Genomic DNA, 72,089 nt, shown 5'->3' with positions numbered 1-72,089 from the left:
CTTCCTCCAAATAGCCACAGAGCTCACACCTCAGAGCCTCCAGATCTTTATACAAATGTCATTTTCTCAGAGAGGCCTTTCCAAGATACCCTTTCAAAATTGCAACAGTCCCTACCACCACCTCCCAATGTTCCCTATTGTCCCTCCTCATTTTTTTATCTCCACAGCGTTTATCAAAATACTATACAATTTACCAAAGTATTTTTGTTTAATGTCTGTCTCTTCCTACTAGAATGTAAATTCCTTTCTCCACTGGAGGACAGCAGAGTGTTCTGGGCGGAAATGGTAGACAGTTGCTCCTTTCCCTTTCATCTGCATTGAACTCTGTAATCTGAGCCCTAGTTCTCAAAAAGTTCCTTTGGGCTTTTTCCAGTGTCCCCTTTTCCACTTAGGGTTGGACCTTGCCCTGGAGCCAGGCTGCAGAGCACGATATGATAGTGTCACCTGCTGGGAAGGCTGAAGACATCTTTCTGTGGACCACCAGGTGTCCACAGCCAAATGTCTTTCCTCTTCCTCCAGTCAAAATGCAGAAATTCTCAGGCATATCATCTCAGCCAAAGGTACATGTGTGTTAACATGGGCCAGGATGTGGTGGGAGGGGTGGGGGCACCAGAAGGAAATGTCAGTCAACCCCCTGGCCTAGTGTCAGCTCAGGCTCAGTTTGGAATGGCCCATCCAGCTGTGAAAAGGACGGCTGGTTGACCAGTGATATCCATTTTGCTTTCTTTAATAACAGAACTCCTGAGTTTTATTTATTTATTTTTTTCAGAACTCCTGAGTTTTAGCTGGCAGTCAGTGTGGTTTTGTGAATAAACTCTGGCCAACAGCATGTGAGTAGAAGTGATGTGTGCCACCTACAGTTCATGTCCCAAAAATGAAATGTGTCTCTCTTTTCCTGACTCCATCGTTCTCCCCTCTGGTTAGGGAAATGACCAGAATGAATCATCTGCTTGGGACTCAGAGGTGGAAGTTCTATACAGAGGACACCTCTGCTTCGCTACAAGTCCTAGACCACTTCCCTCTGAGCTGTCATTGGAGGAAGAGATAAACTTCTATCTCACCTGAGGCATCCTACCTTGGGTTTTCTTTGTTACAGCAGCCTGGCCCATACATTAACTAACACGACGATCACACTCAGAATGTCTTTCTTGCCATCGAGTATTTCCGGATCAAAGGAGAATAGTTGAGAGTCATAGGAAGGGAGTAGAAGGGAAGTTAAAGACTCTACGTTCCAGATCCAATTCTGCACAGAATGCTGGGGCTTCTGATATCATAAAATGTTAGAGTTGCTGCAAGTATAAAGTAATCTCAAGAAAAATTGCTTATATGCTATCACAAGATTTATATACAGGTGACCCTTGAACAGCATGGGTTTGAGTTGCCTGGATCCATTTACATGTAGACTTTTTACAGTACAGTACTGTAAGCGCATTTCCCCTTCCTTGTGATTTTTTTTTTCCAATTTGTTTTATTCCCACAAGATAGACAGGCGTGGGGAGGAGCCTAGCCACCATCTGGGCAAAGGGACCTTCCTCCAGCAGGAGGTGCAACCCACCCCGCACATGCAGGTCCACAAGCTGAGTATTGCTTATGTCTGTTTTGCCTCATTGCTCGGCCTTGTGGGTGATGAGACGCATGAAGTCCCACCCGTTAGCCCAGCAACTTGTCCAGGTTAACCATGCACCCCTCCCTGTCCTTGGCTGAGAACTCATGCATGCAGTGAGCAAGGGCCAGTTGTGGCCCAGGGCCCTGTATAGCAGCCCTGCCTCCCTTCCTTATGATTTAATAACTTTTTTTCCTCTAGCTTACTTTATTGTAACACAGTATATAATACAAATAACATACAAAATATGAGTTATTTGGCTATGTTATCGATAAGACTACTGGTCAACAGCAGGTTATTAAATTTGGGGCAAGTCAGAAGTTGCACATGGATTTTCGGTTGCACAAGAAATCAGTATCCTTAACCTCTGCGTTGTTCAAGTGTTAACTATATATGCAAGGTTTATAAGCATAGACTATTTTGGGAGGAATACCAATGAAATTAACATGTGTTTTCCTGGCTCTGGAGATAAGAACTAGCAGGCCAGGTGGAGTGCTGGAGGTTAAAGACTTGTATCTGGTGCCTTTTGAAAGTTCCCATTTAGAACTCTTCAAAAATAATCATATTTAAACCTACAAAAGGTGAACCAATCCAAAACAAATTGCTAAAGGTAGCTAGAATTTCATGTATTAACCTTTCACCACCTCAAATGAATGAATTTCACCATCTTTGGGTGACAGAGCCCACAGTGGTACAATGAGGACAAAAATGCAGTATTTGATAAGGCTACTGTTAAAAATAGATGTGAAAGCAAAGTTGCTTTTGGATATACAAGTCCATAGCTTTCAAATAAGATGCAAGAAAAATCAGAGCTTTCCCCACTGTATTTTGTTTGTTGCAGAGGAAGCAGGAATTGGCAGCAGTCTAGCATCCTTGAATCTCCCACCCTTCCCCCAACACACATGCACATCATCATTTTGTAAAGGTCATTCCACAATGAAGGGGTTGCCAAGTCAGGGTGGAGACAGCTCAGCCACGGCCCTCATTACACTGATCCATGCTGCCTTCCATCCTTCATCAGCACCGAAGTCAATATTTCATCTGGGAGCTAAAATTAAGTCATCACCCTTCCTGCGAGCAATACTCCTGAAATAAAACTTTTACAACATTAGGTTGGAGGAGGATCACTTAGCATTTGAAAACACTTCCCCTGAGACCTTGAGCTTTTATCACTTGGGAGCCAAAATAAAATCTCTGAGGCAAGATTTATGAATAAATAATTAACCATGAAAATAAAATCAGCACTGAAAAAGAAGTGGGTCCTTTCCATTTACAATGAAAGTTTCTTTTGTGAGTTGAAAATAGAGCTACCATATGATCCAGCAATTGCACTACTGGGTATTTACCCCAAAGATACAAAAGTAGGGATCCAAAAGGGTACGTGCACCCCGATGTTTATAGCAGCAATGTCCACAATAGCCAAACTGTGGAAAGAGCCAAGATGTCCATCGACAGATGAATGGATAAAGAAGATGTGGTATATATACACAATGGAATATTATGCAGCCATCAAAAAGAATGAGATCTTGCCATTTGCAACAACGTGGATGGAACTAGAGGGTATTATGTTGAGCGAAATAAGTCAAAAAGAGAAAGACATGTATCATATGACCTCACTGATATGAGGAATTCTTAATCGCAGGAAACAAACTGAGGGTTGCTGGAGTGGGGGGTGGGGTGGAAGGGATGGGGTGACTGGATGATAGACACTGGGGAGGGTATGTGCTCTGGTAAGCACTGTGAATTGTGCAAGACTGTTGAATCTCAGATCTGTACCTCTGAAACAAATAATGCAATATATGTTAAGAAAAAAAAAAGAAGAAGGTAGCAGGAGGGGAAGAATGAAGCGGGGGAAATCGGAGGGGTAGACGAACCATGAGAGACGATGGACTCTGAAAAACAAACTGAGGGTTCTAGAGGGGAGGGGGGTGGGAGGATGGGTTAGCCTGGTAATGGATATTGAGGAGGGCACATTCTGCATGGAGCACTGGGTGTTATGCACAAACAATGAATCATGGAACACTACATCTAAAACTAATGATGTAATGTATGGGGATTAACATAAGAATAAAAAAAAAAAAAGAAAGTTTCTTTTGTGGCTATCACACTCTCTTTTGTGCACACAGCATTTTTAAGAAAAAAAAATTCCAAGCTATATGGGCTTGATCTAACCACAAGAACTATAAAAACTTGAGGACAAGTTCTACATGGTATGCTTCTTCCATGTGTTTTCCTGGATCCTCAAAACGTGCCCAGGTCACCCAGATGCCAAGCAGCAATGGCAAGACTCACTATTCTCCATCGTTGGTGCCTTCTCCTTCTTGGGGTTGGCTTCTGTCAACCCCACTCCACCCTTCCCAACAGGAACATGGGATGCTTTCCCAGGGGTCTACCAACCAGCCCCACTCTTCCCAGATGAGAGGGGGAGGAGGGAAGGCAGCAAGATTGAGGTCTTCAGAGAAGACCTGGGACTCTACAACCCCACCTCAGAGTAGGGTTCCATAAGAGCTGCTCACCCAAGGAGACAAAGTGATGACCTTGGAGAAAGTTCAACCCACTTTCCAGGCAACTCAGAAAAAATATCACAAGGAAAGAGAGGTCCCTCTCTCCTTTAAATGAAAACTCAGCTGTTCAGAGAGAGCTAGCCCATTGTCTTTGGCTCTGATCCTCTTGAGCTCTCTGAAGACCTGCAATGCCTTCCCCTCCCCTAATGGGCTCACCTCCTGGTGAGCTGCCCATTCTCATATTCTTTCAAGTAACTGAAACATTCCCAGTGTGATGAGAGGAACCCAAAGAGAACAGGCACAGCTACCCCAGGTGAAAGAACAGGATTATCAGACCTTCTGCAGAGTGGCCTGGAGCCAAGGGACCTCCTGAGTGCTTCCCAGGGCCCACAGTCTGTGAGGACACATAAAATAAGCTGAAAATTGACTCTCTTTATTTTTTGTTTTCACAGCTCCTATTGTTTTTCTTTAAACTGCTCTAATCTGCCTCCCTGCTGACTCATTTTAGTCAGGTATTCTCTGAAGAAAGATAACAGATTAAATTATCCTGAAGCCCAGCCAGCTGCCAAGAATCAGAAGGCCTTTCCCAGTTTCCTGCCTGTGCATCAGGCAAGTTCTCCCTCCCAAATTGGGAGTGGGGTTGCGGGGGGAACTGAGTCCTCCTGGAGCAGCCCAGGTCTGAGAATTTCAACATGGAAGTCTCCAGGCTGGTAGGGAGCCCTGTTCCTAGGGATGAAAACAGCAAAAACACTCTTCCCATCAAAGGAATTCAAACTGAGATTAATGCTCTTCCATCCCCCAAACTTCCCCTCAGAAGTGAGGCTCATTTTAAGAATTCCTCCAGCAGTTATGTGGTCCCTCAGGGTTTTTCTACCTTCAAGATACCAAGATTCCCATGTTTCCTGCTTTAAGCAGGGGTTCTTGGTGGGTTTGCATGACATTCCCTTACACTGAATTTCCCTTGGAGAATCTTTGGGATGATATTAGCAAAAGCACCCTGTAAACCCTGAAGCATGATACCAATGGCAGTTTGTGTGTTTAGAAAACTGCTCACTTCTGTTCTCCTATATCCCTGATGAACTTAAACTGCTATTTATCTTATTCTTAAATCAACTTTGTTATTCTTGTCTTAAATATTTTTAAGCAGCTTTATTGAAGTATAATTGACATATAATAAACTGCAAATATTTAAATGTACAACTGGATGAATTTTAGCAAATGTAAACACCATAAGACCATCCCTCCAGTCAAGGTAAGAAACATATCCATCACCCTGAGATGTTTCCTCACGCCCTTCTGAAACCAGTTCAATAGCAAAATAACACTGTTTCTTGCCCAGCTGTGTGACTGCGGGCCTCTTCCCACATTTTCATTTCCTCACATGTTAACGGAGGGAATGGGACTGAAAGATCATCCTCCAGCCCAAGCCTTCCATGAAGCTAGTCTTAAAACCAGGCCTCAAGGATGGATTTCCTTATTGTTCTTTCATCCTATGACACAACACGGCATCATAATATTAAAATTTTTTCTAAAGAAAGTCCACTCAGCCACCTCTCTAACAGTGCCAGTTTCATGGACGAAGGACCAGTGTCGTCACACGGGTGTCCCACCCTCAGAAGGGCCGTGTATTTGGAGTTTTACACTCTACAGTTACCATCTTGAAGTTCTTAATAATTTCATCTATGTGCTGTTGTGTTTTTTTTAGTAGGCTCCACACCCAGCGTGGAGCCCAACATGAGGCTTATACTCATGACCCTGAGATCAAGACCTGAGCTGAGATCACGAGTCAGATGTTTATCTGAATGAGACATCCAGGCACCCCAATAATTTCATCTTCAAATTTGTGTTTAGTAAGTGAAGTCCATGGGACCATGTAGCAGGGGGCTTGGAGCTTTGACTCACATGTAATCCTACCTCCCACCATCTCCCCACCTTCCTGCCACTCAGCCATCTGCTCTCTGTCCCCTGGTACCTTGGCCCCTCATTCCTGATCCCGTCCCACAATCACGGCCATCTTCTACCTGCGGTGGAGACCAGGTAGCACAGGAGGAGGGTTCTACATTCTGCTGTCATTCTCTGTCCCCAGGAGGGGAAGGATCAGGGTGAGACACTCATTCTATGACATCTTGAGACAGGGCAAGACAGCACCCATCCTGCACCCAGCTGGCAACACCACCACATGTTTGATGGGCAACTGGGGGGGGGGGTGCTGTGGGGGAGGGTCAACTCCAATCCAGGTGCCAAGCACATCCAGGCACAAGTTAGGGCAGACAGCACAAGGGAACAGAGATTGACTTCACAAACCCACCTGGCCCCACATTTTTATTTTGCACTAAGACCCTCAAAGTATGTGCTACGACCATGTTTTATTAATATAAATTCCTTGGTGTGGTCTAGGAATCAACAGGACAGTTCTTCATCTCTGCAATGTCAAGAGGTAATACAGGAAGTGAATTTCATGGTGCTAAAAGTAATGATTAGCTGATAACCTTCTGCCTGTGGCCATCATGTCACCCAGAGGCAGAGAGAAACAGCTAGCTCAAGGAGCAGCACAAAATGGTTAACCAAGCTGGAGCTGAACTGTAGCAAATGCCAGGCTGAATTATTGTTTCAGATTGCTGGGTATGAGCATCTGAGTAGATGGCAAACCTTCCTGGTCTGATGTTAGGTTGAAGCTCTGCCCACCCTCCTGCAAATGCTTCTTCCACCACCTCACTGCTACCTCACTGCTATTTTAATAGAAAATAGCACCCCAATAGGGCTGCTATAGCCAAGTACCATAAACTGGGTGCCTTAGAATAACAGAATGTTATGGTCTCACAGGATTGCTTTGGGAGGTTTGCTCTGGTTGCTCCTGGTGGTTCACCATAATCTTTGGTGTCTTTTGGCTTATAGACACATCACCCTGATCTCTGCTTTTGTGTTCACATGGCATTCTCCCTCTGTGTGTGTCTACATCCAAATTTCCCCTTTTATAAGGGCCCACCCTACTCCAGTATGATATCATCATAACTTAACTAATGACATCTACAAAACCCTATTTCCAAATAAAGTCACATATTCTGAGGTACTAGGGGTTAGGGCTTCAACATGAATTTTGGGGGAAAACACAATTCGACCCATAACAACAGCCATGAGTCAACTATGTGAGACCATGCTCCACCACAATTACTCCCTTGAGAGGAAGAACATTGGCCAGCCCAAAATTCACAGTATGGGTGGGTAAGTTTTGACTAGAGAGGAGAGAAATCTAAGGTCCTTTGGCTCTAGAATGCAGCTGGGGTTTAGGACAGAAGGTTGGGGGGAGGAGAAGGAGAAAAATGCAGGATCATCACAGAAGAAGGGAATAAAAGAACATAGAAAGAGTAGCAGAACCAAAGGCTTGGTTTTGCCACCTCCACCAAAGCCCAGGTCCAGTCCTGGGGCTGGAGGAAGAGCTGTTTTGGTCAAAAAGTTGCCTGTTCTGGTCTCCAGCTTCACTCTCATTTTCCCAGTCTGGAAACTTAAACCAGCACACGTGCGCATGTGTGCGCGCACGCGCACACACACACACGCACACGCACACACTACTGTCAAATAACTCATCTTTAACCCTCTTCCCTTTGTTGCAGCAAGGGCCAGTTTCTCTTCCAAAGCAAGTCCTTCCAGAAACGGGTCCTTCATCTCCAACTCTGCCCAGGCCTGAATCAGCACTTCTTAACTGTGTTAAGCAAAATTCTGCAGCATCTGCAAGCCTGGATATCAAAAGCCTGTTAAAAAAAGAAGAAAAGAAGTTGCAATTGCTTCACCTTCCTGAGAAAAGTAATCATTTTAGTGCTTCTTCAAATATATTCAAGTGTATTATAATGTACATACAAAATGGCAGATGGGTATTTAAAATCCTATTAAGATCCCCTGCCTATCACCAGTCACCCTCAGCACCTGTAATCTCCTCTACAATCCTGCTTTCCTAGCAGCCGTGGTGTTAGCTAACAGCTTGTATAGCAGAGGAAAGGTAAATGTATGTTCTCACGAACGTGCACTTTTTAATGGCCCTCAATGTTTGACAAATTAGCAGATTTAAAAAATTCATTAACACTTCTGCTCCTAATCCATGGATTTGTTCATTTAATAAATGTGAGCTTATAGTAAGGAGCTGTTAGCATTTCATAATTGTTCTTTGGGGGGATCTGGCAAGGTGATGAATTAGATGGGCTTCTACTCTTTTTTGAATCCACATGTGTTGAAATCCTCTGCTATGGAAAATAATCAAGCCTTTTCCAGGGGAGGAGCCACGTGGTTTTGAATAGCCCTGGCACACAAGAATAATGATTGGCATTGATGCTCAGTTCCCATGGTCAGCATCTTTGAGTTATTCTCATAGTTTCCAGTCCATTCCTCTATTTCCAAAACTACAGATTCATAAAAGCTTCTGCATTTTATTCCATGTACCTTTCTACTTGACAAAGAGATTCTCAGCTTATAATAATTTAGGGTAATTAAAAGCTTTTAAGTAGTAGTTACATAATAAATACGGCAGCCACAAAGTGATGGTCAACGTAGTCCAATGTATTCATTTGCTGAGTGTTGCTGGACATTGGTGAACTTCACAGAAAATAGCACTGTCTATATGTATATATGCACAAACACCTTGCCCAAAGTCCCAAATAAAAGAGGATAGCCTGGTTGTGGCGGGGAGGAGGGGGGGGGCCGCAAGGGACCTGTATCAGTCAGCTCAGTCTGCCATAACAAAAGACCAAAGACTGGGTGGCTTAAACAACAGATATTTATTTCTCACAGTCTGGAGGGTGGAAGTGCAAGCATGGTCAGGTTTTGGCAAGGGTTCTCTTCTTGACTTGTAGATGGCCACCTCCTCTCTGTGTCCTCACATAAGGAGAGCAATCTTTCTCTCTTCCTCTTCTTATAAAGCCACTAATCCCATCATGAAATCCCCACCTTTATCTCTTCACCTAACCCTCATTACTCCCAAAGGCCCATCTCTAAAAGCTATCATATTAAGGGTTACAGGTTCACATGTGAATTGGGGGGTGGGGCACACAATTCAGTCTATAGTATTCTGCTCCTGGCTCCCAAAATTCATGTCCACCTGGTATGCAAAATGTATTCATTCTAGCCCAACAGCTCCAAATGCCTTATATCATTGCAGCATCCATTCTAAAATGTCATCTAAATCAGATATGATGAGAATTAAGGTATAATTCATCCTGAGGCAAATTCCTCTCCAGCTGTGACCTTATAAATCCAGTCAAGTTATGTGCTTCCAAAGTACCACAGTGATACAGGCATAGGATAAACATCCTCATTCCAAAAGGGGGAAATGGGAAAAAAGGAAGGGGTGATAAGTCCCAAGCAAGGCCAAAACTCAGCAAGGCAAATTCTACTTGATTCTAAGTCTGGAGACTATCCCCTTTGATTTGATGCCCTGCCCTTTGGGACCCACTGGTTCTACCTCCATAGCTCTGTTGGGTAGGGGATCATACCCCCAAGACTCCAGGCAGCTCCATTCCCAAGGTTCCACGGGATGACCGAGCCACAGGACTCTTCAGGACAGGCACACTCCCAAGTCTGCAGTCAGAAGCCATCTGGCCAATCGGAACCAAGGCAGTGACCCTGATGGCCTATAAATTGCCTCTAGGCTCCTTTTATTTTCTTGAAAAATAGTGAAACTTTTTTAACCAAATCGCTCAATGATCCAGTCCTGTATGATCTAAGAATTTCAACAGCTTTCCTTCATTTTAGCTCATTTTTTCCTATCCGTTTTAGTTCAAAGTGGCAAGATCCTTGCTGGTATAATCCCAGCTCTATTCCTGGTTTCTGTTGAGAAGGCTGGTTAAAGCCATGAGTCACCCCCATGGCCTGTTTATCAAATCATTCTTCAGCCACACCCTTAATGTTCCCTTCAGAATGACCTTTATCACTTTCTGAAATATGGATAGGCTGAGGATTTTCTGAATCTTCAAGTTCTGGTTCCTTTTTGCTTAGTAATTCCTTCCTCAATTCAGCTCTCTCCTTTTACATTTTACTCTAAGCATTCAGGAAGAACCAAGCTCCTGCTTAGGAATCTCCTCAGCTAAGTACCTGTTTTTATTGCTCACAAGTTCTACCTTCCAAAAAACATAAGAATATTGTTCAACCAAGTTCTTTGCCTCTTTGTAACAAGGATCACCTTTCCCACAGTTTCCAATAACATATTCCTCATTCCCATCTGAGGGCTCACCAGAATCTCTTTTAACATCCATCTTTCTAGCATGCACCTCAAAACTCTTCCATCCTCTACATATTGCCCAGTTTCAAAGCTGCTTCCACCATGTTTAGAGATTGCAACACCCCCACTTCTTGGTACCAAATCTATATTAGTTTGGGTTTTCCAGAGAAACAGAACCAAGAGGAGGAGAGAGAGAGATAAGGGTAGAGATAATGATAGGGACAGAGATAAGGATAGGGATAGGGATAGGGATGGAGATAGGGATAGAGAGAATAGGCTCCTGTGATTATGGATGTTAAGAAGTCCCAAGACCGGCAGTCAACGAACTGAAGACCTAGGAGAGATAATGTTATAATTCCAGTCTGAGTCCAAATTCAAAGACAAGAGAAGACCAATATTTCAGGTTGAAGACAGGGAGAGAGAGAGAGATTTCTCTCTTACTCCATCTTTTTGTTCTATTCAGGCCCTTCAGTAGATTGGATGAGGCACACCCACGTTAGGGAGGGCAATCTGCTTTACTCAGTCTACTGACTCAAATGTTCATCTCATCCAGAAAAAATGTTTAACCAAATATCTGGGCACCCTATGACCCAATCAAGTTGACATATAAAATTAGCCGTCACAAAACCCAAGGAAAATCAGGGCACAGCACTGTAACAGAATGCTTTCTGCCTCTCCACTTTCTGCCTCTCCACTCCCCAGCTCTTTCCCTCGGGACACTTGCCAAGTGCTCCCTTGACTGAATGAAGTGGGGAGAGGTAGGAGGAAAAGGGAAGGACGTGGAGAAGACAGGTGGAAGCAGGAGAATTTCTAAATGAGTTTGGGGCCAACATAATTTCAGGGTAAAATTCAATTGGGGTAATCTACCAGTTTATTAAGGGGAATTTTTAACAATCCCCTTGTGTTGGCTTATATCTGTAGTACATTAATGCATTAAAAGGAATTATACTTGGGGTACCTGGATGGCTAAATCAGTTAAGCATCCAAATCTAAAGTTTCAGTTCAGGTCATGATCTCCTGGGTGTTCAAAGGGAGCCCTGCATTGGGCTGCATCACACTCAGTGGGGTGTCTGCTTGAGACTCTCTCTCCTTCTCTTTCAGGCCCTCCCCCCACTCATGCCCTCTCTCTCTCTATCTCAAATAAATCTTTTTTAAAAAAGGAATTATAATAACAAGATTTGCAAGGAAGTAAGGATCAAGAAGACACTTAAAAAAAAAAAAAAAAGGAGGGTTTATTAAGTTCTCACCATGTCTGTGACCCTCTTCTCATGCCCCAAAAGCCCTTTGAGGTAGATATTACTATCCCCACATCACAGAAGTGGAAATCGAGGTAAAGATGTGTTCTGCCACAACAGTGCAGCAAGGACTGCCCCAAATAGCTGTCATTGCTGGTCTGTCATTCTCCACTACCCCACACTCAGCAGGTGACCTGCCATTAATTAGCAATGATTTCTCCTCCTGTCTCCACATGTGCACATCTCCAGAGAACAGTTTTCTCCCATTAGTATCAAAAATGAATCAGGTTTTTTAGTACCCAAGCTCTGTAATCAATTAAGCATTTTAATCAGAGATGAGAGTTACAAGAAGCTGTCAGTAGACTCATTCCCAGGCAAATACTCTTGCCCATGCCTCATCATTTCTAATAAGACAATAATAACACTTTTAATCCTGCACTCCACAGTTAGTGAGTCGTTCCTAATTACCCACATCTGCGAGTGAAATCTCTTTATTAGGCCCTGAACTAATGCTGTCCTAGAACCTCTTGTATGATTTCACAAATTCCTTGGGACAGGGGATGTCAAGACGAGAAGAAATGGGGAAACATATTCCTCCCCATACAGAAAGTGATGCAGAAGACATCACATATCCTATAGCTATGATAAAGCCAGGGCCATTAGTCATAATTAATACAATTGGATTAAAGAAAACTTGCACTCTTTTCAATATATCTACCAGCAAAGAAGAATCACAGCACATTCTCCCACTCCATGGGAAAATTGCTGCAGAAAATAGTTATTCTGTGTGGTCAGACTTAACCGACCATGGCCCTGTTACTAGGCTGTTCCCGTTTTAAGAAAAGCAGACCTGGAGCTCCTATTCCATATACGTGCCATGATTTTGTTAAATAACATTCTAACTGATGGATTATTTCAAACAGCAACCACCTAGATTTGATATACCTCTTTCCCTAGGACACCAAGGGACACATATTGATACCTGCACACTTCATCAGTACATTTAATTGGTCAATTACACATGAGATGAAAGGGACTTCTCTCCCCCTGCACCAGTGTTTGGTTGAGAAAGCCTCTGGGGGAGAGAGAGAGAGGCACTGAGTTTTGAAAATATAACTGAGCTCTCCGTGACAAACAAGGCAATAGAATCTGAGACCTGAGAGAACCCTCCAAGTGCCACTCCACCAGCCTCCAATCCCTCAATAATAAATCCCCTTCCCTCCAAAATAGCAGTGAACTCTGCAAAACTGTTAATAGCAGTTTGAAATAGTGTAACTCTAGCTGTCACTTTCCAGATAGGCTTAATACTAGATAAGCCACAGGAATACAAATGTGGCTTGACCACAGAACGCTGCGCGCAGGAGCTCACCGGCGCATCATGCAGAGATGGTAACTAATTCACGCTGCCCCGCGCACACCTCCTGTTCTCTTCTCATTCCACGCCATCTGCTCCTTTGCCACGGACATCGTAGCGGGACATCTCAGCTCCTACCGCTGAGCAGTAGTTGTGTCCTCTCCCCTGTGACCTGCTGTCAGGCAAGCCTTTAACACTCATCCCTGAACTAGACAAGACTCATTTCATCTGAAGGGGCATGCTGTGCAGCCACACCTTGGCACACTCTGCACGATTCTGCACTGCTAGGAGACGCAGACTGGGGAGAATTTCCGGTGCTGTTGTTTCCCAGCCTTCTCGGATCTAGAACAGCACGAAAGCTAGTAAACGGCAGCCGCCCAAACGTATCAGTAAAATGAAAACACCGGGGCGCCTGGGTGGCCCAGTTGGTTGGGCGACTGCCTTCGGCTCAGGTCATGATCCTGGAGTTCCGGGATCGAGTCCCGCATCGGGCTCCCTGCTCGGCAGGGAGTCTGCTTCTCCCTGTCCCGCTCCCCCCTCTTGTGCTCTCTCTCTCTCTCTCAAATAAATAAATAAAATCTTTAAAAAAAAAATCTTAAAATGAAAACACCTTATAACACTCCCTGACTTCTACTTCCCATGAATGCTCTCTTCTGTCTACACCATACAAAGTATTCACTCATTCCATAAACATTCTCTGGCACCTGTGTGGGGCTCTGACACATAATCCTCACCCTCCTCTGGGAGCAGAGAGCCAGGAGAACTGCTTGGACAAGTTCTCACATTCCCAGAGGGATTCAAATTCAGACTTGTGAAGTGATCTCCAAATTAAGTCCTCCATAAGCGATAGATACAACCAAACGATTGAAAGAAGAAATTCACAGCACCCCCCCCCCCCCCCGCCGACTTAAACCCATACCCAATCCGCAGAATACACCACGTCTAATGCACCATGAATTGTAATCAAGCAGTAGTTAAACTCTGAATAGAAAGAATTATCTTTTGTTCTGCACTTTAGACCATTAATTCGTCCAATGAAAACCTTTAAAATGGACTACAAGACAGTTGGAACTTGTCTTTTTGTGTTCTGATATACTGGACATATTTAAAATTGGAAGAGAATTGGACCTCTCTCAAACCCATCAGAGAGAGAGGAAGACAAGGAGGAAGAGAAATGAATATAGAAGCTCTGTCGTCTGCCCAGCACTCTGCATTTTCCCCCAGGGCTCTGCTGAGCTAGAGTTTCCAAGAGTCTTCCCCCTTATCTGAATATTCGACCTTCCCATATGTCAAAGTGTCGAACAATATGGCACAGTATGGATAATATGACACACTGAATTGATTTTTTTAAAAAGGCCCCCCTCAAAATCATGTTAAATGCTTGATAAAATATAGTACTTTCTTTTTGAGGAGGAGGAATGAGAGAGATGACTGGATAGACTGAACTGTGTTATGATGGACCTATTCTAAATTAATTTTCTAACTAATATTTAGCCTATAAGGTTTTGGATTAAGGATTGCATTGATTAATAATTATTTTTCTTAATTAGATGTTATGTGAACCTTGTATTTATTTATGTGTTACTTATTTATGTGTTAAAGTATGCATTTTGGTACCTATTTTTGTCTATAGACCTTCTGTGTATTTATTCACTCTTTTTATAAAATACTGTCTCAAATATTTTAAGTATGTTCTCAACATCTAGCAGTATTTTTAATCTCACTTTTTTTTAAGATTTTATTTTTACTTATTCGAGAGAGAAGGAGAGAGAGCTGAGGGAGGAGCAGAGGGAGAGGGACAAGCACACTCCACACTGAGCACAGAGCCCAACGTGGGGCTTGATCTCAGGACTCTGAGACCATGACCTGAGCCGAAACCAAGAGTCACGCACTTAACTGAATAAGCCACCCAGGCATTTCTTTATTTATTTTCTTTATTTTTATCTCACTTTTTAAAAATCTTGTAATAGAACAAAGGGCTAAGTCTCATAATGCACTTATGTACATCCTACACTTCCGTCGTAGTAGGTACCCATATTCAGTTGGTGTCTTTATAAGACATTCATGTACTCTACATTTAGCTATGGTAATGTATACAATTTCCCTCTTACCTCTAAAGAAGTGTCTTTTAGATAGCTATTTGTCGTTTGGCACTAACATGATGAAATTATAAAAATAGGTTAATCATTTTGACACAACAAGTAAGCTTCTATTTAGATTTCCTGAAGTTTGCCTCCCCCAATATCATGTTAAATGCTTGATAAAATATGGAACATTTTAAATTCATGGTTAACTTTGAAAGAAAAAAAAATCCAGGAATAAAGAGGGGATCCAAGTCAAAGAGTTGATGGGAGCTGCACTTTCAGGTCTTTTTCGCATGCCAAACACTTAGATAAGCATCTTATATACAAAGCTCTTCCAAGGTTTTGGTATACCCCCGACCCTGATCCCCAGTTTCTAGGATAGATTCATAGAAGTAATGTTCTTTGTACATATGCTTCACACCTGTGTATCCTCACACACTCTGATTATTGGCACCCATTTCCTCTATTGCCATTAAATTGTAATATATGCATCGCCGGAGCAAACACACACTGAACCACAGCAAAAATTGTTTTTTGTAGGTAAATGAGTAAATACCAATGTGGCCATCTTTCCCCCACAACCCATCCACTTCCCTGCCAGCTATTGGTATAAACAACAGTGAGCCCATAGCTCTGGGATCCTCTGACCTGGCAAATATCTCATTCTATGGGGACCACATTGACTATCTCTCTGTGGGGAGGAGGGAGATGATAGGAAACACATCCACTCACTTGTGTCCTTTAACTTCTTGGCTGGACTCATTGGTTGGTCCAGTGGTACACCAAAGTGACAGGCACTTTAAACCAAGTCTGAATCATCTTTACTTCCAGTCTCCAAACCCAGACCATCCCTAGTGACCTGACCTAGCTCACCAACCACCACTTCCCACCAACTCTGTACGGCTGCAAAAGTTCTTCATCAACCCAAGATCCATCTTCCCTCCTTGCTTACTAACAGAATATCAGTCTTGGAATAGCAATGTGCTCAGCCCCAGAATTATACTTAATTTTAGCTAACATAACAATCCCATTGCCCAGTTTCTGAGCATCCCTATGGGTGGCTGCCTGTTCCAGGTCTAGCCATACAGATATAGATGAATGGGGCTGTGGTTCTGGAAAGGCTTTAGTATTTTTGATAGAAGAGATAGACACTGCTAACAGTGCTCTTTCCCTTTCTCCCTGCCAAAAACATGGATGTCATGCTAGGAACTACAGCAGACAGCTTCAACCAGAAGGAATCAAACCAACTAGTTAAGGCAGAAAGGATCAATAGAAAGGGATTGAGCCTTTGAGAACATGCTTCCACCCTGCATTGCAAAACTCTAGACTCATTTAAGATAATTAAACGCCCTTGTTGCTTAAAACAATGTTAGTTGGGCATTCTGGTCAGTGCAGCTGAAAGCATTTCTAATATACCTCTTTGTGCCCTGCATTGCACTCAGGGCACTGAGTAAATTTAAAGATTTAATTGGCTTTATTCAATGATTTATGAATCAGTATCTGATCTAGCAAATAGAAAGGAGCTCTGAGGAGCTGTACAAAATGGAAGGCTTTTATAGGCAGAAGGAGGTGGGACAAGGATGTTACTAGCAAAGAGTGGGCTGTTTCAGGCAAGATCACCTTCCTTTGGGGGACAGTGGGGGTGTATCAGATAGATTACCCCACTAGTGATGACCAGAAAATTCCAGACTACCTGGTTAAGATTACATCCCTGGGAGAGGCTGAAACAGCAATTAGGTTAGGTATTAAGTCTTGGTTTAGTGAAATGGGCTTAGCACAAGTGAGTCCATTTTGGACCCATTGTCTCTTTTTTAATAATACCAACACATTAAACCACTATTAACCATTTTCCTATGCACATATTTTGTAATAAAAATAAGATCATATTGTAATATTTTATAGTCTGATTTTAAGCTCAATTAATCAACTATACATGTATTTAATTTTTTGACAACATTTTAGCCATTACATTATATTTCTTCATAGGAATAGGCTATATTTTAACTAATTCCCTGTTGTTAGAGATTTGTTTCCAATCTTTCTTGCTTTTGTTGCAATACTGAGTGAATATCCTTGTAGCTAAATCTTTCACACATATATTATATCCTTTCCATAGGATAAGTACCTAAAAGTAGCATTGCTACACGAAAAATACTCACATTTTAGGATTTTCTTATTTGAATTGCCAAATACACCTCCAAAAAATTAGCAATCTGTATTGCAAACAGAAGTATAAGACTTGATAGTCACAAAGCCTGGCATTATTGTTTATTACCTTCTATTTAATATTTGTCAGTTTGGTGAGCCAAAAATAGTTTCTCAAAGTTATTTTAATTTTGTTTTTTCATTTTTTATTGGCCAATGTTAACGTCTTTTATAAATGACCTGTTTCTATCTTTTGCCCATATTTTAATTGATAAAGTCATTCACACCTCCCTGCCAAGTAACATGAGTTTATTGTCAACCAAAACTTCCAAGATTTTTTCCGCAAATGATGCTGTTCAGACACTGTATGTGTCTAGTATGTGTCCTATAGTTTTGAGAACATGCTTCTATCTAGTATGTGTCTTATAGTTTTGAGAATATGCTCCTATCTAGTATGTGTCCTATAGTTTTGGCAGTCAGTATGCTTCATTTACATGTCTCCATATGAAATTTCATTTTGTTAAATTTTCTACATTTTTGCTACCCATTAAAATAATTTTTCAGGAGTGCCTGGGTGGCTCCATTGGTTAAGCATCTGCCTTCGGCTCAGATCATGATCCCAGGGTCCTGGGACTGAGCCCAATGTTGGGCTCCCTGCTCAGCGGGGAGTCTGCTTCTCCCTCTCCCTCTGCCTCTCCCCCATTCATGCTGTCTCTCTCTCTCAAATAAATAAATAAAATCTTTAGAAAATAAAACAAATAATTTTTCATATCCATCCTATAATATTCTCTCCCTGTTTTGAGGGTTCCAACAATTTAGACTATATTCCATCAATGTATGTTCTTGGGTCAGGATAAAAGATATCACAGGACAGTCAAGACTTTGCTTAGAGTCCTGAGTGCTCCTTACAAGGACACATCATTCACCATTTTTTTAATAGTCCCTTTCAGTTATGTCAGAGATCTCCTTTATTTATTAATGTGTGCCTACCATTAAAGCTACAAAGCATGAGTCAAAAGAGACATGGTCCTAGGTCAGAGATAGCTTATAGACTATTGAGGAAGGCATTAATGAAACAGTCTCACAAACACATAATTGTTGTAATGATAAGTGCAGTAAAGGAGGAACACTCAGGACTATAAGAGCCAATAATAGGGGCCCGTCAATTGCAAGAGTCTAATCAAGACATGATGGTTGCTCGGTATAAGACAGAGATGATATAGAGAAAGAGGAGTAGACTTGAGAAATATTCAGAAAGCAAAATCAAAATGTCTTAGTGATAAATTGGATATAGAAAATATAGGAAAAAGTTGTCTAGGGGAGCCTGGGTGGTTCAGTCAGTTAAGCATCTGCTTTCAGCTCAGGTCATGATCCCAGGGTCCTGGGATCGAGTCCCACATCGGGCTCCCTGGTTAGTGGGGAGTCTGCTCCTCCCTCTTCCTCAGCCCCTCCCCCAGCTTGTGCTCTCTCACTCTCTCTCTTGCTCACTCTCTCTCTCAAATAAATAAATAAAATCTTTTTTTAAAAAAATAGGAAAAGTTGTCTAGGATGATTTGTAGGATTTAGGTTTGCACGAGGTCAATGGATGTAACCTCAAGGGTCCCACACCTGCCTCTGTGTGCGTGTGTGTGTGTGTGCATTCATTCCAATGCCCAACAAATTATTTTAAGCATATTCTAGATAATCTATGAGACCACTCTTCAAGGTAAACAATTCCACACTCCAGAGCCCATGTTTGTGTTTGTATTCAGGATCCTGCTAGCACCAAAGTTCAGCTAGGGTAACAATGTTTAATCATTAGTGGATTGACAAGTATGTTCACAGCCATGAGTTTGGTAGATCTTCTTAACTAACTTGCTTTAAGTATAACACCAAATATTGAATTCTTTCACCAGTTATAAAGATCTTCAACCAGTTATAAACCAGTGATTTTTTTCAAGAGTTTAAAGATGAGATTTTGAAGAATGAAAATATTTTTATTTCTTAGTTAGTATATTAAGGCTTTGAATTGTCATTATAAAAACTTCAAAGCAAAGAAGTAGCACTTTTTTAATCGTCACAAGCTAATTAGAAAAGTCCAGAGGGAATCTGGAAAAAAAAATTTGATCTGAGGCCAACAAAAGGACAAATAAGAGGTCGGATAAGGCTGTGGAAATGAAGATCGTACATTAATTTGAATAGGAAAAGTGGGTGGAGACTTACCTGGCCCAATGCTGAATTCAGAAGAAATTGGGTAGTACCAAGATGGACTATTCACAGTAGTCAGAATGACTTAACTTCAGAAAGAAAAATATTAAAACAAATTAGAGTAATAAAGATAATGTGGTACTGGCACTATGTAAACATATAGATCAATAGAACAGAATTGAAAGCACAAGAATAAACCCTTATTTATGGTCAATCAATTTTCAACAAGGATGCCAAGACAATTCAATAGGAAAAGAATAGTATTCTCAACTAGAAGTACTGAAGCAACTCTATATCCACATGCAGAAGAGTGAAGCTGGTCCCTTCCTTATGCCATCCACAAAAATAACTCAATATGAATCACAGACCTAAATATTGGAGCCAAAACTGTAAAACTCTCACATATCCATACAACAGAATATTATTCAGCAATAAAAAAGAGTGAAGGATGGATGGACCTTGAAAACATTATGCTGAATGATAGAAACCAGGCACACAAGTTCACATATTGTATGATTCCATTAAATGAAACATCCAGAGTAGACAAATCAATAGAAGCAGAAAACAGATTGTTTATGCCCAAGGGGGAAGCAGGGGAACAAGGCTCATGGGGGGGAACTAAGAGACAGTGGAAGTGACTGCTAATGGTTACAGGGTTTCTTTAGGGGACGATAAAAATATTTTTAAAATAAGATGAAGGCTGCACAACCCTGTGATTATACTAAAACCCATTGAATTATATACCTTAAATGGGTAGACTCTATGGTATGTGAATAATTTATAGAAAATGTACAAATTTTAACTTTGTAGTTTGATGAATTTTTTTAATATTATTTTATTATGTTATGTTGATCACCATACATTACATCATTAGTTTTTGATGTAGTGTTCCATGATTCATTGTTTGTGTATAACACCCAGTGCTCCATTCAATATGTACCCTCTTTAATACCCATCACTAGGCTAACCCATCCTCCCCACCCCCCTCCTCTCTAGAACTCTCAGTTTGTTTCTCAGAGTCCATAGTCTCTCATGGTTCGTCTCCCCCTCCGATTCCCTCCCCCTTCATTTTTCCCTTCTTACTTTTGACTGTTATGTATACCGATGTATCTACTACTCCAAAGCAAATATAGAAAATTTCTCTTTTCCGGGAATGTTTCTCGGGGAAGCACCCCTTTTTATTTAATCTATCCTTCCCCCAAAAGGTAATCACTATTCTGATTTCTATCACCATAGCTTCTTGGACTTCATATGAATAGAATCAGACATTATATATTTTGTGTGTAGGTCTGGTTTCTTTTGCTTAGCATAGTTTTGAGATTCATCCATGTAGTTATATCTGTCCACATAGTTATATCTTGTCCATAAGTTTTTTTGTTTTGTTTTGTTTTCATTTTTGTTTGTGGCTGACTAGTCATTCACTGTAGGAATATAATACAATTATTTTATCAATTCACCTACTAATGGTCATTTGGGTCATTGTCTATTTTGGGTTATTAGGAATAAAAATGTTATGAATATTTTTTATTTTGTTTTAAGATCCTTTTAGTACCAGAGGCCACTGGAGTTCCCTCCCCTTGAATTGAGGCAGGCTCTGTAGCTGCCTCATGAATTAGAGTATGGAGGAGTGATGCAGTTTCAGGGCCCAGGGCTTAAGAGACTAGCAGATTTCACTTCCTATGTCTTGGACCACTCACCTAGGAGCCTTGAGTCCAAATACCCAGCTGAAAAGATGATATGGAGAGGCCCCAGATAACATGAAAATGGAGAGGGCCCAATGACATCCAGCCTTCTACCTGTCCCTATCAAGGGACTCAACATGTGAGTAAGGCTGCCCTGGACCATCCAGACTGGACCAGCCACGAGCTGAGTATCCACAAGTGACCCAAATCAATTCACATAGAGCAGAAGAGTTATTCAAATAAGCTTTTCCTTAATTCTTGACTCATAAAATGGTGTCCCCCCAAAATTCCTATCCACCTAGGATCTTAGAATGTGGCCTTATTTGGAAATAGGGTCTTTGCAGATGTAATTAAGCTTGGGATTGAAGTGGGATTATATGGGTGGACCCTAAATCCAATGGCAATTGTCCTTTGAAGAGATATAATATGATACACAGAGAGACAGAAACACAGAGAAGGAGAAAATGTGAAGACAAAGGCAGAGGTTGGAGTGATGCAGCTACAAACGAAGGAACAAAAAGAACACACAGGAGCCACCAGAAGGTAGGAAGACAAGTAATAGCTCCCCATGAATCTTCGGATGGAGTATGGCCCTTCTGACACCTTCATTTCAAATTTCTAGCTTCTAGAAATGTGAAATAAATTTTTCTTGTTTATGCCACCAAGTCTGGTAATTTGTTATGGCAGCCCCAGAAAACCAGGGATTCTATCTATCAGTCTATATGCAGCTCTTAAAAGTGTGGCTGGCTTCTCCCTCCATGGTGGGGTTGGCTACTCCTCCATCTTTACTCCTAGAAATGAAAGCCCCTTGTGTCTTCTCTCCAAGAAGGGCTTGTTCCTTCCTGGATTTCAGTTCATTTAGATTTCTTTGCATTTTCAACTCCCTGATCGGTTTTCTTTCAATGATTATTTTGTAAGGAATCCAGGTTACTCTTGATGTTAGGATGAGATCCACATTTTCTTGTAACTTTCTAAAATCCTATCCGCAAACTTGGATGCGACTTTTTAATTAGCCATGCCTACATTTTAACAAAAGCCATTACAAAATGAGTTTACAGCTACTTTTTCTTCCCCTTTTCTGATATTATAATAAGACTAATCTGTGTCAGCATTGGGCTCTGAGAGAAGTCTTCTTTTAAATTCTCCTTAAGTATGGGAAACAGTGGAATGGGTCAGTCAGTTAATTATGAATTTACCCAGTTTTACGTAGTTGTGCCCACAATTCCCATCTCCACATTCTTTGTTCCTGACTGTGCTCCTCATCAAATGCTCCATCCTCCTGTTTCCCTGGCTCCATCCTTGTTCCAGTCCAAGACAAATATAGGACAGACTCCACTCTGTCCAAAAATCAGACTTTCTAAAGCTGAAAATAAACATGTAAGTAAATGGGTGTCCTAATTTTCTATGATGCTAATGCTTCCTGTATTGGACTAGATCTCATTTCTTATTATAGTGGAGATTACTGGGGAAACAAATCTCAGCCCCATTAGGATTTAACTAAATGGAACTAAATTTTTAGTCTTAAAATCATGTTAGACTTGGAAAAAAATCATAACTGGTTATTTTAATAGAGAAAGGAAAATGTAAGATACCCTTTCATTAGGAAATGAGCATCTTTTTTCCAGTTCCCCCCCAAGAAGTCCTGTCAACAAATTAGAAATGCACACTGCTTTGCAGATGGCGTCACACTTGTGGTTCACTCCCCATGCTCATCACTAAATGTAGTGAAACATTCCTTTGTCTCTACATCAGACACTAACTGAGGATCCAAGGCTTGGGAGAATATAAATATTTTCATATAAAAAAGAATTATAACCTGATTTTCTGCTCCTTCACCCAGATGTTTGCATTGCTGGTATTTTTTATCAACTCCACTGCAGACTGATCTTCAAGACGATAAAAACTACTAAGGTGCTTTATTCTTTTTCCCATAATGGTATTTTTTTAAATACCCAGAGCTGATGAAATATCAAGGCATATACCTTTATAACTAGCTAAACCCAAGGTGATTATGATATCTTACCTTCCTGTTCCCAGGAGGTAAAGCCAGGCCAGGAGGGCTGATGGCCAAGCAGGCCAAGGTTTGGGCTTGGGTTTGAGTAGACAGATTAATGTCCTAAAAAGAAGGAGGTGGAAAAAAAACAGTGAGGTAACACAAACCATGTCCAAATAAAATGCTAAAGGTCAATCCTGGTGAAGTCAAATCCATTATTAAGACTAAGGACAAGGTCAGGAAGTCAGGAGCCAGGGAGACAGAAGGATGGAGCAGTTGATGAGGAGCAAGGCAGAGGCAAGGCCATCTGTCCCAGGACACCTACTGTGAGCAGAGCAGAGTTCCTGTCAGGCACTGGTCACACATTGCATGGTGGCTTATATTGGCTGATCTGAAGAAGGGGGGTTCACTAAAGATAGGAAAGGACGAGAGGGACCCCCACTTCCACATTGGAAGCAGAGAGACCCTCAAATTCCTTCCCTACTGAAAATCCTACATGTTTCATTGGCAGATTCCACTGGATTCAATGGAATTGAAGGAATTCTTTACCTTTCTCTTTCAAATGGCAAGGATTTATGTAAAAGAATCCATCTCCACCCCATTCTCCACTCGGCACCTTTATTTTGACAACAGCCTCTTCAGTTTTAGTTCTGATGTGCCCAATGTTCCCCACAAACTGCCTCTCCCAGCCCTAGATCAAGTGCTTTCCTTCCCTCCAATGTAGTAGGACCTCTTACCACAGACTTCTGCCACCTTGCTCAAAAGCCCATGCTCAAGTGTGAGCACCTACAATATGGTTGTTCATATCTGGACAGATGTTAGGTCTCAGCATTATGGATTCCATTCGAGAGGTAACACACTCACCTGTATTTCTCCTTGAACTGCCCTTCTCTTCATTCTGAAGACATATATTTCTTATAATTAGAGAAGTTAACGTCCAAATCTGGCATTTCACTCTACTTAGTAGCTAACAAGTCAAGATGTTTCACACATACTAGCAGATAACATGAGATTCTTAGATCAGAGACAAAAGACATTATTACTCATGGCTCAGCAAGCTCATGAGTTCATGTTTCATGTCAGTTCTCTTTTTCTCCATTGCTACAGGGGCAATTCAGAGCAGTTGGATGCTATACACATGATAGCAACACAGCCCAGCTGAATGCTATACACATGATGTGTTTGCATCACACATGAGGAGCACAGAGTTTGGGAAAACTAGCTCTTCTATAGCAAGCTTGCCCTTTGTTCCAAAGTGAGGCATTACCTCATACTTCCACATTGCTCTTTGCAAACATAACCCTGAGAATGGCCTAGGCAGAGTGGTTAAGGCCTTGCATTCTTGAAAAATCCATCAAGAATGAATAGGGACATTCAGGGCCCGTGGAAGATTGCCTCTTCCAATAGTTGTTACCAAATTTTTGCCAAAGACCTTGGTCTTATGGTCTAAACTATGAAGTCATGTTTAATTTCAGATGCAGGAAAGTAATCAGGATTTTTTGGTCTTTATGCATATAAGCCACACAACTCCCAATGGAAAGGGCTAAAATATTTATAATATATGGAAAAAATATATTTTAAAATAAATTTTAAATATAATTTTTTCATTTTATTTTTACTAATTCTTAATGGTTTTGAATTCTTAATTTCCTCCCTCTTTTCAAGAAACCCTCTTAGATCTTTCGCTCACCAACTTACTTCAATAAGCAATCCTCTGGATTTATGCACAGCATCCTCATTCTATCTGAGATCAAGATGCTTTTATCTTTATCCCCTGAGGGAAAACAATTTCCTTTGGGGACTCACAACTTAGAGAAAAATCTGCAGTTTGCTTGTACATTTTCCAGCTGTCATCTCTAGATGTCTTTCCCATATTTGGCAGAAAGAAAGTCACATGAACCATCTCTATACTGAGGATTATTAGTAAGTTTATTTCTATGTTTTCATTCATTCCTTCCTTTTGTCAGTCACCATAAGAACTACCATTTGCTGAGTGCCATGTTGGAGTCAGCTATGTTCTGAGTAATTTATATGTATTGTCTCATTTAATCCTTACAACCACACTTTGATATATTTAGCATAGGTGCTATGAAGTATAACCATTTTATAGATGGACAAACTGAGTTACAGAGAAGTTACATACTCTGTCAAGTCAGCCAGTAACTAAGTGGTATAACCATATTCAAACCCAGGCATTTTGACTCCAAAGCCCACACTCTTCTACTCTATGTTATATTGCCTCACCAAATTATTCCAATCCCCCATCTCCTGCCCACCCTCCTGTAATCAATAACTTATTTGAAACAATATTTATCCAATTGCCACAAGCATTTGCCTATAGTAAGAGCTAATGCTTATCTAAAACTTTCTCAAATGAAACTGAAATAAATACAAGTTATATCAGAATATAACTATACAAAGAAGGTTATAGAATATAGCCTTAAACTAGGAACACCGCATAAGAAAAGAATTACTGTTTTGCTTGAGGTTCTTTAGATTGCAACTAACAGAAACAGTGAGCTTAAATAAGTTTTTTAAATGCTGGAGTCTGTTAAAGAATTCTTAGCTATGTCAGAGAAGTTGGGTGTCTCCAAGGCCCACAAGGAACAGGAGACAGGAACTGGGAGCTGCCAGGAGCTCAGGCACGGACCTCCGTCCAGTTCTTGCCTCCACTTGCCTCTGCTCATCTTTGTAAACACTCTGTCTACAAACAGGTACTTTCTGTTTCTTTATACCTATAGGAGTCTCATTCCACAGCTCAGAGCTTAAATCATTCTGTTCAAACGAGCAGTCCAGACTCACTACAATTTCCTACAGCCAATTCCAAATTCCCGTGAGATAAAATCTGATGGGCCCAATTTAGGTCACATGCCCAGATCACCTTCTATCAATGGTAGCCAGAGAATCTAATCTTAAGAAAAGGGGCATTTCTGGAGCAAGTTAGTTATCCTGGCCTCGGTAGACTTCCCAAAGGTGTCTATAGCCAATCATTTACCCTCAGCCAATCATTTATTTATAAGACCAAAAAAATGAATTTTTTAGGACTCAGAATCTGGAAATATGGTTTCCAACAGGATTATTATGTCTGTCTTCTCAGAACTTAGATATGCTGGGCAGATGACAGTATGTTGGCATGTAACTTTGTAATCAGTCCTCAAACTTGTTCTGCACATAAAATTTCTTCTCCTGAGGATTAACTGATTGTAGGCAGATCCTGTGTTATCTTTCTCTCTAACATGTCCCCTGTGCGGTGCTTAGGGATTTGTTTTGCACCAGATTAAATACATGGGTAGATGGACATATAGAGATGAAGATAGAGATGGAGATGGGGATGGGCATAAGGATGGACAGGGGGAGGGGGAGAGAGAATGAGAAATAGTTCCTTGCATCTATATTGGCTTTCACATCCTCATGGACTAAAAAGCATTGGTCTTTGCTCCTTATCAATCATGTGATCCTGGTAGGGGAGGCTTGGGTTCTCACAAAGAACCCTCAAGCTGTCCTACACAATATATATGTGGTACCCAAATGGATGGTCTATTGTCTTAAAGAGTAGGAAAGGCTGGAGGTACCCATTGAGCATAGAAAAGGTACTGACATCCACAAGCATGTTAAAATTTAATAATATCCAAATTGCTTGGTTGTAGATATTTAAATTTTTAATTATATAACCAAGGCATGAACGTATTTTCCTTTTTAACAATGAAACTTTACGGGTTGAGCTCCCTTCCTTTTTGATACCTACATTCTGTCCAGATCCTCTACCATGCCAAGCCAACTTTCTCCCATTTGGCATGTTTCTTACCATATCTACTTGCAACTGTGCACAGCTTTCAACTTGCTTTTCCCTTCAACAATATCTCCTGGAGATTTACTTGTTTTTGTTTTGTTTTGTGTTTAAGATTTTTACTTATTTATTTAACAGAGATAGAGAGAGAGCACAAGTAGGCAGAGCAGCAGACAGAGGGAGAGGGAGAAGCAGGCTCTCCGCCGAGTAGGGAGCCCGATGGGGGGCTCGATCCCAGGACCCTGGGATCATGACCTGAGCCAAAGGCAGCCGCTTAACCAACTGAGCCACCCAGGAGTCCCTGGAGCTTTACTTGTATTACTGCCTATAGATAAGGCTTATTCTTTCCTGTCTTTTGAATAGTATTTTATAATCTGGGTGTACCACATTTTAATTAATTATTTCCCTAATCAATATTAGGTTCATATGGCAGAGTTTTGTCTTTAGTTAGGGGCAGATCAAAGTTTCTGTCTTCAAGAGCTATAGGTAAACAGAACCTAGTATGCCTCCATGTTGAATTATAGGCATTTAACATCTTTAAAAAGTGATTGAACCCATGATCAATGCGTTAGTTGATGTGAAGACAACCACAGAAGCAGAAAAATGGACCTTGTTGGCGCTCCACCCATGAGCCCTCAGACACTTTTGCCATTTGTATGCGCACCAGCTCCCAGTATGATTTCACCCCCAACCACTACCCACATCTCTTTTCAAGGATATTGCCCTTAGACTGCAGTAACCTGCTTTGCCTATTTGCAGAGAGCCAGATGTGTCTAGAAATTGGCATTCCCCAGGTATAGCCCTGAACCAATGTTTGAGGGAGGGCAGTATAAAGGTTTTCACCCCTTCAGCTCTGATGTGGATAGCTCTAAATTGTGGCTTACACTGTTTCCAGAACTCCCCTGTAAGAGAAAGACATAGTTACTTTCTATGTAACTTTGCTTGATACCTTATCCATATTTCACCTCTCTTTCTTCCACATCTCACTTCCTCACTCCCTACCAGACTTTCTTGGGAACATTTCTCAATAAATCATTTTCACATAAATCCTCAGTTTAGTTTCTGCCTTTGGAAACTAAAAGAACTCATTCCAGAAATAGTCTTATAAAACAAACTCTTAGGTTTCTGGAATTGGATCACTCATCAACCAGATGCAAACAGGGATCCCACTGTTGGTGGTACGTAGAGTGCAAGTACCCACTGACATGCTGCCCCAGTGGCTGAGAGTTTTATTTGTGGTAAATATGGACAGGATACACATGTGGAAGGGGATGCACTGGCATGCACAATATATACATTAGCTGAGAGATATAAAGGATTGGGTCATTAAAAAGACCGCAGAGTTGGTTGGTTACTGCCACATGCAGTATGGACTGGAAGAGAATAGTAAGCTCAAATAAGCCCATTACTAACTCAGAAAAGTGTAAGAGTTAGAAAGCCTCCATGGCAGTGTTTAAAGAAACCTGTATCCAGATAGTGGACTATGCTGAAGTCAAGCCCAGGACTTGTTAGGGAGAGTAGCAGAGCTATGATGGAAGCAAAGTCTGAAGATATTTCTCTGAGTAAAATGGCAGGTCTTACTAGAGGCCTTTCCAACCTGTATGTCACTGACACAAGGATGAAAGTCACTCCAAGTTGAAATGAACACAGCCACTATACAATGTCAACCACCTCCTTTTTAGCTTTGACTCAGAGAGCCCCCTTACTCTTACTGCTGTCAACCTCATATTCTTACTGTCACCCTCTTGACAACATTGTTGTTATAGATGTCCCAGACCATATCAGGTAAGCATAAAGCCATCAGAGCAGACATATTTCTGTTCAGGGCTATTTGGAACTGTCTTGTTATCTGAAAGATCCCCCTAATTCATGTGACAACTGGTGATCCACCTTACCCCTCATGAGAGGAATATGCAACCCTCTCTCTCTCTCTTTAATAGTGTTATTGATGGATTTGCACCGGGTCATACATATTCTCTTTTTAATCATCCTCTGTGTCAGCAAAAGTACCCAAGAATACATTTGCTTATTTATTCAACAAGTATTAATCAAGTGCTAGACGTTGCAGAGACCCAATGCTAGGTGCTGCAGAGACAGTATGGGCAGACTTTGTCCGTAAGTATACAGCCTAGGGAATAAAATATATATTAAAGAAATAATTATGTAAATAATTATATGTGTAAATATAATTCCTGCTTTGACAGTTGCTACAAAGGAGAATTACAAGGTGCAGTGAGAGCATATAGCTGTAGGACACAACATCCCTACCGTCTTCTGGGAACTCGGAGGAGGCTCGCCCGATGAAGGGATATTTAAGCCATAACCCAGAGGATGGAGAAGACTGTCAAGCATAGAGGGATGGGAAAGGAGAGGCAAAGGGCAAGAGCATTCAAAGTAAACAAACTCTGTCAAGGTCCTGAGGCAGGAAGGAGAGAGACAAAACCAGGGAGGATGTAGTATAATGACCAAGGGAGAGGGTAGTAAGAGATGAGGCCAGGGAGGGGCAAGGCCAAATTTTTGTTATCATCCTCTTGAATTAGATCTGCCTATATATTGAAGATCGTGAGATTGGAGCTAATAGATATATAAATAAAGATTTTTATTTGGAAATTCTGCCATGAAGTGCATAGGACAGAGAGCAATATGAAAAACTCACTTCTTCAAAAGTACCTTTCTCTTGTAACCAATATAGGTGGGGGCATCTGGCTTTTTTTCAGTCTCTCAGGCATGATGAGGTCCACCATCACTCGAAGCACCAAGGCCGGACGTATCACGCTAAGAGAGCTAATATGGACATTAGGGCAACAAGAAAATGAAAGAACATCTCCCCACTGAGAGTGTTCATTTACCGCTTGCAGACTTATCCAAAATAGAGCCGATTTGATTTATGTCTACGGACATTTTTGTTAAATAATGGGAGGCTCCAGATTAGACTCATTACTTACGGTCCTCGAACTTGATGACAGTGTAAAAAAAAGAAGGAGAAAGCTTCTGCTATGAGAAATCCAAATGAAATACCGAAAAGGAAAATCTTCTGAAAATTACTATCTTGAGTGGGGACTATTGGAAATAAAACACTTAAGAAAATAACCAAAAATAAAGAGCGCAGCTGTGACTTTGGAGCCAAAGTGATGAAGTGACGTTGCCAAGCATGCAGAGCGAGGGGCGCTATCCTGGCTCACCAGCATCTTCGCGCTGCTCCCGAGACCAAAGCCACTGCTGACTCGGGCTTCACCCACGGTTCCTGGGGCATCCCTCTCCTTGCCTTTCTGAAGTAAAACATTTTTGCCCCAGAGGAGGACAGGGTAACAGCAAACTTGTGCGGTCCCTGGACAAACAGCATAGATACATTCAGCCCTTCTTTGTTCTTCCTTCCGAGCTAGACACTGCCCTGAAGGGTGGGTGCGTGCATGCGTGTCTGTGTGTGTGTGTGTGTGTGCATCTGTGTCTGTATGAGAGAGAGAAAGAGAGTTCTGCATGAGTTTTACTTTCCTCCTTTAATGTTTGCTGATGGCACCACATCCAGCAAGGAAAGTAGAACCAACTTCCCTCTTCTCTAATTAGAAGCCAATGGCAGGGAGGGACCCACAGTTTTGACTCTAGCTTTTGCTGAGTCTATGAGTGGTGATTACCCACAACATGTGTCCCATGGAACCAGTGAGTTCATCAAGGAGGAGGGGCAAGGTTGCCCCAAATGAAAAATTCCTCTGATGGTATAGTTAGTAAACACAGTGCCGGGATGATCAGTTTCTCAGGAGACATCCTAAAATTGCAAGTCTGAGATACCAGATAAACACTGTAAACTGCGGGCAATGGCCCAGAATATCAAAACTTCCTTCCTTAAGTCAGCAGCTTTTCTAGACCAGCATTCAGGGAGTGAAGGAGCAGGAGCTGCTTCGAGATGAGCCCATGGCTTCCAAGTAGGAAGGAAGACTGTGGTCGCAGATAGGCTTAGACCAAACATCAGTGTGGATAAGGATGATTCCTGTGATTTTTAACTTGAAGGGGAACCACTCTATTCATCCAATTGGGACTGAACAGGAACTGGACACAACTGTTTCTTGTTTGATTTTCTCATGTGCAAAGAACTGGTTTTTCCCCCTGATTTTAAAAAGGATACATACGAGGGGTGCCTGGGTGGCTTAGTCGGTTAAGTGTCCAAGTCTTGATTTCAGCTCAGGTCATGATCTCAAGGTCGTGAGATCGAGCCCCGCGTCAGGCTCCGTGCTGAGCTTGGAACCCGCTTGTGAGTCTCTCTCCCTCTCTCTCTCTACCCCTCCCCACCCCACCCCCCTCGCTCACATGTGCGCACACACCCACTCTCTCTCTCTGTCTCTAAAAACAAAACAAAAAAAGGATGCATACTCACTATGGAACATTTAAATAATATAAAATCTAAAGACAATAAAATCACCCAAAGATCCAGCACCCAGGGGTAACCACACTCAGTTTGGGGGTGGGGGGCGGGACACGCACATAAATACCCCCATACCAACACATATATACCCACATATGCAGACATATGTAAACACATACACTCCGTACCCAGGTACACATGCACACACACACATGAATGCACACACTTCAAATAAGTGGGCTTTTACTCAACATGCCATCTTATAACATATTTGATCAATATTATATGCATGTGTCTATAAAATTGAGCACTTGAAATCACAAACAGGGACATGCAGGATCTGGATTTTATTCCATTATCTATATGTACTATATGCACTGTACGTACTATACTATATTTATTTAGCCAATCCCTGAACCGTGATAAAGCCAGTTTTATTCTTTATACATTTTAAATAGTCTTCTTAAATACCATGTTTATACACTTATCTGAATATCTTCTTAGGAAAATTCCTAATAGTGAAATTCCTGCGTGAGAGGGGAACCCAATTTTGCAAAATCTGGGTACCTATTGCCAAACTGGAGATGATCTGGGGCCACAGGAGTCTGTTGTCCTTGCACCTTGCCTCCCCATCTGATGAAGCTCTGCATGGGGCCTCTCCTTGGCCCAGTCAGGGTCCATCTTTACAGAGAAGGCACAGGCCTGCCTGAGTCTCCAGCTGTTTGCCCGTTCGCTGCAGAGGAGGTATAAAGCCCCATGCTAACCTTGTGTCCCGGCCGCTCCACAGTGGGGCAGGACCCTAAGTGGAAGGTCTTCACGTCTCCCACAGCCTGACGATAGCGCCTTCCCAACTGGAGACCCACCATGGGGCCTCAGCCGTGTCACCACTGGCCACCCACTCATGTGCTCTGCTCCAAATGAGCACAGCTGTGTGAAGACACCAGGCAAGAATCTGTCGTAAAACGTCAGGGGTCATCCTCTCATTTGGGTACAGATCAAAGGCTCCCCACTGGGGGTGGGAGCAGTTTTGCCCCCCAGGGAACATTTGGCAATGTCTAGGGACATTTTATGTTGTCACAACTCAAGGGACTTACTACTGGCATTAGTGAGCAGAGGCCAGAGATGCTGCTAAAAACCCTACAGTGAACAGACCAGACCCCCACAACGAGGAATCATCTGACCCCAAACGTCAATAGTGCTGAGGTTGAGAAACCCTGTGTAGATGATGTATTCTCTATTTTGGGGTTCCATTCATTAGTTTCCCTGAGTTTTAGGGAGAGAAGACGTAAATTTGCAAATACCTCCACCTCTTGCATGTGTAGTTTTTAAATAAAAGGCTTGCTTTAGCATTTCACCCTTCGATTCCTCTCCCACTCTCTGCCAGCTCCTGACTCAGGACCACCAGCCCCCCGGTGCCCCTGGAGTTCCAACCCACTGCTCTACCGGGTTTCCCCAAGCAGCACTGACAGCAGGCAGGCCTGATTACATGTTTTCCCTCCTCTGTCCTTTTGTTGTAAATTCACTCCTATAATCAGCAGAACATGAAGACCTGCTCCTTTTCCCCCAGTGGATGATCCGTATCCCATTCTTATCATTTTAATATGCAGTCATCTTCCTCAGCACAAATCACTTGCTGGGATGATAAGCTCCTTTGGCCTGAAGAGAAAAAGAGTGTTTACTTTGGGAGGAGAGTAACTCTTCTGTAAATGAGAGTTCCAACATTCCACATGCTGCCCCGCTCCCTCCACCACGCTTTAGGTTTACACGAACAGGATATAAGGCATTCAGAAGCATTCACGCGGGTTCATGGGACATGCCTCATTGGTTTCATGACTACCTGAGGGGAATCCATATTTTATCCAGACTTGGATCCATTCCAACCCTTCCTCGGGGTCTATCACCTCAGTAAGCACCCAGTCAGTGTTACTAGCTGACCAGAAATGGAGTCCCCCAGAAGAGGAGAGCAATGAGCCATGAGTGAAAATCTTGAGTTAAACAAAGATGGTTCATATGATAACAGAGTCTCTGTTTCCCTGCTGCATTGGGATAGCATTCAGGAAACATTAACAGAGTCTATATTTCTTAGAAGGGAACTTTACTGCAAAACTAAATTGAGTTCACAGCCAACATATGTGTACATACATGCACACACCCCAACCTCCCCCTGTGGAAAAGCAGCCGTGCTTGATTTATTTCCCTGTCCCCCAGAATGATTCATCCACAGCAGACAAAGGAAACTGCCAAGTTCTATCCAGGCACAGGACAAGAAACGCCTTCTCTCTCCTTGTCCATCGAGATAAAAACTACCACTTGCAAAGCAAAGCTGATGATGGCCCGGCAGAGGCGTCAAAGTCTAGCTCGTGCTTGTGATCTGGGGAAATGCTGGGACTCATTGGAATTGAAAGCTTTGTCCATGTCTGGAGGAGAAACACTTGTTGAGAAAAATAACAGCCACAAAAATCTCTGTGCTTTTTTTTAAAGATTTTATTTTTATTTATTCGTCAGAGAAAGAGAGACAGAGTACAAGCAGGGGGAGCTGCAGGCAGAGGGAGAAGCAGGCTCCTCACTGAGCAAGGAGCCCGATGCGGGACTCGATCCCAGGATCCCAGGACCACGACCTGAGCCGAAGGCAGACGCTTAACCAACTGAGCCATCCAGGCGCCCCAAATCTCTGTGCTTTAATGCAGAGTCATATGGGGTCTTCAGGATGATAAAAGTGTGCATCTGGATCCTCTACAAAACCTAGCCCCATGTTCTGCAACAGGTTCTTATTAAATTATAATCAAATGGATTGCTCACACCAGAAAGCACTGTGAGTCTTGCTGTCACCTAGATCCTTGCTATTCAAAACGTGGTCTGCAGACTACCAGCAGCGGCCTGAAACTTACTAGAAATACAGACTAAGCCTCCTCCCTGACTGTACGTACAGAATCAGAATTTTAACAAGATCCCAGGTGATTCGTATGCTCATAAAAATGTGGTGAGCACAGCTGTAAACAACTCCCCCAACAAAATGTAGGAACTCTGCCCCAAGATGGCTGAGGGCCTAGCCAATCAATCCGTCAACAAAATACTGCCAACAGGGTGGCCCAAGCAATACCCAAACACTAGAACATCAGTACAATCTAGCATTGATAGAATGAGAGTTGGGCAGCATTTCCTCTGAAAGGCACCGGACATACCACAGAGGGACAAACAAGACAGAACACTGGGGCCTTGACGGGATTTGTCTCAAAAGGAGGCCTGGGAGTCCAGAAGAACAGCAACGATTCAGCTTCTACAGACCTTCCCAAGGTACTTCTCCCGGTAAGTGGGCGGGCAGATCAGAATGAAGATGTGAAACTAGAGGTAACAGGAAATAGCCAGCTGTGCATCGGAGCGAAGCGAAAACAGGACAAGGCAAGAGACAGAGACCTGTCCCTACCAATGACTTTAGTAACCCATCTCTGGGCTGTCAGAGACAATCTTCATCAGCAGTCAGGAGTCGGTGAATGAATGGCTTCTGTCGCCATCCTGACTCAGAGCTGCGGGTCTAATTACCTGTTGGGATTTTGTCTTAAATTAAAAGAAAGGTGGGCGCCTGGGTGGCTCAGTTGGTTAAGCGACTGCCTTCGGCTCAGGTCATGATCCTGGAGTCCTGGGATCGAGTCCCGCATCGGGCTCCCTGCTCGGCGGGGGGTCTGCTTCTCCCTCTGACCCTTCCCCCTCTCATGCTCTCTATCTCATTCTCTCTCAAATAAATAATAAATAAAATCTTAAAAAAAAAATTTAAAAGAAAGGAGCTTCCTGAAGGGCATAAAACTTTGTCGTCTGGCTTCTGTCCGGGTTCAGCAGTGACTGGTAAACAGGAGATGAGGAGAGGGCTGAGTGAGACATCAGGTTCTTTCCTCCCACCCCAGGCTCTGTGCTGGGAGGAGGGGGTTCTGGCAGAGAATATTCCCTTTATGATAGTGGCTCTCAGCTGGAGAGTGAATTGGCCCCCTGGGGGACACCTGACCAGTGTAGAGACATTTTGGGGTGTCATGACTAGGTAGGTGGGTGTGTCTACTGGCATGTCGTGAGTAACAGACTAGGGATGACACTACCAAATACCCCAATACAGAACCATCTGCTCCCAAACAACCACAGTGCTGAGACCTAGAAACTTCCCTCCAATGGCACCCAATGGAGGCACTTCCTGCAAGACCCTCTTTGGGTGACAGATTCCTGGCTGTTTTTCCTCCCCTACACCTCAACTCCCCTTGAGGGTTCCTTTCACCTGCCCTTCCTCTGAAATTAGCACAGTATTGAACTCCCCTCAAAATCCCAGCCAAGTGAATCTTTTGATTGCTTCCCACACGGTGTGCTGAGAGTTGAGCTAAGCTACTCCATGGTGTGGCATCCATTCTGTTTAGCCAAGCAGCCTGCAGGGACTTGAAACTGACACCAGCCCCCTCATCCAAGGCATGCCCTAGATAGCAGCCACAGCATCACAAGCAAATGTAAGTCCCCGAAGTGACTCCCCAACAGCCTTTGAGATCAACAATCACCCCTGCCTCCCAGAGCCTCACCCTTGTAAGACCCCTGTGGAATTTACCAAAACCCCGCTCTTTGGGGTTTGGACTAACCAATCTGGCCTTAACCTGAGAACCCTAAAGCACTCCACCCATGGACCCTGATAAAGACGTGTTCCCATCCTCTGCCCCTCTCTGCCTGCACCCTGCCCTGACCTTCTCACATGGCCCTCAAGGCCTCTCTTGTGGTCCCTTGTTGAACCACAGCTTACCATGTGACACCTCGGGGTTCTACTTAACAAATGTCAGTTTAACAAAGTCACAGCACCCTGACTCATACAAAGAGCAATAATGAGAAAAATAATAAGATTTGTCCTGGGGCAGTAATTCCTCATTGATGCTTGGCCGAAACTGAGGAAGAGAAGAGAGAGGAAGGCCTGGAGGCAGGGGGAGTGGGTTACAAAAATATTGAGCTTGATTTCTAATGTTATTGGCCACCTCTGTCCCTTTGTGAGGGCGCAAACTGCACAAATGTGCACGCAGTAGCCTTGATGATCAAGGGGTTATGAATGTGTATCCAGATGTTGGCAGTGCATGGAATATGAAAGATGCTCCATAAATTGAGTGAGTGAGTGAGTGAGTGAGTGAGTGAGTGAGTGAGTGAGTGAATGTGCAAATGGATAAATGAACAAGTTAGCATGACCTAGAGTGGTTAGAAAGGCTTCCTGGAAGAGGTTAAGAGGTCACAAGACACAGCACAAGCTCTGGGTAGGAGCCCAGTGTGGAGTGGGGTCTAGTGAGTTCACGGAAGAAGAACAGCCCTCCAGAGCAGCGATGGGTAGGAGGGCAGGACCAGACACTGAAGTCCTTGGAAGCCTGAGTGGTTTGATTTTTATGATGTAAGTAACGGGAAGCCACTACGGCTTACAGAGCAGGGTAGTGGTGTTTTTTCAAAACTGTCTTGACAGTGGGACCCAAAGTGGGTGGACCAGGGAGCAAGCAATTGGACACGAGGATGCACGATAGTAATTCAAGTATATTACATGGGCCTGCTTTTAGGGTACTAGGAATGGTAAAGGGAAGGTAAGTCTTAAAGAGAAGATTCGTGGCAGGAATGATCTCGAATTAATATGAATGAACACACCTCTAAGGTGTTATAAACTGCTGCTTGGAATTGGCCATGGACATAAAGATAACTAGCATCATGGCTCTGCATTCTCCGAGGAGCAGCTTGAGCATAGAGACTCCGGGATGATGTAACATGGCCAAGAAAAAGCTCTCCAGTTATCTTGGTAAAGCAAATATCCATGAAGCCAGCATCTTGCCCCTTGTCTGTATTCACAGAGTCAGCTGCCGCCACTGTCATCCTCTGCAGCTGTCCTACAGCATGTGACTTCCTGAATGAGCCTCCACCGGAAATCCAGTGGGTGCTGATGCCCATTTTAGGGCCTGCCGTGTGGCAGCGGATATGCACATCCTCTCTGAGGGTGCTGGGTGTATTCTGGAGCCCTCATTCAGACGATCCTGCACAGACCCCTCCAAAGGAACTTCAGGATAATTAATTAAATCAGTGCTTTTCAATCCTCTTGATTAAGTATTGAGCCAGCCCCAGAAGGTTTTCCTTCTTTTGAGAATCATTCCACTCAATGTTGATTTCCCTTTCTCCTGGTCTTTGGGCAGGAGAAAGTCAGGCCAGCAGGTGAGCAAAAGGATCATTCATAACTTTTGAGAATACAGCCAAGAAGCTACTGTCGCTAAATGAATCTGCATTATCAATCCCTCATCCTTGCTCTGCAATCCCATGCCGCAGGGTCTCTTTGTTAACCCCCCAAATGTACAAGAATGGCAGTGTCCCCGGTGAGCGATATCCAGGGTCGTTTGTGCTGTGGCCCACTAGGGCCCTCGTGGGCTGGGGAGGACAGAGGCACAGCCCTACAACTCTCCTCTTGAGGGCTGAATTTTTTCTATTGGCCTGGAGTCATTGAAAACTGTGCTTCCTCTTCCCTGGGAAGGAGCCCAGACTTCTGCAGCCAGTCAGTCAGAAGCACAGTGACACACTGGGCCTGTGATGGGAGCTGATGCTATCCCCAGTAGCGAACTGAGAACTCCAGTGTCAGAACCAAGTTACATTGTAGGACAGCCGCTCAGTGTCAGCGGCGGATTGGAGAATTGCTCAGTGGTGCTGGAAACACGCACACACACACACACACAACACACCCCAGACCTGTGCTTTTCATGTAAAAGGTGTAGACACGTTTCTTTGTAACAGTTTGCATGTTTAACCAAACTTGATTTATAACATTTATAAACATGTATCACTTGATTTATAAAAGCTGTCCTGAAACCAAAGAGATGTTGTTTTCTGGGTGCATAAGTTTGCCCTTTCAAGCATTTGATGCATTTAAGAGAACCAGACAAATTGCATTTTAATGTGCACAAAGATATTTAAAAGATATAAATTAATTAGGTTTGTAAATGGGGTTAATTGTTTAAGGGAAATTGATCCATTAAACTTATTAATTTATTGAACATCATTAATGTACATGGAAAGGTAATTATTCTTACTCTTACATAAGTATTTAATAAATTCTGGTAGAATAACAAAGTTTATAAGTTGAACTTAAAACCTTAAGAAAAAACAGGTTTTTTTTATTTGTGACCTTAATAAACTAAGTATTGATTTAAAAAAACATGTAACTATAAATAGTCCTTCCTACACACACACACACGCACACACACACACACTTGCACACACGTGATCACTCCTTGGCTAACATTAAAACAACTCTGAGAAACACACATCAATGTCCTTTAATGGGCTCCAGGACTCTCATCTCATCAAGGCATGTCCCACCCCTGGCCTCGCTCCTGCTCCTGCAGGGAGCACAGCAGACGTCCAGGTTGAGTAAGAACTGTACTTCCTTAGGGCAATATTGGTGCCCTCTGTCCCACCTTGACCGTAAACCCCATAAGGTGAGAAGCCATGTCTGTTTTGCTCATGATTATATATCCCCATCATTATTTCTCTAGCATGGGACCCAACATTCAGAAGTCGCTTAAAATATTCAGAAATAAGCGAATGAGGGCAGGAGGGTGTGCAGCTTCCCTGGGCTCCTGCGCCTGCCTAGACTGAGTCTACACACAGATTTAATGCCTTGCCCTCTGCCTCACTCTCCAGAAGCTGAGTCTACACAGCTAATGGGAATCCAGTAACCATATACTTGAGACACAATTTTCCAGAGGCAGAGACTTTGAGGCAGATGGACAATTTGCTGAGAAGATGCATATGTTATAAAAATTAATTATTAACTGGAAAAGGAACTTTGGACACTAACTTCTCAGCAGGGAAGGACATCCTGAAGCAGCAGACTGTCTGCTATGAGGAACCCTGAAAGGCCTTAATGAACATTTATATCAAGAGATGCCAGCAAAAAGATCTCCATAACAATGCCTGGATCCAGTTTTTCTGATTCGAGATGTCCCTGTCCCCCTGAGTGGTAACAGTGGGGTTCTCCTACTGTCTACCCCACGTCCATGACTCGCTCTCCCCCTGAGGTCCCAGGCCCTCATCCTATCTCATCCCATCCCACTTCATGAATGGAGCTGACATTTCCAATCTGATATCCCCTTCTTTGCTTTCTATTTCCTTTGTCTCTCCCATTGCTCAACATTTTAGGGTCAAGGAATGAAAGAAGAGAACTATCAGGAGAGCAAGGTAAAAAGGATGAAATCCCATTTCTCTCTTTTCATGCAGCCAAGAGAAATGGACTATGGATACCCTTTAGCCCTAAAGAAAAGAGAATTTCTTTCTGTGTACCCCTGCCTTCCCTCATGACACCATTTTCTTTCATGAGATTTAAGAAAATAGATGCAAATGCCAACATTGTACCAAAAGGTGCCTCATATCTCATGGAGCTGCAGATTGTCAGCCTCACTCAGAGGAACACATAACGCTGAAGTTTCTCAAAAAGCTATTGAAAGTTAGAGGACGATATGCTGGTCTGGATACTGTTTATGGTTAATCTGAATTTGAAGTCAAACTTAAGATATTTTAAGAGTGTTTGAGTGTTCTGGTGCAGCCACTCTGGAAAACAGTATGGAGGTTCTTCAAAAAGTTGAAAATAGAGCTACCATACAATCCAGCAATTGCACTACTGGGTATTTACCCCAAAGATACAAATGTAGAGATCCGAAGGGGTACATGCACCCCAATGTTTATAGCAGCAATGTCCACAATAGCCAAACTGTGGAAAGAGCCAAGATGTCCATCGACAGATGAATGGATAAAGAAGAGGTGGTATATACATACAATGGAATATTATGCAGCCATCAAAAGAAATGAAATCTTGCCATTTGCAATGACATGGATGGAACTGGAGGGTGTTATGCTGAGCAAAATAAGTCAATCAGACAAAGACATGTATCATATGACCTCACTGATACGAGGAATTCTTAATCTCAGGAAACAAACTGAGGGTTGCTGGAGTGGTTGGGGGGGCGGGAGGAATGGGGTGGCTGGGTGATAGACATTGGGGAGGGTATGTGCTATGGTGAGTGCTGTGAAGTGTGCAAGACTGTTGAATCACAGATCTGTACCTATGAAGCAAATAATACATTATATGTTAAAAAGAAGAAGAAGAAGAAGAAGAAGAAGAAGAAGAAGAAGAAGAAGAAGGAGAAGGAGAAGGAGAAGGAGAAGGAGAAGGAGAAGGAGAAGGAGAAGGAGAAGGAGAAGGAGAAGGAGAAGAAGAAGAAGAAGAAGAAAGCAGGAGGGGAAGAATGAAGTGGGGGAATCAGAGGGGGAGACGAACCATGAGAGACGATGGACTCTGAAAAACAAACTGAGGGTTCTAGAGGGGAGGGGGGTGGAAGGATGGGTTAGCCTGGTGATGGGTATTAAAGAGGGCACATTCTGCATGGAGCAGTGGGTGTTATACGCAAACAATGAATCATGGAACACTACATCAAAAACTAATGATGCAATGTATGGTGATTGACATAACATAATTTTAAAAAAAGAGTGTTTGAGTGTCCAATCTGGTCAAAATAAATGGAAAACTTCTTTATAGGGTCGATGAAACAAGCTCAGCTTCCCTGGGAAAACACCATCTCTGTTTGATTTGTTATGTCACCAAAAGGACCAATCTCCTCAAAACACCTTTGCATGGGCTCGGATATAAACTATACTGTCTCCAAAACCCTGGACAGTTGATGGACAACTCACCTCCTTCTATTCAAAGTCTTTGGGATCTTTCAGGTTTTCAAGGAACACTCGGGTTACCTCAACCAGCATGGTGTTTTGCTACAGACCCAGGGTAGAAATGGCACATGAAAAAACACAGATTCGTGGAAGCTGGAAAGTGGTTCAGGACATGATGGCAACTTTTATGTCCCAAATCTCTCTCTCTATGTCTCTCTATCCTTCAGGCTTCTTTTCCTCTTATTCCCTTTGCTTCTTTTGAGTCTCCGCTGTGCTGACTCCACATTCCTCCTGCCTTATGGCTTATGTTCCCCACCGTCTTTGTGCTCTCAAATTGTGCTGCTGATCTCTGTGGATCATCTGTTTCTCACATAAAAATCCCCATTAGAGAGACTCACTTCAGGTCTCTTAGTCATTGTCCAATATAAATCACCCTCACTGGGCAGACTTCTCCCCAGGAGTCACCCAAGTTCCCCTTGAGCAAGGCATCAGTCCACAGAGTCCACGCACAAGGGATACATGGTACAAATCATTTGCAGTGACTTTTCTCTGAGGAGGGTAGTGAGCATGACAGTTCCTCAGAACATCTGAGCCGGTGCATTTGGGTTTTATAGACATATGGTTCCAATTTATTTTTACGGCAACAAAATTAAAGCTAAAGAAGGATGGCATATTATTACATTATAAGTATCTTCCTACATCTAACCTTATACTGCAGACTTATGGAAAAATAAAATAAGCCAGCTTCTCTGTCTTTACTGAAGCCACTGATAGAATATCAAGCAGGACATAGCACAAAGAATCCTCAGGCACATCATGTTCATGACTAGCCTGGTCACAAATCAACATTCTTACAGTGCAGCCCAGTGTTTCAGCCATTTATGACTTTATTTAACTTTGTTATCCTACTTCTCCAACTGAGAAATGAAAAGAACTTTGTCAAAAGCCTAGCTGGCATGAAGCTACCTTGTGGGTTTGGAAAGTTTGGCTTTCCTATTTTTTAGTTGTCCATAAAGCATGTCATTATTCCCCAGATTTCACGCTCTGGAAGTGAGCTTTAATACCATTATTGTGACTACCTAAGCTCTTCCATTACTCCAGCTGAGCAACTCCTGGCTGGGTTCAGTTGAGGGCGAATCCAAGGCTCAAGATTCAAGATAGTTTTCCCTTTCCATTCACAGGCTATTCAGCAGAAAATTGAATTGAATGAAGCAAGCGCTGATGCGTATGTCCTGGCTTTTCAGTCTAGCGACCCCATCCCAAAAGGAAGCGAGGTTAAGGTGACATGTTCTCAAAGAATTGGTATCAACTTTCCCAGTCGTCACTGGTTCCACAAAGGATTCAAACCACCTATCCAACGCCTGCATTTGCAAGGGCATCAGACTTAGCAGTTTTCTTTTTCCATGGGCTGATTTGTCCCACTCTCAAGAAAGGCCTTTCATTAATTGAGCTGTATGTCATTTCCAAGTTTTAGCTCCTGTTAAAGCTTCTACACAAAGCCTCTGCTACTGATACAAAACAACAACAACAACAACAACTCAGAATAAAGTGAGGATGGGAGAACTGCCATTCAGAAAGGCCCAAATATGACAGGAAGTTCTTACTGACTGATGTTCCTCTCTTTTCCCCACATGCATAATCCAAATGGCACCAGCCTGAGATGCAACCCTCTGATGTGACCTGAAGGACAAAAACTCTCAGACAGGACCTCAGTACCCTGGAGATCTCAGCTTCCTGTTTTCTCCTTGAAAACCTTTTACAAAGACTCCCATACCACACAAACTAGTGGGCTCCTTAGTCTCTGAATAACCCTGCAATCAGTTGATATTTATTGAGCATATGCCATGGGCCAGGATCTGATCTAGGTACTGAGATACAGCAGTGAACAAAATAGACAAAGGCCTTGCTCTCTTGGGACTTACCTTCCAGTGCTTTCGTTGTGTGGACCTTCATTGTGCCATTTGGATTCCTATCTCTAGGCCTTTACTCATACTGTCCCATCTGCTTGGAATCCCATCCCTCATCATACCCACCTAACTAATTTCTAACAACTTCAAAGCCCAGCTCAACTCATATCCCCTCCGTGACTCTCCCCCAGATCACCCTGGCTGAGGACTTCAACATCTAAGCAAACATACCGCTGTACCAGTGATAATCCATCATGCCTTACTTACTATTTATATATGTTTCTACACATAGCCTATCCCTCCAACTCTATTGAAGTCCTTTAAGGGCATGGTATAGATCTTGTATTTTTTTTTTTTTTTGAAACCCAGCACTAAAATGAGTGCCCTGTATGAAAAAGGTACATGATGAATGGTAATAGTTAATGAAAAAAATAGCAAATTGGATAGTATTTTACCTTTAATCTGGAATGAAGAGTCAGCAAATAAATCAGGGATATCTTGGGGAGTAGTATTTTCATTGGTGAAATTTTATAAAAGAAAACACTTTGGGGGACCTGGGTGGCTCAGTCAGTTAAGCGTCTCCCTTCGGCTCAGGTCATGATCCCGGGGTCCTGGGATCGAGCCCCACATCAGGCTCCACACTCAGCAGGGAGTCTGCTTCTCCCTCTCCCTTTGCCCTCCTCCGACTTGTGCACTCGTGCGCTCTCTCAAATAAATAAAATATTTAAAAAAGAAAAGAAAATAGGGCGCCTGGGTGGCTCAGTCGGTAAGCGTCTGCCTTCAGCTCAGGTCATGATCCCGGGGTCCTGGGATCGAGCCCGCATCGGGCTCCCTGCTCTGCGGGAAGCCCGCTTCTCTCTCTCCCACTCCCCCTGCTTGTGTTCCCTCTCTCGCTGTCTCTCTCTGTCAAATAAATAAATAAAATCTTTTTTTAAAAAAAAGATACATTGGGGCGCCTGGATGGCTCAGTTGTTGGGTGTCTACCTTCGGCTCAGGTCATGATCCCAGCGTTCTGGGATCGAGCCCCACATCGGGCTCCCTCCTCTGCAGGAAGCCTGCTTCTTCCTCGCCCACTCCCCCTGCTTGTGTTCCCTCTCTCGCTGTCTCTCTCTGTCAAATAAATAAATAAAATCTTTAAAAAAAATTTTTTTTTAAAAAGAAAAGAAAATATTTTATTGATAACCACTAACAGCCAGTTAGTTTTTGTTTTACTTGGTCTAAAATACAGTTTCCAGCCTCGTATGAGATATGTTTGAAACCACTGTCTTTAAAACCTCCTTTTCCAGCACTCGAAGCCAACTGCTCGTTGATTCTTGCTTCCATTTAATTTTCAGGTCAACAGTCTATGAGCGAAAAGGAAAAAAGTTCTGGCTTTCATTCCATTTAAACTGAATTGAGCAAAGAATCATTCAGCAGGTATAACACAGCAGATTTCATAATGATGACAACAGCAATATTACATTTATTTTCAGAGGATAAGACCCAAGCATTAATAAGACATGTTTTACAGGGCGCCTGGGTGGCTCCGTTGGTTGGGCGACTGCCTTCAGCTCAGGTCATGATCCCAGGGTCCTGGGATCGAGTCCCGCATCGGGCTCCCTGCTCCGCGGGAAGCCTGCTTCTCCCTCTCCCACTCCCCCTGCTTGTGTTCCCTCTCTCGCTGTGTCTCTCTCTCTGTCAAATAAATAAATAAATAAATAAAATCTTTAAAAAAAAAAAAAAAGACATGTTTTATAGATGACAAAAAACCAAAAAAGCCAAGCTTTTCCAAACTCGTGACTGTTTTGTGATTAAGCAAGCTTTGCCTTTGTCAGTGCAAGTCCTAATGTGCAAGCCTTAGTGTCATTTGGGCTGGATTTTTCATAAAGATTCTAAGAAATCCGGGAATTGGGGGGAAGCACAAACGAGAGCCAACATTTATATCTGAGTGTCACTCTAAAATTTACTCAGTGTTTTCGCACACATTATCTCACTTAGTCCTTTCACAGACCCAGAGCAAATATTGAATACCCTTGGTAAATTTCAGGATAGGAACACTGAAGCTCAAGGGTTAAGATCATTATAAGGATTAGCCATATTAGGTGACATTCACATCAACGGATGCTTCTACTACCAAAGCATATCTCCTTTAAGCCTAGGAGAGAGTTCTCCATATTGAAAGGATGGAAATATGTGAAATCAGATTCGTCCTATGAACGAGATGCTTGTGCTCAGGACACAAGCATCATCGAGCAGTATCAATGCCAATACCCTTACACCTGATGTTTGCTGTGACTTCCCATACATGCCCATACACTGGTCCCCGGCTTTCCTGCTTCTGGTTTTTTTCTCTCTGCTTAAAATTAAATAAAAACAATTCTGCTTAGAAGTATCTGTGTGCACATGCCTGACAGCTACAAAGTCACTGAGGACTTGTGGATCAAAATCCGGCAGAGAAGGGAAACTCCGAGAAATGAATCTGGTACTTGGTGTTGCGTTCCTTCTGAGGGCATTTGTCAGTTCAAAGCAGCAACGGAATTAGAGAAACTGAACGGAGTTTCTCACAGGGGTGGGATATATAAAAATTGAAGTTTAGAGCCACAAAAAAGATGGGTCCCTGGAAAATATTCTAGGCTTTTGGTTATGACACAGGAAGGACTACAACCAAGAAAAAAGAGCAAAGTAGAAGTCGACTTCCAAGGACTCAAGCCCAGCTTCAACAGCTCATTTCCTGATTGGATTTGGATGATAATTCCACACCTGACATTCTGCCAGAAGCAAAAGCGAATCTTTTCAGGAGGAAGATATCATCCATAACTTCAAATCATCTCTACAATTTTTCAACACAAGGTCCAACACATGCATAAAAAAATAAGTAAAACCAGCATACAGAAAGATAAGAATTGACCAAAAAATAAAAGAAAAATGACAGTGAAACAGATTAAACCACAATAGAATAGAAGAACGGAGTAGACAGACACAGAGGAGACCCGATATTATAATTATGTTGAATGTGTTCAAGAAAATAAATGAGAAGATGAAGAGTTTTAGGAGAGAAGTGGGAACTACAAAAAAGAGATAAATGGGAATTCTTAACAAAAATCAAGAGCTCAGGGGCGCCTGGGTGGCTCAGTCTTTAAGCGTCTGCCTTCAGCTGAGGTCATGATCCCAGGGTCCTGGGATCGAGTCCCACATCAGGCTCCCTGCTCAGCGGGGAGTCTGCTTCTCCCTCTCCCACTCCCCCTGCTTGTGTTCCCTCTCTCGCTGTGTCTCTCTCTGTCAAATAAATAAATAAAATCTTTAAGAAAAAAAGTCAAGAGCTCAATGGATTAAAGGAGCTAAAGAGAGAAGATAGGTCAAAGAATAGTTATAGAAGAAATATGATCATAGGTATGGTTTTTTCAAAAAGTAAAGAAAAAAAGATTGCAAGGAAACATATCAAAATGACATCAGTGATTTTGATTGCCTTTAGTGAAATTATGAGTAGATTTTTCTCTATTTTTTTTAAAAAATTAAAAAATCTCTAGATTTTTTATAGGAAGTATATATTATTTTTACAATGGTGAAAATGGAAAAAGCCACATCATTAAAATGGAAAACTATTTGTGAAGAAGCCCACCCAAGTTCTTGCCCTAGCTATGTCCGTTGTCCCCCAGGAGCTTTGCCTTTGAGCTGGTCTTATGCAGCTCACCACTCTGCCTCATAACTCACACACACATTGCCTTAACTTTTGTGTTTTGTTTTCTCAGCTAAAATACAGGGACAAGGCACACGGCAGACTCCCTCTGGGTTTCTCTTCCATCCTCCCCCAGTAGAGAAATCCATGCAAGCCAATTTGAGGGTCTATACTTCATGGTATGTAATTTTCAAGCAGTGCAGTGTTGGAACACATACACACACACAACTGATTAGCTGATAGAACTTGCTAGAAAGAAAATATCGTATCATCTGAACCATAACATGACCACTAAGCCCAGTTCTCCCTGATGCCTCCATTAGTTGCTGGCATCAGACAAATTACTTTGGGCATAAATTTATTTTCCTTACCCGCTAAGTGCTGCTTAGCACCTTGGTGTTGCAAAATCTACCCTTGGGGGACACTCTGAAACTTTCATGCATTTCAAAACTTTTATCTTAGTTAAAGCCTGGGGGTTGAGAAAATGAGGTACTTAACCACAAAAAAAAAAATAAATAAAGCTCACTTATTGAGAGGAGATCTGCTGAGAAACTCTCTTTCAGAATGTTCTTTTTTTTTCCCCAGAGAATTCCCATGGAAAAGGCAGAATTAATCTGTTCTAACCATGTATGTTTTTGTTTCCTCATGAGTCACTTCATGTATTCATTCCACAAACAATTCCTGAGTGTGAATATTGTGTAAGACAGTGCCAGGGACTGACATAAAGCAAACAAAAGAAATTCTCCTTGCACTTAGTGAGCTCAGAGTCTGTAGCAGAGAACAGATAAGTCAACAAATCCTCAAGTCAGTGGTGTCAAGGCTATGACAGAGACCAACGGTGTGTTAGAGGATTGAAGTGAAGGTGGGCATGTTCATTTCTGCTTTTTTTTTTTTTTTTTTCAGAATTGGTTACTTCCAATTTTTACCAACCCCACAATGTTTTCTGTGAAAACACACACTCCCAATAAGGTGACAAAAGGAAGTAAATGGTATACAGTTTGAGAAGGAAGACATAAAACCGTCTTTGTCTACAAATGACATGACTGTCTATGTAGAAAATCCAAAAGAGGGGCGCCTGGGTGGCTCAGTTGGTTAAGCGACTGCCTTCGGCTCAGGTCATGATCCTGGAGTCCCAGGATCGAGTCCCGCATCGGGCTCCCTGCTCAGCGGGGGGTCTGCTTCTCCCTCTGACCCTCTTCCCTCTTGTGCTGTCTCTCATTCTCTCTCTCAAATAAATAAATAAAATCTTTAAAAAAAAAAAAAGAAAATCCAAAAGAATCAACAACAAGGGGCACCTGGGTGGCTCAGTCGGTTGAGCTTCTGTCTTCAGCTCAGGTCGTGATCCCAGGGTCCTGGAATCGAGTCCCATGTCAAGCTCCCCGCTCAGCAGGAAATCTGCTTCTCCCTCTCCCTCTGCTGCTTGTGCCCTCGTATTCTCACTCTCTCTCTTTCTCTCTCTCTGTCAAATAAATAAATAAAATCTTTAAAAAAAATCAATAACAAAAAAGTGGAACAAATACACAATTATAGTAAGGTTGCAGATGCAAGGTTTATATATGAAAGTCAGTTGCTTTTCTCTATGCCAATAATGAATAAGTGGAATTTGAAATTAAAAACACAACACCATTCATGTTAGCACCCCCAAAATGAAATACTTAGGTACAAATCTAACAAACTATATACAAGATTTTTATAAAGAAAGCTACAAAATTCTGATCAACAAAATCAAAGAAGAAATAAATAAATGGAGAGATATTCCATGTTCATGAATAGAAAGATTCAATATTGTCAAGATATCAGTTCTTCCCAACTTGGTCTATACATTCTATGCAATTCCAATCAAAATCCCAACAAGTTTTTATGGATATCAACAAACTGGTTTTATGGAAAGGCAAAAGACCCAAAATAGCCAGCACAATGTTGAAGAACAAAGTTGGAGGACTGACACTACTTGACTTCAAAACATTAGTATATTCTACAGGAATCAAAACAGTGTGATATTGGTGAAAAAACTGACAAATAGATCAATAAAATAGAATAGAGAGCTCAGAAATAGACCCCCATAAATATCGGTCAACTGATACTTGACAAATGAGCAAAGCAATACAATGGAATATAGTCTCTTCAACAATTGGTGCTAGAACAACTGGACATCCACATGCCAAAAAAAAAAAAAAAAAGATTCTAGAAACAGACTTTACGGGGCGCCTGGGTGGCTCAGTCGGTTAAGCGGCTGCCTTCGGCTCAGGTCATGATCCCAGGGTCCTGGGATCGAGTTCCGCATCAGGCTCCCTGCTCTGTGGGGAGCCTGCTTCTCCCTCTCCATCTGCCTGCTTCTTTGCCTACTTGTGCTCTCTATCTCTCTGTCAAATAAATAAATAAAATCTTTAAAAAAAAAAAAAAGAAAGAAACAGACTTTACATCTTTCAAAAAAATTAATTCAAAATGAATTATAGATCTAAATGTAAAATGCAAAACTATACACTGCTAGAAGGTAAATGGGGTAGCCTGGATGACCTTGGGCATGACAATGTCTTTCTCTATACAACATCAAAGAAACAATTCATCAGAGAAATCACTGACAAGCTGGACTTCATTAAAATTAAAAAACTTCTCTCTGTGAAAAACAGTATCAAGAGAATTAGAAGACAAGCTACAGACTGGGAGAAAATATTTGCAAAAGACACATCTGATAAAGGACTGTTACCCAAACTATACCTGAAAAAATTCTTAAAGCTCCACAATAGGAACACAAGCAATCCAATTGAAAAGTGGGCCAAACCAGCGCTGCTCAGAACCAAGAGGGAACTTCCCAACCAGAAAGAGTTCCCCTTGTAGGGAAAGTGAGAGCAAAGTGGGCAACATGCTTCCCCAGCCTTTCAGGTCACTACATCAAGGACCTGCTTCAGTTTTACTGCACCCAGAGTCCAGCAAAGCTGGAACATATAGAGATGGCTAGAAACAAGGAAGGAGAGCAGGGTCCATGCAATGAGAACAGTTTACATAGAGTCCCCGGTGACCTACTCTGCACAGGATCGCAGCAGCTTTTAGCCTTGAAAAAAACAAAAGCCAGCCACTGCAGATGCCCTGCTGACTTCACTGGGTTTTGCCCCACAAGTATTCATATTCACAGATGCCAGCCCCCTGAGTCCCTCCCCATTTCTCCCTCCATAACCCCTCTCCAGAGCCCATGATCCACACTCAGTTTCCCACACATCTACAACTGTGCAAGTGCAAGATGTCAGCCTAGACCCCATGGCTGACCCCTCGCTGGGATGTGCACGTTGAGGGCCAGCCCCTCCAGCTGTGGGCCTGCATGCCTCCAGCCTGACTCCCATCAGTGGCCTCCACGGCTGCCGGCTTGCGTGTAGTAACATCCCACAGCCATGGAAGGGCCCTCACAGCTGTTCATGAGGCTGGATTCAGCCCTGTCTCCTGGCCTGTCACTGGCCTGCCTTACCAGGCTCACCTTCAGCTAGCCTTTCCAGCTGTGCACCTGCACACCCTTAGCCAGGCTCCTCACACTGACCTCCATTGCCATGTACCCATGGCAAGACCCTACAGACACAATTACACATGTCAATAGCCAGTGCCCCCACAGCTGTTTGTGGGCCCAACTCTGGCCATATTTCCTGTCACTGGCTTGTCCCACGGGGTCTACCTACAGCTAGTCCTTCCAGCTGTGCACTTGCATGACACAGCCTGACTCCCTTCGCTGGCCCCCACTGTTGGGCCCATGCCCATAGGGAAAACTTCTGGCCACAGCAGTGCAAGCCAACAGCCAGAGCACCTAGTACATCTTCATCTGCCAGTGCACCCTTGCTGCTGGCCCTGATCCCCACCACGATGTGTGTGTCTCCAGCCAGACCCTGACACCGTACAGGTACCTGCAGCTGCTCCCCACAGCTGCGTGTTCGCATACCGCTGGCTCTGGCACCTCTGCCACTTGTCCAGCCCCTAGCCACTGGAGTAGGAGGTGCCACTGAGGATCCCAACAGCCCTTGCAGCCATGTGGAACCTCCACAGTGCTCCCCAAGGACTACACAGTTGTGGATGTTGTGGACCCCAGTAGCCTAAGCCAAAGAGACATCATGCTCCCGTCCCCAGACCTAAAACTGAATGGGTCTGAAATAAATGAAATTAAAATTAAAAAAAAAAAGAAACTGAGGCTTAAGGAGTAACTTGTCCAAGGTCACAGGTTATACAATTATATAGCAAACTTAAAATATCCACACACACAATAGAATCAAGATTCAAAATCAGAGGCACAGGACTCCATACAGTATGTTGCTTCATAATGGCATGCTGTTTGAATGCTAATTCCTTTGTGTTTCATTGTGTTCATTCTAGGGATCAATTTGTCATCCATCATAGGAGATAAGCAAGCTATGTGAAGATTTCTGAGTGTGGTTAAACCTGATATATATGATTCAGCTTTGAAGTATCTGAATCAGTGTGATGTTGAATGTGATAGCACGGAGCTCTACTCTTCTTTAGAATGTATGGGAGTTGTATACACAACCTATTGATAAAACCTCAGGGGAAAAAAGAATTTAGTGGTGATCTGTAATCTCTGCCTCCAAAGTGACAAATATATGTGCAATAACCCTTATCAATGATCTTCCAGTCTTTGTTTAGTATAGTTAGTGGCTGTGAGCACTCTCTAACTCTCCAAAGACTGATCTGTTAGGCAGCACTATTTGTCCCTTCATAATCCACACCAGCCCCCATCCCCACCCCAGCTTTGGTCTGGAGTCTGTTCACCAGAACTGAACTGGGGAATCCCAGAGCAAGCTCTTCCTTCCTATTTTTGTGTTCTAATGATCTCATTTCCATTCCAAACAAAATCATGTCTTTAATTTATACCCTCGTTGAGCTCAGACATCTTAGAAGCAAAAACTGCTCCATAGACATCCATTTGCTCTTAAAGTACCTCAGGACAGAGGGAAAGACCACCTGCCCAATCTTTCCTGCCTCCTCCCATAATCACATTTAATAAACAGTCATGTCAGAGATGCCTGGGTAGCTCAGTTAGTTAAGCATCAGACTCTTGATTTAGACTCAGTAATGATCTCGGGGTCTTGATATCAAGCCCTGTGTTGGACTCTACGCTCAGTGGGGAGTCAGCTTGAGATTCTCTTTCTCCCCCTCACCCTCTGCCTTTACCCCTCCTCCCTCCCTCAAATAAATAAATAAATCTTTTTAAAAAATAAATAAATACTCATGTCATCTTCAGTTGACCCCTATCCCTTTCCACACATGAACTATTTCAAAGCATTTTTTGTAGCTTTAGGATTCCAAATACCCTTTGCCTCTCTCACTCTCTGGAAAAAAATGGAAGCTGCCTCATCTTCTCCCTTTCTCCACCTGGAAATACCTCTATAACTTCATTTACCTTCCCATCTCCTATAGAAGAAGACGTGCTTTCCTCCATCCTAATCCAACCATTTACTTGTGTCCTCAGTCCCATTTCCTCCAACTTCCTCCAGAACCTGGCTCTATCAACTGTCTCCTCTCTAGAGTCTTCAGACTCTCTCCCTATTTTTCCTTTAACTAAAATATGCATCCACCATCGTAAAACAAACCAAAACAGAACCTTCTCTTTGTTCTGTAGTCCCGTTGAGAACTTCTTTACCTAGTCTCCTTCACTCTCAAACCTGAAATGTAAGCATGCTCCGAGGTTCCATATTCTTCTCCCTCAGCTCTACCACTTGATGAATGAACTGACTCATAAAACTCCAGCTCTCCTCTACAGTTGAAGGATATTGTCCAAGTTATTCTTCCTGTGCATTTGTTTCTGTATATTCCTGCCACTAGTACTTCCCCGTGTGGATATTTCATCAACACACTAAACCCTATAACCCCAAAGCCAAATTCATGATACCTACCAGGCTTAGAAGCTTAGAGTCATGGAATCAGAAACCTTGGAACTAATCCAAGTCTTTTTTTTTTTAGATGAAAAATGTGAGGACCAGAAAGTTTGAATCTTTAAGTTCTCCTTCTCTCTCACTTCTTCTGCTGTGAAAGTTCCTATCAATTCTACATACAAATTGTTTCCCATCTATCCTTTTTGCTGTGGGCATTGGTACAGACTGTCACCACATCTCTCCTGATCTATAGCATAGTTTCATAATTTGTCTGACACCTGTAATATTTGCAACTCATTCCTTCCTACCTTAAAGCTGTGCTAATTTCATTCAATACCTCTGGGGGGGGGGGGGGTGTGGTTGTGTGTGTGTGTGTTTGGGACTGTGTCTAGGCCCCTGAGTTTAGTCATAAAGAGCCTCTACCTTCAAATTTAGTGCTTAAAAAAGACATTTAAATCAGACATAATGGCAAGGGAGGGTTGAAGAAGGCCCCTTGTAATAAGAACATATTGACAGGTGAGCTAAATTTTCAAGGACTGAGAGGAGTTATACAGATGGTGCCAGGGAAATGGAATTCAAGAAAGATCATGTAGCGGGGTGCCTGGGTGGCTCAGTCATTAAGCGTCTGCCTTCAGCTCAGGTCATGATCCAGGAGTCCCAGGATCAAGGCCCGCATCAGGCTCCCTGCTCCACAGGAGGTCTGCTTCTCCCTCTCCCACCCCCCTGCTTGTGTTCCCTCTCTCGCTGTGTCTCTCTGTGTCAAATAAATAAATAAAATATTTTTTAAAAAAAAGAAAGAAAGATCACATAGCAAGACTAAAGGCATAGAGCAAATGGTATATTCATGAAACTGTGAAGACTTTGGTACGTCTGGAACAAAGACCAAAGATGGTGGTAAGGGACAGGGGAGAGAACACAACAGAGTCTTGGTGAACCTGGATGAGTTTAGAAGATCAAAATCACAAAGCAATAGGATAGGCTTTGAGGAATTTTAAGCAGGATGCATGACAAGATTAAATTAGCAATTTAGAAAGATCATTTAGTCAACTTGATGAGCCCTGTGTAATATATAGAATCATCACATCATTATGTTGTACACCTGAAACTAGTTTTACACTGTATGTTAACTATACTGGAATTAAAATAAAATTTTTAAAATGTAGTTTATGTCTTGGGTGAATCAATTAGTATAATTGATTGGATTGAACCAAAAGTATCTTCATTGCACACTCCCAAAATTACCAGTTGCCAAATTATTCCATGGCTAGTTAAAATATCATTGGTATGAGGCAGTCATTAATATCTTAAAGAGCTGTTTTTTTAATAGCATTTTCTTACTGAGAGGCACAAATTTATAGTATTTTTCAGAAACGTGCAAAGCTGTGCCTAAGCTAAGTGTAGGATAAATTTTCTGTAAGTTCAAATAGGAATTTTTGGGATAATTTTCTTCCACTAAATTCATTAGAAAGAAGATTTAGTCATTATGGTTTTGTATTTGTAAATCAATCCGATAGTAAATCATGATTTTGTTTCAGTTTTAATATAACATATGCTATTTATATTTAGCACAAAATGCCTCATGCAATCCATAGAAACTGGCAAAATATTTTAATGATTCAAAAATATTTATAATTTAGGATGTAAACGAGTGAGTTAAAAGTAACACTGTGCTGAGATTCTGAAAACCCAGTTTCTAATTCTTCCACTAATTTTGTGTGTAGTTGTTTTTCAATAATGGTAATTACCTCAAGGATTGTTCTGTATATAAGATGAGACAGGTGTGTCTGGGTGGGTTTCTCAGTTGGTTGAGCACCCAGCTCTTGGCTTTGGCTCAGGTCATGATCTCAGGGTCTTGAGATCGAGCCCTGTATTGGGCTCCATGCCAAAATTCTTTCTCCCTCTCCCTCCCCCCTCTGCCTCTCCACCCATCTCCCTGCTTGTGCACAGGTACTCTCTCTTTTTCTCTCTCTCTCTCTCTCACACACACACACAAATAAATAAGTAAAATCTTTTTTTAAAAATGAGATAATACAAGCTAAGTGCATAATTATAGCATAAATGCTAGTTTTCAATAGTTAAGAGAAAAATCACTTAAGTCAAAGTGTGGAGAACAGGTTAGTAGGCAAGATTAAAAACAGGTAAACCATTAGCTGATGGTCTTAACTAAAAGAATAAAGATAAAGAGCAGGAGAGAAAGGAAAGCACACAATTGTATCAATCCAGTGTTGAGGTTTTTCTGGGTTGAGCACAAAATGGAGTAAAGAAATCAAGAAGGCTGAGAAGCGAATGATTTAAAGAGTTGATAAACCACAGCTCTCAGGCCAAGTTGAGCCCAACACCTGTGGGGGGGGGTTTTGTTTTTTTGTTTTTTTATTTTTATTTTATTATGCTATGTTAATCACCATACATTACATCATTAGTTTTTGATGTAGTGTTCCACGATTCATTGTTTGTGTATAACACCCAGTGCTCCATGCAGTACGTGCCCTCTTTAATACCCATCACCAGGCTAAGCCATCTCTCCACCCCCCTCCCCTCTAGAACCCTCAGTTTGTTTCTCAGAGTCCATAGTCTCTCATGGTTCATCTCTCCCTCCGATTTCCCCCCCTTCATTTATTTTTTTAAGACTTTATTTATTTATTTGACAGAGAGATAGAGAGAGGGCACAAGTAGGCAGAGTGGCAGGCAGAGAGAGAGGGAGAAGCAGGCTCTCCGCTGAGCAGGGAGCCAGATGTGGGGCTCGATCCCAGGACCCCAGGATCATGACCTGAGCCGAAGGCAGCCACTTAACTGACTGAGCCACCCAGGCGCCCCTCCCCCCCTTCATTTTTCCCTTCCTTCTCCTAATGTCCTCTATGCTATTCCTTATGTTCACAAATAAGTGAAACCAAATGATAATTGACTTTCCCTGCTTGACTTATTTCACTTAGCATAATCTCCTCCAGTCCCATCCATGTTGATGTAAAAGTTGGGTATTCATCCTTTCTGATGGCTGAGTAATATTACATTGTATATATGGACCACATCTTCTTTATCCATTCATCTGTTGAAGGGCATCTTGGCTCTTTCCACGGTTTGGCTATGCGGACATTGCTGCTATGAACATTGGGGTGCATATGGTCCTTCTTTTCACTACATCTGTGTCTTTGGGGTAAATACCCAGGAGTGCAATTCTTGGGTCATAGGGTAGCTCTATTTTTAATTATTTGAGGAACCTCCACACTGTTTTCCAAAGTAGCTGTACCAACTTGCATTCCCACCAACAGTGTAAGAGGGTTCCCCTTCCTCCACAACCTCTCCAATATTTGTTGTTTCTTGTCTTGTCAATTTTTGCCATTCTAACTGGTGTAAGGTGGTATCTCAATGTGGTTTTGATTTGAATTTCCCTGACAGCTAATGATGATAAACATTTTTTCATGTGTCTGTTATCCATTTGTATGCCTTCTTTGGAGAAGTGTCTGTTCATGTTTTCTGCCCATTTTTTGACTTGATTATTTGTTTTTTGGGTGTTGAGTTTGAGAAGTTCTTTATAGATCTTGGATACCAGCCCTTTATCTGTAGTGTCATTTGCAAATATCTTCTCCCATTCTATGGGTTGCCTCTTTGTTTTGTTGACTGTTTCCTTTGCTGTGCAGAAGCTTTTTATCTTGATGAAGTCCCAAAAGTTCATTTTTGCTTTTGTTTCACTAGGCTTTGGAGATGAATCTTTTTTTTTTTTTTAAGATTTTATTTATTTATTTGACAGAGAGATAGAGAGAGAGAGAACAAGTAGGCAGAGAGGCAGGCAGAGAGGCAGGCAGAGGGAGAGGGAGAAGCAGGCTTCCTGAAGAGCAGGGAGCCCAATGCAGGGCTCAACCCCAGGACCCCAGGATCATGACCTGAGCCGAAGGCAGCCGCTTAACCAACTGAGCCACCCAGGTGCCCCTTTGGAGATGAATCTTGAAAGAAGTTGCTGTGGCCAATGTCAAAGAAGTTACTGCCTATGTTCTCCTCTAGGATTTTGATGGATTCCTGTCTCACATTGAGGTCTTTCGTCCATTTTGAGTTTATCTTTGTGTATGGTGTTAGAGAATGGTCAAGTTTCATCCTTCTGCATGTGGCTGTCCAATTTTCCCAGCGCCATTTATTGAAGAGACTGTCTTTTTTCCATTGCATATTTTTTCCTGCTTTGTCGAAGATTATTTGACCATAGAGTTGAGGGTCTATATCTGGGCTCTCTATTCTGTTCCATTGGTCTATATGTCTGTTTCAGTGCCAGTACCTTACTGTCTTGGTGATCACTGCTTTGCAATAAAGCTTGAAATCTGGCAACGTGATGCCCCCAGCTTTGTTTCTCTTTTTCAACATTTCCTTGGCAATTCGGGGTCTTTTCTGATTCCATACAAATTTTAGTATTGTTTGTTTCAGCACTTTGGAAAATGTCTTGGAATTTTGATCAGGACGGCATTGAAGGTATAGATTGCTCTGGGTAGCATAGACACTTTAACAATGTTTATTCTTCCGATCCATGAGCATGGAATGTTTTTCCATCTTTTTGTGTCTTCTTCAATTTCTTTCATGAGTGTTCTGTAGTTCCTAGAGTATGGATCCTTTACTTCTTTGGTTAGGTTTATTCCAAAGACACATCCAGACTGAAAGTGAAGGGATGGAGATCCATCTTCCATGCCAATGGACCTCAAAAGAAAACTGGGGTAGCAATTCTTATACCAGACAAATTATATTTTAAACTAAAGACTGTAGTTAGAGACACAGAAGGACACTATATCATTCTTAAAGTGTCTATCCACCAAGAAGATCTAACAATTGTAAATATCTACACCCCCAACATGAGAGCAGCCATCTACATAAACCAACTGTTAACCAAAATAAAGAGTCATATTAATAACAATACGTTAATTGTAGGAGACCTCAATACTCCACTCTTAGCAATAGACAAATCATCTCGGCAGAAAATCAACAAAGAAACAAGAGCTTTGAATGACACACTGGACCAGATGGACCTCACAGATATATACAGAACATTCCACCCTAAAACAACAGAATACTCGTTCTTCTCAAGCGCACATGGAACTTTCTCCAGAATAGACCACATACTGGGTCACAAATCAGGTCTCAACTGATACCAAAAGATTGAGATTATTCCCTGAATATTCTCAGACCATAATGCTTTAAAACTGGAACTCAATCACAAGAAAAAATTTGGAAGAAATTCAAACACTTGGAAGCTAAAGACCATTCTGCTCATGAATGTTTGGGTCAACCAGGAAATCAAAGAAGAATTTAAACAATTCATGGAAACCAATGAGAATGAAAATACATTTGTCCAACACCTATGGGATACTGCAAAGGCGGTCCTAAGGGGGAAATACATAGTCATCCAAGCCTCACACAAAAAAATAGAAAAATCCTGAACTCACCAACTAACTCTACACCTTAAAGAACTAGAGAAAAAGCAACAAATGTTGCCTAAGCCATGCATTAGAAGAGAAATAATTAAGATTAGAACAGAGATCAATGAATTAAAAAACAGAAACACAGTAGATCAGATCAACGAAACTAGATGCTGTTTCTTTGAAAGAATTAATAAGATCAATAAACCACTGGCCAGACTTATCCAAAAGAAAAGAGAAAAGAACCAAACTAATAAAATTATGAATGAAAGGGGAGAGATCATGACTAACACCAAGGAAATAGAAACAATTACTAGAAATAATTATCAACAACTATATGCCAGTAAGCTGAGCAACCTGGATGAAATGGATGCCTTCCTGGAAACCTATAAACTCCCAAGACTGAAACAGGAAGAAATTGACAACCTGAATAGGCCAATAACCAGTAATGAGATTGAAGCAGTGATCAAAAACTTCCCAAAAAACAAGAGTCCAGGGCCTGATGGATTCCCTGGGGAATTCTACCAAACATTCAAAGAAGAAATAATACCTATTCTCCTGAAGCTGTTTCAAAAAAAGAAACAGAAGGAAAACTTCCAGACTCATTCTATGAGGCCAGATTACCTTAATCCCCAAACCAGGCAAAGACCCCATCAAAAAGGAGAATTTCAGACCGATATCCCTGATGAATATGGATTCCAATCAACAAAATCCTAGCTAATAGGATCCAACAATACATTAAAAGGAGCATCCACCACGACCAGGTGGGATTTATCCCCGGGATGCAAGGGTGGTTCAACATTTGCAAATCAATCAATGTGATAGAACACAGTAATAAGAGGAGGGAGAAGAACCATATCGTCCTCTCAATTGATGCAGAAAAAGCATTTGATAAAATACAGCATCCTTTCCTGATTAAAACTCTTCGGAGTATAGGGAGAGAGGGAACATTCCTCAAGTCATAAAATCCATCTATGAAAAACCCACAGCGAATATCATCCTCAATGGGGAAAAGCTGAGAGCCTTTCCCTTAAGATCAGGAACACGTCAATGATGTCCACTCTCACCACCATTGTTCAACATAGTACTAGAAGTCCTAGCAACAGCAATCAGACAACAAAAAGAAATAAAAGGTATTCAAATTGGCAAAGAAGTCAAACTCTCTCTTTTCGCAGATGACATGATACTTTATGTGGAAAACCCAAAAGACTCCACCCCCAAATTACTAGAACTCATCCAGCAATTCAGTAATGTGGCAGGATACAAAATCAATGCACAGAAACCAATTGCTTTCTTATACACTGACAACGCAACTGTAGAAAGAGAAATTAGAGAAATGATTCCATTTACAATAGCACTATAAACCATAAGATACCTCAGAATAAAGCTGGCTTTTGCATTTTTAAATGGTGGAAGAAACTTAAAAGAAGAGTAATATTTCATGAAGAAAAGTATTTGAAAATCAAATGTCAGTGTCCTTGAATAAAGTTTTATTGGAAAAAAAAAGTTTTATTGGAACCCAGCTACATTCATTTGTTTATACATTCTCTGTAGCTGCTTTCACACTACAATTGCACAGACGAGTAGTTGTGAAAAAGAAGCCTGGGAATCCTGCTTTTCTTCCCATTATTAAGACCATGAATTAGAGACTGGGTAATCATACATTGCCTTCCACTACCAAACCCCACTTGCTACAGCCTGTAGTGCAAGAGATCAACTAACCAAATCACAATGCTGTCACTTGCACATCTAATATCAAGTTAATTCTTGTGTTGCAAATGACATCATCAACACTAATAGCTTTGATTTGTTGAAATGTTTGGATTACATTTAAAATCTTTCAATGTGAGGTGCCTGACTGGCTCAGTCAAAAGAGCATGAGACTCTTTATCTCTGGGTCTGTGTTTGAGTCCCACATTGGGGTAGAGATTACTTAAGTAAATAAATAAATAAACTTTTTTTATTATGTTATGTTAATCACCATACATTACATCATTAACTGATGTAGCGTTCCATGATTCATTGTTTGTGTATAACACCCACTGCTCCATGCAGTACGTGCCCTCTTTAATACCCATCACCAGGCTAGCCCATCCTCCCACCCCCTCCCCTCTAGAACCTTCAGTTTGTTTCTCAGAGTCCATAGTCTCTCATGGTTCGTCTCCCCCTCTGATTCGCCCCCCTTCATTTTTCCCTTCCTTCCTTCCTTCTTTCTTTCTTTCTTTCTTTCTTTCTTTCTTTCTTTCTTTCTTTCTTTCTTTCTTTCTTTCCTTTTTAACATATAATGTACTATTTGTTTCAGAGGTACAGGTCTGTGATTCAATAGTCTTACACAATTCACAGTGCTCACCATAGCACATACCCTCCCCAATGTCTATCACCCAGCCACCCCATCCCTCCCACCCCCCACCACTCCAGCAACCCTCAGTTTGTTTCCTGAGATTAAGAATTCTTCATATCAGTGAGGTCATAGGATCCATGTCTTTCTCTGATTGACTTATTTTGATCAGCATAATACCCGCCAGTTCCATCCACATCATTGCGAATGGCAAGATTTCATTCCTTTTGATGGCTGCATAATATTCCAAAGTATATATATACCACATCTTTATTATTATTATTATTATTATTATTATTATTATTATTATTATATTAATCATCATACATCACATTACATCATTAGTTTTTGATGTAGTATTCCATGATCCATTGTTTGCATATAACACCCAGTGCTCCATGCAGGACGTATACCACATCTTCTTTATCCGTTCATCTGTCGATGGGCATCTTGGCTCTTTCTATAGTTTGGCTATTGTGGACATTGCTGCTATAAACAATGGGGTGCACATGCCCCTTCAGATCCCTACATTTGTATCTTTGGCGTAAATACCCAGGAGTGCAATTGCTGGATCGTATGGTAGCTCTATTTTCAACTTTTTGAGGAATCTCCATACTGTTTTCCAGAGTGGCTGTACCACCTTGCATTCCCACCAACAGTGTAGGAGGGTTCCCCTTTCTCCGCATCCCCGCCAACAACTGTCGATTCCTGACTTGTTAATTTTAGCCATTCTGACTGGTGTGAGGTGGTATCTCGTTGAGGTTTTGATTTGGATTTCCCTGATGCTGAGCAATGTTGAGCACTTTTTCATGTGTCTTTTGGACATTTGGACGTCTTCTTTGGAAAAATGTCTGTTCATGTCTTCTGCCCATTTCTTGATTGGATCATTTGTTCTTTGGGTGTTGAGTTTAATAAGTTCTTTATAGATTTTGGATACTAGCCCTTTATCTGATATGTCATTTGCAAATAGCTTCTCCCATTCTGTCAGTTGTCTTTTGGTTTTGTTGACTGATTCTTTTGCTGTGCAAAAGCATCTTATCTTGATGAAGTCCCAATAGTTCATTTTTGCCCTTGCTTCCCTTGCCTTTGGCGATGTTTCTAGGAAGACGTTGCTGCAGCTGAGGTCAAAGAGGTTGCTGCCTGTGTTCTCCTTTAGGATTTTGATGGACTCCTGTCTCACATTAAGGTCTTTCAAACATTTGGAGTCTATTTTTGTGTGTGGTGTAAGGAAGTGGTCCAGTTTCATTCTTCTGCATGTGGCTGTCCAATTTTCCCAACACCATTTGTTGAAAAGACTGTTTTTTTTTTCCATTGGACATTCTTTCCTGCTTTGTCAAAAATTTGTTGACCATAGAGTTGAGGGTCCATTTCTGGGTTCTCTATTCTGTTCCATTGATCGATGTGTCTGTTTTTGTGCCAGTATCATACTGTCTTGATTATTGCAGCTTTGTAATAGAGCTTGAAGTCTGAAATTGTGATGCCGCCAGCTTTGCTTTTCTTTTTCAACATTCCTCTGGCTATTCAAGGTCTTTTCTGGTTCCATACAAATTTTAGGATTATTTGTTCCATTTTTTTGAAAAAAGTGGATGGTATTTTGATAGGGATTGCATTGAATGTGTAGATTGCTCTAGGTAGCATTGACATCTTCACAATATTTGTTCTTCTGATCCATGAGCATGGAATGTTTTTCCATTTCTTTGTGTCTTCCTCAATTTCTTTCATGAGTTTTTTATAGTTTTCTGAGTACAGATTCTTTGCCTCTTTTGTTAGATTTATTCCTAGGTATCTTATGGTTTTGGGTGCAATTGTAAATGGGATGGACTCCTTAATTTCTCTTTCTTGTGTCTTGTTGTTGGTGTATAGGAATGCCACTGATTTCTGTGCATTGATTTTATATCCTGCCACTTTACTGAATTCCTGTATGAGTTCTAGCAGTTTTGGGGTGGAGTCTTTTGGGTTTTCCAGATAAAGTATCATATCATCTGCAAAGAGTGAGAGTTTGACTTCTTTGCTGATTTGGATGCCTTTTATTTCTTTTTGTTGTCTGATTGCTGTGGCTAGGACTTCTAATACTATGTTGAATAGCAGTGGTGATAGTGGACATCCCTGCCATATTCCTGAACTTAGGGGGAAAGCTCTGTTTTTCCCCACTGAGAATGATATTCACTGTGGGTTTTTCATAGATGGCTTTTATGATATTGAGGTATGTAGCCTCTATCCCTATACTCTGAAGAGTTTTGATCAAGAAAGGATGCTGTACTGGGGCGCCTGGGTGACTCAGTCATTAAGTGTCTGCCTTCAGCTCAGGTCATGATCCCAGGGTCCTGGGATTGAGCCCCGCAGTGGGCTCCCTGCTCGGTAGGAAGACTGCTTTTCCCCTCCCTCTCCCCCTGCTTGTGTTCCCTCTCTCGCTGTGTCTCTCTCTGTCAAATAAATAAATAAAATCTTAAAAAAAAAAAGGATGCTGTACTTTGTCAAACGCTTTTTCTGCATCTGTTGAGAGGATCATATGGTTCTTGTTCTTTCTTTTATTTTTTTTTTTAAGATTTTATCCATTTATTTGAGACAGAGAGAATGAGAGACAGAGAGCATGAGAGGGAGGAGGGTCAGAGGGAGAAGCAGACTCCCCGCCAAGCAGGGAGCCCTATGTGGGACTCGATCCCAGGACTACAGGATCATGACCTGAGCCGAAGGCAGTCGCTTAACCAACTGAGCCACCCAGGCGCCCCAATTGTTCTTTCTTTTATTAATGTATTGTATCACATTGATTGTTTCCAGATGTTGAACCAACCTTGCAGTCCAGGGATAAATCCCACTTGGTCATGGTGAATAATCCTTTTAATGTATTGTGGATCTTATTGGCTAGTATTTTGGTGAGAATTTTTGCATCCATGTTCATCAGGGATATTGGTCTGTAATTCTCCTTTTTGATGGGGTCTTTGTCTGGTGTTGGGATCAGGGTAATAGTGGCTTCATAAAATGAGTTTGGAAGTTTTCCTTCCATTTCTATTTTTTGGAACAGTTTAAGCAGAATAGGTCTTAATTCTTCTTTAAATGTTTGGTAGAATTCCCCTGGGAAACTATCTGGCCCTGGGCTTTTGTTTGTTGGGAGATTTTTGATGACTGCTTCAATTTCCTTAGTGGTTATGGGTCTGTTCAGGTTTTCTGTTTCTTCCTGGTTCAGTTTTGGTAGTTGATACATCTCTAGGAACACATCCATTTTTTCCAGGTTATCTAAATTGCTGGCATATAGTTGCTCATAATATGTTCTTATAACTGTTTGTATTTCTTTGATGTTGGTTGTGATCTCTTCTTTCATTCATGATTTTGTTGATTTGGGTCATTTCTCTTTTCTTTTTGATAAGTGTGGCCAGGGGTTTATCAATCTTGTTAATTCTTTCAAAGAACCAGCTCCTAGTTTCGTTGATCTGTTCTACTGTTCTTTCGGTTTCTATTTCATTGATTTCTGCTCTGATCTTCATTATTTCTCTTCTCCTGCTGGGTTTAGGCTTTATTTGCTGTTCTTTCTCCAGCTCCTTTAGGTGTAGCATTAGGTTGTGTATTTGAGACCTTTTTTGTTTCTTGAGAAAGGCTTGTATTGCTATATACTTTCCTCTTAGGACTGCCTTTGATGCATCCCTAAGATTTTGAACAGTTGTGTTTTCATTTTCATTGGTTCCCATGAATTTTTTTAATTCTTCTTTAATTCCCTGGTTGACCCATTCATTCTTTAGTAGGATGCTCTTTAGCCTCCATGTATTTGAGTTCTTTCTGACTTTCCTCTTGTGATTGAGTTCTAGTTTCAAAGCACTGTGGTCTGAAAATAGGCAGGGAATGATCCCAATCTTTTGGTACTGGTTGAGACCTGATTTGTGACCTAGGATGTGATCTATTCTGGAGAATGTTCCATGGGCACTAGAGAAGAATGTGTATTCTGTTGCTTTGGGATGGAATATTCTGAATATATCTGTGAAGTCCATTTGGTCCAGTGTGTCATTTAAAGTCTTTATTTCCTTGTTGATCTTTTGCTTAGGTGATCTGTCCATTTCAATGAGGGGGCTGTTAAAGTCCCCACTATTATTGTATTGTTGTCAATGTGAGTGAAAATGGCGGCCTCCCAATCTCCACCCCGGAGGGGCCGAGTACTCAGGTCCCCACTCCTCAGTGAGCCCCCAGAGAAAAGCAGTCAATCACTCCTGTGTCCCCAGTCTCCGGCCCTCACTCCATGCTCACCCGGCCTGTGACCAAGCATTTCTATCTCTGGCACCCGACCCCGTGTGGAGTCTCCAAACCCAGCTGATCCCTGTGGTGTGCTCCCGCGCCGCTCCTCCCAGGCGGAGGAAGGGGAGTCTCCCTGGATCTGCCACTTATTGGGTCCCTGCTGGGAAACAGTGACCCGACTGTGCCGCGGATCACAGTTTATGGCAACCCCGAGCTGAGAGCCCACTCCTCGGCTCTGTCTCTGCAGCTGGCTTCTCCGCTCCAATACCTGGGAGCTCTGCCGCATTCAGGCACCCCCGGTCTTTCTGTGACTCCGAGGTTCCTGAGACCACACTGTCCCAGCAAGGGTTCCACCCCCCCACTTAGCCACTGGAGCGATGTCTCTCAGCAGAGCCGACTTCTAAAAGTTCCGATTTTGTGCTCTGCTGCTTTATCACTTGCCGGTAGTGGCTGATGGAGGCCCCCTCCCCCACCATCTATCTTCCCGAATATCACCTCGGATTCACTTCTCCGCACATCCTACCTTCCAGAAAGTGTTCGCTTTTCTGCTCAGAGAGTTGTTGCTATTCTTTTCTTCAATCTCCTGTTGAGTTCATAGGTGTTCAGAATGGTTTGATCCCTATCTAGTTGAATTCCTGGGACCAGACGAAATTTAGGTCTCCTACTCCTCTGCCATCTTGCTCCTCCCCAATAATTTTTTTTTTAAATCTTTCAATCTATCACTTTCTTGTGCTGCCTCCCAAAGTGAAATCAAGGCATAAAATCTTCATTAAAATAAGAGAATGATTCTCCAGGATGACAAAAGTGGGGGGGGGGGAGACCTATAACTCTTGAATTTGCTAAAAGCTTTTCCTGTGGTTACAAATAATCCTGATTTACTCTATCTCCCTAACCCTGTTCCAGGGCAAAGAAATGGGTCCTATTTTTCATCTCTTGCATTGGGAGCCCAGTATTGCTAGGAATTCTAAGTAGCCTCCATCTCTTTCATGGGACCCCCACAACAACTAGTAGGAAATTCTGTCTGTAGTAGATAAATTCTATTCAGGAACTGATTACAGCCAGTGGAACAGAGAGAAAAATACCCCTTCATCTTAGTGCTTTCTGGATTAAAGAAGAATACCAATGTGCATTTCCCAGGATTGAAGTGATCATAACCACAAGGCAATTTGGCAGCTAAATGAGGTATTGCTCATCATTAAGCTTTGCATAAAAATCAGCATGGTACCAGGAACAAGGCTCAAGGACAAATTGCCCCCTTTCACTCTATAGGCAGAAAAAGGGAAGAGATGATGCTTTGCCACTTGAAGCGTCATCAGTGGAACCCACAGCCAGGGATTCAGAGTCATCAGCAGTGAATTGAGTTACTTGTCTCAACCACAAAGAATTTGAAGACAACAGAAAATGGGGTTTTACCAGTGAGGTTAAAAGGACTCATGTTCACACATTTCCACCAAAATCAGGAAAGGAGCAAAAAGTCTGGTGTTTAGGAATTCAAATAAGAAACTTCATAGGTTAGAACCAAGTCATTGCATATGCTGCATTTTCTGAGCACAAACATATAAAATTACCTTCCATTTTGCAAAACACAGATGAAAAAAAGGACATTTCAAAAAATAGGACAGATCTCACCTCACTGCCTGTGAAAAAGTCACAAGCAAAATGGATCTCTTTACTCCGTCATGTCCTAGACCCTCATGCACCTCTGACCATGACCTGCCCGTTTCTCTGCTCATTAAGTGTTATTCATCATGGAGCAGGGCTGCTGAAGTCAAAGGCAAAGTGTTCTTTCAGTTCCTGGAGCACCGAATTGTTCCATTAATTTTCAGATGTTCATGATAGGTCAGAAGTTCCCCCGAACCTGTCTGGAATTGAAGAGACCTCATGGATCCTTCATCAGAGATTCTGGCGGAATCACCGATGAAGGAAAAATACCTTGACATTATAAAACTTAGGGTAGAGATCTGAGATAAAGGGAACCACTGCTATGTGAAAACATTTAACCTGCCTACCGTGGTTCCCTTTGCTGTACTTTTCTAGCACTAACCCTAGGACCTTGAGTTATTGGGTTTTAAATGTCTTTTTTCATACCCCAAATGACTACAAATGCCAAGAGAAAAAATGTACAAATTTTCCATTTGCTATAGTCTGTGTTTGAAAACATGTCTAAGGGCTTCCACAAGGGTGGGAGCATTTTACAAATGACAATTAAGAAAGTCTCCTATTTGTGATTACTTTAATACATCTTTCTAAGAGATCATCAACATTTTAAAGTCCTAGTTTAAAAGGGGACAGTAGGCATATAGAGAATTGTTTCCCATCTTGTCTTTTGGATGTGGCATTCTTTACTTGTTCTGATAAGGAAAATCTGTGTCCTAAGATGGCCGACTGAGCCAGCAGGAGAGTCCCAGTCCTTGCCCCGGGGCTCTTCTGGATTCTTCTCCCTGCTCTACTTCCTGCACACACCAGTCTGGGTTTTTCTCCTGCCCGACTTTGCACACGTGCCAAGTATTCGGAAGTAGAAGTGTATAAATTGCCGCCTTTGTGCTCAGGGCTCAGACCTTTGGAGACCACTCTCCTCTGAGCCCGCTGGCATTAAATAAACCTCCTATCCTCCAAGATCTCCGAATGCTGCTTGGTTCTTCTGTCGGGTGATCCAGTCCAGGTTCTGTAACAGTTCTACTGTTGCTTAGTGCTTACCACACTGAAGCGTCCCTTTTGGGCCTGTAGACTACACAAACATGGTGGTGCCACAGGAAACATAGCCATGGTGCCTCCAGTCAGCCTACAGTGGTGCTGTCTTGTTGGGTTCAGCAGCTAGAGCCATCCCTTAGCCAAAAAGACTTTGGAGGGCTCCATGCTGCCTACACTTGACTCAGGAGGCTTCATCAAGACAAGCAGCCTGGTCACACTAGCCAATGAAGAAAGATGCCCTGAGGCCTATAGCCACACAATTAGTCTGGTACGTGATTAAGTTCTAGACTTGGGAATTGCCAAAAGGTTTGGTTCCAATTGCCTTCACTAAAACCAGCCTCTTGGTGAATCTATGTCACAGGATTGTTTATAAAAGTTGGGATCATTGGGACACCTGAGTGGCTCAGTTGGTTAAGCATCTACCTTTGGCTCAGGTCATGATTCCAGGGTCCTAGGATCAGGGTCCCTGCTTAACAGGGAGTCTGCTTCTCCCTCTCCCTCATCCTCTCCGCTCATGCTCTCTCTCTCTACCTCTCTCTCAAATAAGTATTTTTTTTTAAAAAAGTTGAGATCATCATTATTATCATTGTGATTGTGGTGATGATTAGTCTTTTCCTTTATAGAGGCCAGTCAGTCCCTTGTTTATCCACCCCCTTCCAGCAGCCCTGTTGTGACTCTTATACCCTATTCCAAATGTTCCTGAATGCTAACCTTTAACTAGCTTTTACCCAGATCCATCTCCTTAGGGAAAGTGGAAAGGAGAGAGGAAGGAACACTGAGGAGGGTGGCCAGGCATGGTACTCCAGACTGGGGTCGAGCGTATCCCATCAGGTTACAGACTAGCAACATACTGGGTCTTCTCCCTCTGGTGGGAATAGGGAGGATTTGAGAGTCATTCTGTAGTGGAGAGGCCTTTTCTGTGATGCATATGATTAATTCTCTGTGATAATCAGATGTGTGAACATGGATCTTCAAAAAATCATTTAGCCATACACAAAGAGTAAGAAAAGGGCAAGAACATGAACAGAAATAAGGAAAAGGGGTAAAAGGAGCCCCCATCCTTGTCAGGCCTGACTTCCCCAGTGGTGGCAAGAATCCTACTAAGTCAGATTCATGAGAAGATCCCTTCCTTGACATCTGATCACCCTGGCCTGCCTTCAGCAAGAATCCTATTACATTGGTTTAGGAAGAATCCCCCACCCACCCACCCTTAATGTCTCCCCTCAGTAATTTTTCACTCCCTGTACCCCCCACCCTGCTCCTTGGTGATAAATCCCCAGCTGTCTTCACAGAATTTGAAGTTGCGCTCCCTCTCTCCACTTATTGCAATAGTCTTGACATCTACTGAGAGAGTCTTACATAAGGGCTTCCTTACCATTTTAACAAGTGTCAGAATAATGTTTTTTAATACAGGTCATACCCTCTGGAAGGCACACTACAGGAGAAAGAAGGAGGGAATGCTTAGTGGGGAGTGCGTGATTGGGTGATTCTAGACCCATGTGGGGGATAAGAGTCCAGATGATAGCTCAGTCCTGGGAAGTGTAGTCTACTCATCTGAGGTAAACAAAGCAGTGTGGCAGGATATGTGTGGTCTTAATGGCTTCTTGGGGTAGACAGATGATCCATTTTGCCTAAAAGTCCCTCCCCAGGATCAGTTTCTTAGGAATTTTGCAGTGGTGATATGGGGGTCAGACATAATAACCTTTACATGCCCTCTTTGTGGGTGTAAGGAGTTGTGTCACAGCTGGTGAAAGGTTGGTCCTGCTAAGAAAACAGTTTGAACAGAATTCAGGAGCCTTTCAAAGAGCTCCAGGAGCTCCTCTGCAGACCAGAGGGGAGCGTCACAGCGCTACATAGCCAGGACCCTAAACCCTGGCCAGGAGACATCGAGAGTTCTAAAATTCTTTTGGGTCACCAGGACTTTCTCATTGGCCCAACTTAACATAATTTAGGGTCTTACACAGGATGATTCAGCCCTCTCCATGTGTCTGTCTCCAGCTGTGCCATCTCCATGGGCTTCAACTTCCCCACACAAATCAGTCCATCAGGGTATTCCTCTCCCTTCCCTCCCCAAAAGACTGTTTTCTTGCTTACAGGGAATCCGGCCTAATAATTAAAAACCAGACTTTCCTCCCACAGCCTTATGCAGCCTTGATAAACCTCGATAAACCACAAGGATGGGGGCTGTGCCTGTCTGGCCCCTCACTGATTGTCTAGTGTCCAGTATGCCAACCAACCTACACTGGACATTCACAGGTGGTTATTGAATAACCATATGAATGAATACACTTTCCTAGGAGATGGGGAGTTTTTTTCAACTGCAGGGTCTGAAAAATAAAAATATCACGAAGTCATTATTTTATTTTCTTAGTTCTAATTTCAAAAAGACAGCTATGAAGATGGAGAATGTGTGAGACTGCCCTGTGGTCTACTCATGTCCACAACAGCTTTTTTACTCTTTTGGGTTGGATCAGACTCAAGTGACTAAGTACTCTGAAAATGTTATTATTTTGTCCTTTCTTGACTTAAAGGGGGAAAAAAAAGTCTTCAGCATGGGTGACAAGGTGAAAGGATCCAACCTGATCATATGATTCATTTGCAGATTCAAAATAGTTTTGATCTAGGGGGATTAAACCAACAGACCTAAAGCCCACCAGTAAAGGGTAAAAGCACTATTTGTCTTTCAGGAGACGGTAGCTTTCACTGGCCATGAATTAATGAGAAACGTCATCAGATGACTCATTCTGAGGTCCTTTTCTTATTTTTCAAGTAAGCTATAAAAATCAGCATGTTTTGACGAACTTTTCCATCCAAAAAAACCATCTCCTTGGTGCGTCTGCTGTTTCTAGGAAAAGAACTTATCAAAAGCTACTCTGTCCTGCAGGGGTCTTCAAGAGAGTTTATTAATAAGTTCTAAACTGAAGCCACAAGAAGTGTGCAGGTGTAATCAGGTGTGTCTGTGTCTGTATGAAGAGTGCTTTCCTCTCATTCACTGGTGGCCCAACCACTTTGAAGGGCAATAGGGCAGTTTAGAGCCCTAAGCTATCCAGAGTCCAACTGCCTGGGTTGAACCTAAGTTCTGCCATTTACTGTGTGAACACAGCAAGTCTCTGTGCCTGTTTGCTCCTTTAGAAAGTAGGGGTTATAATAGTACCTTCCTCAAGGAATGAGGAAGGAATGAAATATCTTACATGCATAATGCTTAAATAGGGACTGACATAGTAAATCACTGAGTGAATCACTGCTGTTATTAATAATGCTAATAAATTACTAATATTATTAGCAAAAAATAAACTGCACATATCCTTTCACACCTCAATCATACCAGTAGGAATTTATTCTACCTACAGATATATTCATGTGTATGTGTAAGATATATGCACACAGATATGGATGGTGGCGTTGTCTGTCACAACAAAAGATGGAACAAGGACTAAATTTCAAGGACTCAATAAAAGGATTGATTAAACCAATTCAGGAACTTCCATCCTATGAAATATTGTGGATCCTCTAAAAAGGACATGACTGCATTATATGAACCAATATGGAACTCTAAGATGTATTATAACTTTTTTTTAAAGCAAGATGTAAAAATAAGAAATACCACATGATGCCATTTCTATAAGAAAAGAAAGGCATATATGCTTATATATCCAAAGACAATCTCTAGAAGGAGATGTAAGAATCTGATTATGCTGAAGACCTCTGGGAAGGACAGCTCAGAGACTAGAAGAAAGCAAGAGAAAAGAAACTTTGTATTACCACCATGTGCCATTGTATATATTACCTATTTGAAACATGAAATATAATATAAATTATGAAATTTTAAAAGAAAATAATATGTTACAGGGCAAGCTTGCAATTATATTGTAAAAATACAAAACTGACTGTTTTTAGAGATGATGACCCAGGAAAGTTCTAAGCTCCAAAACTGTGTGGCTGCATGGGCCCCAAATGAAGGTTCAAGCTGAAGGATCTGAGATGTGGCCCCAGGACAAAGCTGAGGGATCTGAGAAAGGGGAGAATTTCACTCTCTCAGATTCTGGATCCACTGAGGCCAGAAAGGCCAGATGGTGATACCCTCCACTTCCTTCCTCTGCCCATCCCACCCCTCCCCCACACCTCAAAATCCTCTTTACTTTGCTGCTACTCTCTTCTCTATCGTCAAGGGAATCTACCCATGTTTACAAATTTTGTACATTTCGATAATCCTCCACACTTAAATCTAAGTCTAAAGCCTGGAAGCCCTGATTTTTCACCCAGTCACTCATTTAATTAACAAATATCTGTTGAGCATTTATTATGTGTTAGGTATTATTTTAAGTGTCAGGAAAACAAAAATCAGTAAGACACAAAAAGACATAAATTTCTTGAGCACTTCCCATGTGCCAGATGTTCTCAAAAGGAATTTACAGGCTAGTGGAGGTGAGGAGGCAAATTGCCCAAATGACTGTAATGTGGTGTTCTATAATACAGGTTGGAAGAGGCCCATTGTCAAAGACTAAAGGAGAAATCAATGAGGAAAGAAGATTTTCTATTGGTCTTATAAGATAGGAATCAAAAAGAGCCTCTGAGAAAGAGCAGTAGCCTCGTTTACACCCCACAACCGTCCAGGGGTGTTATCAGTCCTATTTGACCTTATTGAATATGAGTTACTTCTCCAAATCTATAATTTCCCTTACTGCATGGCTGCCTCCCTGTGGTGATTAGCAGTGGAATCTGCAAAAGAAAAATGGCCCATGGGCTGTTTTCAGAGATGTCAAAGAAGTATGGGGCACAAGGTCCTACCCATAACCGTTCTTCTGGGGAGAGAATTCAATGAGACAAATCTACTCAGAAGTTGGTAGCAGGTGCACAGAGAGAGGAGAGCAAGGCCTATAGCAAGGGAGGAAGTGGCAAAGGAAGGCTGATCAGGGTTGAGAAAGTGGGCTTTGCAACCCTGATAACTCACATGGGTCTGGGAGAGGATCCAAGTCAGGAAGATGGAGCCTCTAGGTAAGGCCTTAAATGGGCACCATTAGAGAAGTGATGTCATTGGAAGGTAGCACCTATCAAGTGCTGGGGGCTGCTATAGATAGGTGCTTTATTGCACTTTCTCATTTATTTCAGACTTAGAGGGAACAAGCTCAATAAAGTGATCAATCAGGCCTTCCTTGAGGGCCAGGAGACAGCATTCCTAACAGAGAAAGTA

Source organism: Mirounga angustirostris, unplaced genomic scaffold (assembly GCF_029215605.1).
Source record: "Mirounga angustirostris isolate CCGP_5_RB_7025 unplaced genomic scaffold, mMirAng1.0.hap1 SCAF_6, whole genome shotgun sequence".
Classification (NCBI taxonomy): Eukaryota; Metazoa; Chordata; class Mammalia; order Carnivora; family Phocidae; genus Mirounga; species Mirounga angustirostris.
This window is presented reverse-complemented; position numbering follows the sequence as displayed.